Source organism: Oenanthe melanoleuca, chromosome 1A (assembly GCF_029582105.1).
Source record: "Oenanthe melanoleuca isolate GR-GAL-2019-014 chromosome 1A, OMel1.0, whole genome shotgun sequence".
Classification (NCBI taxonomy): Eukaryota; Metazoa; Chordata; class Aves; order Passeriformes; family Muscicapidae; genus Oenanthe; species Oenanthe melanoleuca.
In genome coordinates this window covers 29,194,508-29,266,596 of record NC_079334.1, presented here as the reverse complement: position 1 = coordinate 29,266,596, position 72,089 = coordinate 29,194,508, and the positions used below count along the sequence as shown (strand labels likewise).

Below are 72,089 nucleotides of genomic sequence, written 5' to 3'. Positions count from 1 at the left end.
TTCTCCCAAAGGATCTGCAGTGTCTTCACACCTTCCTGAATCCTCTAATGCTTTCCAGCTTCACCCACTCACTCCCTAGTGGCACACAATCCACAGCCCACTGCTGCTCAAATTACATCTTCCCTGACACTGCATCCAAGACCTACAGCCCCTGCCCCATTGAGCCAGATCTCTCTTAACATCTCTGCTCATTCAAAGCACCCCAACCCTACTCCTTGTTACCCCTTGTGTCCTTATCCCCCATGCATTCCTTCCAACTTACTAACAGTCAGTGTTTTATCTGATGCTTCCATATCTGTAATGTTATCCTTTAACAGGAAATCAAATCTATTTTTCTTCTCATGCTGTCCAAAAATGCTTTGCACTAATTTGTAACACTAGTCTCTCAGAATTACTGACTTGATTTTATGGCACACCTGAAAATGGAAAACACACTCACTGAATTATTTTGATGATGCTGGTGAAGACTTTGTTCCATTTGTAAACCATTGTCTCTTAGTATTAGTTAGATGTAGCTTTAACTCTTCACACTTAAAGCACTCATGGTGAATCATCAGTCAGTATTTTTATTTCTCAGTTCTTTTTGCTTGTACAGTAGACATTGGTCATACTTTTGCCATTAATGTTATTATTACTATTCATGCTTCTGCTACAGAAATTCTGTGATCAAAAAAACTCTACAAGAATAATTAATAAATTCAGCTGATGGCTGAGAGTGTGAGCTATAGATGTTCAAGGGAAGGCAACGGTTCTTGACTCTCCTTATTCATTCTGTGACAGATGTTACATTCAAGGAGTAGCAGAATGTTAGAAATAAGCGTTTATTTATTCATTCCACAGTCTCCTGTGGCAAAAAACTAGAGCAGTGACAGTGCTCACCCACACTGAATAGCTTAGAAATGCCAATTTATGATTAAAAAGAAGCTGATTGTTCTGTTAACATGGAAACTTTTCAGAGCACAACAAAGGAAAAAATAATCCACTTTTTTTCAGGGCCTTGCTGGCTACACGGTATGACATGTACCAGAGCACATTCCTGCAAGTTTTATTTATTCCAACGTGCAGGTCAGGATGGCAGACAATTTTTGTGCAAGAACTCACGCTGGCCCTTTTCAGGGAGTTGATTGGGGCACAGTATATGAGATTTCTCTATAAGTAACTCTAGCATTTCTTGGCAAAAAGGTGAATTTCATCCTGGATTCATTCTAGATGAATGACACTCCCATCTCTCCAGTCTCTTCCTGGAGTATACACTGCCACAGGTGGGTGCCACCAACAAAATTACATCAGTGCAAGATCAACTATAATTCTCTCACTCTCGTCAGTATCTAAAGAGCCAGCCACATGGCTTTAGCATTCAGTAGCTTTGTATATTTTAGGATATCAAAGTTCCACTTCCACTGTGATTCTGCAAAATTTTTGATCTTTGCAGGGAGGTGATGTTGGGAAGTGGGTGATGGAGAAGGGTGTATTTGAAAGAAAACCTTACCACTATGCTAATTCCTTTTTTCTTTTCTTTTCCCTAACTCCTTTTTTTTTTTTTTTAAATTTTTTTTTTTTTTTTAGGGATGAATGTTTGGCAAATGTTTAGCAGAGAGAAAAATCTTAAGATCTTACAATTCAGAACTTGCAGGAACTGGAGGCATAAAATGCAAATATCACAGATTGAGATAACAACACTTTACTGGAAACAAGAATGAGATATGAAAACCAACAGTGACAGCAACAATATTAATAACAAAAGCCTAGAAAATAGAGTGAAGAGCTCAGCCCAGCTGCAACCACTCACCCCAACTGCTTCCTCCAGCTCAGGACAAAGTGTCACCCCACTGCTCTGTCCACCACACCTGCTCCACCCAAAGGAACCCCTCCCCTCTCCCTGGAACAGAGTTCCTTTACCCAGCCCTCAGCAATAACATGGGGTTGTATGGAGTAATCTCTGTGCTCTAGTTCCCTCCTTGCTAATGCAAAAACATAACCTGTTCTTGTTGGTACCAGGATAGATCTCTTACAGAAAATCACTATTTTTAAATCCAGGCAATAGCCCTTTGTATACTTGATTATTTCTTTCCTTATTCTTGGAGGGCATATACAATGGCTGACTCCTGTCTCCTGAAGCTATGTAACTCCACTCTTCAATGAAATTCTGGTACTTGCTTTATTGCTTTATATTTTCATTAGTCCACCATTTGCTCTGTAGCTTTATATATTCATTAAAGGTCTGTGAAACACGTTATCAAAATATCAAGCACCTTGCAGCTCTGATTCATGTCTGCTCAGTATTCAGGTATTAGTTCCAGCAAACCTTAGGTGAACTTTTAATTGCAGCTGGTGCAAACTTTTTTGTGTCCCTGCCTGTCTGCAAATATCTTTTGATACTGTTCTGTGATGCATTTGAAAGCTGAATCTTGTCTTTCTATAGAAAATCAACACTCTTCTTTCCATTTCTCTGACTGGATGAAAGTGCTGTCAGCGCCTCAGAGGATCAATTAGAAACTATTTCACTTGTGTGACTATAGAAAGACAATCTGAGCTCTTTCTCCAATGGGAAAAAAATATCAAAAGACTAATTTATGTCAGTCCTTCTTTCTGAATTAACCAGAGCTATGAATTAGTGGTGTTCTATTTTCAGTCTTTGAGGAAGCCCACATGCAGACAGTGCAGTATGACAGCAAGGCCACTAATGGTCCACCCCTCAGATCACCACTGCTAGCAATGCCCCACAGCTGGTTTGCAGCAGTAGCTCTAAACCATGTCTGACTGCAGTACACAAGCACCAGAACACCACTGACTAGGTGTAACTATGTGACATACCAGAATTGGTGTATAAGTGCAAAATTCCATGTGCCTTGTACCTTAGCATGGCTTTTGTTTATCCTTTCAACCTTGGTGTATCCAATCATCTACATCCAATAGGACAGTAAAGTCCTGCTCACCAAATGTTAGCTTTTCTGAGGGAAGTACATGATTTTTGAACAGCACAATGTCTTAAGGAATGAACAAGACATCTGTGGGAATTATTAACTGGAAATTAGGAAACCACAGGGACCCATGAGGCACACATGGAACTTGTGATAAGCATCCCTGAGTTATGCAGCCACCCAGAAAGTATAAATGAAGGGTTTAATTAACCTTTGCTGTGAGCAATTAGATTATTAGAAATAGCTGCTCAAAAACTCTATTCCAGGTAAAAAATAGCAACCACTGGCTCCTCAAAAGAGATTTCCATGGTACACATTAAGGAAAGCTTTAGAAACAGAGACTGTCAGTCATAGAAAGCAGAAAACAAACCAAGGAAAGCAAAGCTTCTTCATATTTAACACAGGGTTTCCACAATAAAATCAGTAGCAGAAAGTGCAGTAGAGGATATTATAGACTTTCAGAGAAGAATCTCAGAGCTACATAACTGCTTGTCATGCATATTGGTACTATAAATTCCTGAGTTACAATGAATTAGTAGAGATTATGGCAGGCAGGATGCCCTGTCAGAAGTGTCTTGTGTGGATATTAGCTGTGTCTGGTGGTCAAGCCTTCTGTTTCACAGCTCTCCTGTTATGGAGTTACTGTCAGCACAGCAGCACTCCTTTCCCCTCCACCTCCATGACTTCTAGAATAGTTTAAATTACTGATAACCTGAAGTATTTGTATGTTGGTTGAAATGAAATCAGGACTGTGGGAAAGGAAAATCCACAAGGAACTCACTCCTCTAATGGAGGAGCAATAATGAAACTGCCTATAGCTCTCCAAGCTGGAACAGAAATAGAGCAACCATGAGTTCTTAAAATGAGGAGAGGAGAGGAGAGGAGAGGAGAGGAGAGGAGAGGAGAGGAGAGGAGAGGAGAGGAGAGGAGAGGAGAGGAGAGGAGAGGAGAGGAGAGGAGAGGAGAGGAGAGGAGAGGAGAGGAGAGGAGAGGAGAGGAGAGGAGAGGAGAGGAGAGGAGAGGAGAGGAGAGGAGAGGAGAGGAGAGGAGAGGAGAGGAGAGGAGAGGAGAGGAGAGGAGAGGAGAGGAGAGGAGAGGAGAGGAGAGGAGAGGAGAGGAGAGGAGAGGAGAGAAGAGAAGAGAAGAGAAGAGAAGAGAAGAGAAGAGAAGAGAAGAGAAGAGAAGAGAAGAGAAGAGAAGAGAAGAGAAGAGAAGAGAAGAGAAGAGAAGAGAAGAGAAGAGAAGAGAAGAGAAGAGGAAGAGAACATGTTTTCAACACAAATAATGTGTTTATGAAGCTATTGTTCAGTTCTGCTTTGAGCAGCTATGAAGAGTGATCTCTAATAAATAAATTACTACAAAATAGCATATAGACCTGCTCCTGTACCAAAAAATAGATTTTGAAAAGGTAAGTCATTTCCCACTTCATAACAGTACTGAGTCAGACTCCTGAGGTTTTTCAAATGCAGTGGGAATACAGAAACTGAAAGTCTAATTACATAGCTTTTCTTCCTATGAATCTTCCTTTCTTTCTGCTAGTATGCAAGCAGAAATTTAAATGTAAATCTAAAGATCATCAGGCCCAGTAGTCAAGGCTGCTATTTTGAAAAGGTCATCTTCTTACAAAGCATTTAGAGTGAAATCCAAACCTTGGCAAGTCTCCTACTGATCTCATTTTTTTCAGATGCATATACTGATCAGGAAAAGCACTTTTCAATGAGGAAGGAATTGACCTGGAAATGTAACTTTATGAATAAAAGTCTTACATGTTATCGCTACAATATTTTCCTTTTGCATTTCAGGTTTTTTTAATTCTCCAAAAAGTTGTATTTAGTCACCTATGCCATTTTATGGCACTTTCTTCAAATCTAGCTTCTATATTGGAAAAAAAATCTATGCAGACATTTTAACCTGATTAACTCAGTTACTTTGATTTATTTTTTGATTGCCTTCAGGTACCTGACCCATTCCAATTAATTACTACAGATGATAAAAATAATCATCTTATTAGCTAGAAGCACAGCTACCATGGTATCATAATTTAATATGCTACAAGGAAGTCATGAAGAAACGAAAAGCTTTAGAGAAGCTTTAAGCTTACACAAATTATTGAAAATATGAGCTTAACTCCCAGATCTACAAAATATATTTTATAGCTGAATTTTATGTTGTCTGAGGACCAGGATCTCCAAGAGAGTAGATCAGAATTTGGAGAGGAGATGTGTTACTGTACTTCATAGTTATCAGTGAAAAAGCCTAGAACAAAAAACCCCTACAAGCTAAAAGTAGAAAGTCAGACAAGTTAGACTACTTTTGAACAACCATGTGCCACCTAAGTGTACTGAAAGGTCCGTGTGTTATCTCATCTATTACTATAAAAAATTAAAAGGCTAAGAACTCATTTGTATGTGCTATTTCTAAAAACCACATTTTTGCTTCCACAGTAAATTTGTCAGACACTAAAGTTTAATTCTTTACATATTTCCATTCAACTTGAGGAATGGTTTGGAAAAGGAGATAGTTATATCCTCTCAATCAAACAAGGTGAAAACTATGAAGTCTATGTTAGGCAGAATGTTGCCTTCTCCAAGGATGAACATCCCTCTATTTCAGGATCAGCTAAAAAAAGAATTGGATGATGGAAAAAAATTGAAATGTTATAACCTTTTTGTTGTTGTTATCTTTGAAATGAGTCACTTCTGAAGTTCTTCCATTTACAATGGAAAATGTGAGTGAAAGGGTGAAAAAAGTTTTTGAAATTGTCAAACACTTTGGATACTAAGAGAAATCATTTTAGTTTGGCTGCACAACATTGAAAAAAAACATTTTCACTAACTAGAAGTATCAACTATTCTCAAAGCCTTTTGTGCAGCAAAGAAAGTATGGGTTAGAATGTCAGGGTAATGCCTGAATTGGGAGTCTGAGTTGGAATTTGAATGTGCCAAAGAGGTGTTTTAGTGCTGCTGGAGAATTGCTGCCTGTTTACTGGGAGTACACTCGTTTAAAAATCAGGGGACCATAAATGAGATGTTTTTTTCAAAGTTCTTGGTCTATTCAGTTTCTCCCTCTATATCTAAGTTGAAAGTGTCTCCTCTTGTGTGGTTTATGGGAAGTATAAGTCTATGTATAAAGCAAACTATCAGCTCTGCTTTAACTTAATTTCCTTTCTCTAATCATGGTACATATCAAGATGACAAGAAGCATTCCTCAGAATAGCAAGGACTAAATCCATTATGCTCTGAAGAAAACTGCTTGACATTTATGACATTTAAACCCCATTCTTAAATGTAGTCAGGGATTGTGGAGAGGCATGATTGCTCTCAGTCAAGTAACATAGGATATCAGTCTGTAAAAGATGGGGCAGGGATGCTCTATAGGTCACAAAATGTGTCTTAAATTGCTGACAGTCACATTTTGATGGTGTAAAATGATGAACTTTTCTGGTTTTCTTTATTTTTAATCATTAATAGCAGAGAACACAGTCACCTAAGGGTGTTCCTCTTTTGCATGCACCAAGGACGATGTTGTTTTCCACTTTGCACAGACCTTCTGGAGAAACCTGTAATTAAATAAATCAGAATTTAGATTCTGTATTTGTAGGCTTGGGGCTGCAGTTCCTAGAGCCTTACTTCACCCCAACAGTGGAATATTAAAATTTTTTTCATTTTTAGCAGTTTTCTGAAGAGTCTAATTTTCTAACTACAACAGGAGTATGTGGCAGGCTAGAGCAGTGAATTCCAACTTGTGTGGAGAGACAGTGAAGGAGGCAGCTTTGTGACTGAGGGCAGGAAGAGATTACACTGGTGACACAATTTTGAAAATGGTTCATGGAAATTTTCAATGCTCTTGACTAAGAGCACATGCTATGATTCCTGGGCCACCTTTGATAAATATCTCGTTCTTGACAGGCTTAAAAGCTCAATCAATTGCTGTGAACTCTAAAAAGAAATATTAGAGACTCATGTAAATGCTTTTACTATTTGCAATCATAGATTTAATTACCTTACATTTAATTACAGTGAAATACTGTTGATGTCTGTCTTTTCTTCATCTGTCTCCTGTCAGTCTTAAAACCATTTCATTGACATGCCTGGAAAATAAACTTGTTTTTAGAAAACTCTTCCTATCAAAGCTGAATTAATTTGATTCAGAAGAAAAAGGATGACATTAAAATAGTCAACTGTACTTCTAGGTTTTATAACATACATAATATTTATCAAATTAAACCTTGTCAATAGTAATTATTTTGTTTTGGTAATAAAAGCAGCATGCTGCCTTTTCTTGTGTTAACATAATTTCTTCCATCTCAGGACTATATCAAATCTATATATGTCATACATCTCTTCTGTAGCATTTGCTTTTTTTTAATGGCAACTTTTAGGATTTGTCTTTAAAAACCCTTATGAATCTTATTGCAGAAGAAGAGCTGAGATGGATACTGTTATAGCAATTTCATTGCTTTCTTTCCTTTCTTAGCATACACACGCTTTATTTGGTATTTTGCAAGAATTTGAAAGCATCTTGTCAAAGAAAATGTAATTATATTTCTATAATTACATATGTATAGTCCAGATCACTGTCTTGCTACTGTTTGTCAAGTTGCATTGGGTTAAGTTCCAGTGGTAGTAAAGAAATCTTTGAATTCTCTAATGTAGGGAGGTGCAGTAAGAACAATCTATTGTTATCTGTCAAGAAACTTCAAATCTCTCTGAAGATACAGTGAAACTAATGAATTACTAATATTCACTGTTTCTAAGGCATGTGTTTAAAGTCCTATCTATGTCACAGATCAATACTTTAGAGTAACAAGAAAAAGGAGGAAAGTATTTCAATGATGAGACCAAAAATCAATTGTTTTCTGTCACACTTGATCTATATCAGCAAGACCAATTGAGATGTTCCAAAATGTTGACAGAGTATCTTTGAACAGAAACCAAGACCAAAATAAAACATTAAAGTAACTAGAATTTGAAATGGGAAGATGAAAAAGTCATCACTTATTGCCATATTAAACTCAAAACCATTTACCTTTAGCTTCCTTTAGTTTGAGCTTTCATTCATAGGTATATTTTTTAGTGGTTGCTCAGATGTCTTTTAGCTATTTCAGTCAATAAATAGATATGGTTATATCTCCATTGTATCAAAAGGGAAAAAACAAACAACAAATCAACTCTAAATTAGTTTTATAATTTAGTTTGGATTTGTAGTGATAGGGGAAGAAATCAGATTCAGTTAGTATATTATGGTACCAAATGCAGTAGAATTTTAGACCTACATTGAGCAAGGTGTGTAGGCTGTCATTACACTGGGGAAATCTACATTTTTTTGTGATCTTAGATAAGAGTGTGATCATAAAATATAGGTGTCCCAATCTCTGAACTATATTTTAGCTATGTTGTTTTAAATAGTTCATCTTGAAGCTGAATGGTGATTGTTTGAGACAGTAATGCAAAAAGTCTCTGGCTGCTCTAAGGAGTGGTAAATAAATGGTTGCATGAGATTCTTGTGACGACTTCTCTGAGCCTGAATCTGGTAATTTTTGGCTGTCATATGATTTGCCAAGTTCAGTTTTTTCAGTGACCAAGAGAAGAGAAAAATATTTGACAAAGGGCTTGAGGATTGGCTTTCAGGCTATGTGTGAGGCTTTCAGAATACAGTTACCAAAATACTACATAGTATTTATCAGTAAACATCTAGACTAAGGAGCTGAATGTATTTGGGACCATAATCTATGGTATTAAACTCTTATCTACCAACCAGAACAGCCTTGCAGCTGCCTAATGAGAGCAACACTCAATCCATGGTAAACCCTGAACAGTGCTCAGGAGGTGTTTGGAGCAGGGACAGCTGATTTATTATGGCCAAATCACCATGGCAGCTATTCTAACAATTTAGAGTTCTATACTGATTGCTTCAGGGCCTGGAAATATATCTTTGTACTCTTTGGTTTATTACTAGAGATAGAGGTCATATGTTTCTCTAGCAATATATTTATAGAAATGTATAAAAACCTGAGTGTTTCTATGCTGTGGCTGAAGAAGTATTTGGATGCAATAAGACAAACACACCAATAGATATTTCTGATATTCTCTTTAAAAAAATGAGCAAGATCGAGACTCTATCTAGATGTCCAAGATTAAATATTGTAGAAGAATTCTGAAGATGAGGATCAAAACTATAGAGATAACAGTTTTAAAGGAAAGATCTTGGAAAATATCCAATTTTCAGTTACTTCAGCAAAGTCAGGATAGCACTGCTATATCCATTTCTCTCAATAGGCCTAAATTGATGAGAAACAGAAGATGCCTAAAATGTGCATAATTTGAACTGAATCCTCCTTTTAAAATATCCAGCAATTTCAGGAATTTAATCTATAAATTTTTTCACATAGATTACTTTTTTTCATCTTTATGTTCCTCCTCATTTGATTGGTTTGTATTATCTTTTAAAAAGTTTTTTAATACTTTATTTTTCGAGTTGTACTTAGCTGGAAGGATAACATCCTTAGCAATGCCTATTTCTGTTCTCCTGAAGTAAAGTAATTAAAACTTGCTGCACTTTCAGTTTGTTTGTTTAGTAGAGATCTGTCAACATTCCCTACCTGGATTTTCTTCTTCTCTCCTGTGTATTTTGAGCGTATATTTGCACTGCTGCAGGAATTTGAGCAAGGGCTGAATGTTAAGCAGAGAGAACATCTGTCACAAAATCCAAGCAACAGAATGGTCGAAGCTGGGAGGGTTCTCTGGAGGTCACCTTGCCCCCAGCCCCTTCTTAAGAAGGTCACTTTGTAAGCCTTCATTGAATTCCCTCCAGGATGCCCATGTCTGTCTTGTACTGAGAAGCCCAGAACAGGACTCAATGCTTTTGAGATGGCCTGACAGCACTGAATAAAGGGGAGGGATGGCTGGTTCACATTCCACATGGTGTCTACCAGGACCCCCAGGTCATTTTCTGCCAAGCTACTCTCCTGCTGTGTGGCTCAAGGCACATTTGGGTACCTGGGCTGGTTTTCCCTGTGCAGACCTTCACAGTTCCCTTTGCTGAGCTTCACCAGGCTCTTGGCAGCCCATTTCATCAGTCTGTCACAGTTCTTCCAGATGGCAGCACAACCCTTTGGCATATCAGCTTTTCCTCTCCATTTGGGATTTGAAAAACTGCACTTTGCCCCATCATTCAGATCATTAATAAAGAGTATTAAAGAGGAACGGCTCCAGTATTGATCCTTGGGGTACACCACTAGCCACTGGCCTCCAGCTAGACTTTGTGTCACTGTCCATCACCTCTGGGGCCAGCCATTCATCCAGTTTTCAATCTGCCTCACTGTGTGCTCATCCATCCATGACTTCACTTTGGTGAAGCCACACTGACTACTTTAGATGACCTTCTAATTCTTAATGTGCCTGGAAATAGTTTCTGGAATTACCTTCCCAGGGATGAAAGCTGACCAACCTAAAAAGAGAGGAACACTCTATTCCAACTGTTCCAAGTAACAGCCTTTATTAGGTGAAGACTGTTTTATTCATTAACACAGGGACACTACAGACACTTTCAGTGATTCTTACTTGTATTTCTTTTAAAATAAGTTAATCAATGATGTGATCTGAAAATTCAAAGTTTTAATTTTCTGACACTTTTTATTGAAGAGCAAGTTACATGCAAAAAATCAATGACAGACTCTTATCGCTTTTTTCCCCAAAAATACCTTCCAAGGAAAGTAAAAAAACTGATTAGGGATTTTCTTTACTCATATTGATTGGGTCTTGCCATTTGGCTCCAGAGATTGATTTCAGAAGAAAAAATATTACAAGGTTCAACTACCATCTCTGGAGGAAAAAAAAAAATTGATTTTTCATGAAATTGCAAGGTTATAGTACTGAAAATTGACAACAAATTAATATTAAGCTTGTGTTTAGGAGTATTGTGTACTGAGACATTCATTAGAGTGCAAGGATGTGCTTCAGGAATTTTATATCAAGGAATGGTTTAATATTCTAACTCCAAAATCTCCTGTTCTTAGTTCCTTAAAATTGTAGAATTTATATCTGTCCTTGTGAAGAGCAAGTGAAAAAATATTGCATAAGAGCTGGAAGGGTTGCAAAAGCCTGTTAAATTATAGGATTCTTAAGACTGAAGTTCAAGTTAAGTCTATTTGTGAGCTTAAAGAGTTTTACGAATGGATTTTAAGAAGAAAGTATATCAGTATTAAAATTAACTGCTAAATTGTAGGTCATGCTAACTGAATTGTGTGAAGACCATGGAATTTCTTTTCCTTGAAAGCAATGTATATAATCTGACAACAAAAATGTCTAAGATTTACAATTGTCCCTACATTATGAATTGTTTCTCCTTATTGCTGTGATGCAGTCCTCAGCCTTTCTGCCATAACCTCCAAAATGTACATTTCAAGATCATATCCTGTTCTAGTGCAATATTATCACAGTGGAAAAAAAGGACAAATAAAACTGATTTAGGAAAAAATTACCTGTGACAACCAGATAGAAATTCCACTATGTAAAGTTTTAGCAACCCTTCAAAATGTGACTGCACTTTTTTTTTAATAGTAATTGTTTAAATGCAACACACAATGTAAGATTTCATGACGGTTTCAAAAAAAACCAAACAAAAAACCCACCAAAAAAACAAACAATAAGTGAAGCAAACATTGGCCATTAGCATCTCAGCCTTATCTGACATCTCTGGGATAGTACCTTAGAGTTCTCTCCACAAAATCCACAAAGTTCTTATTTTCCATGTTAATTATATCTTACCAGTTTTCTGAATAAAGGACAAAATATGTGCTAAGTTTTATCCAGTCTTACATTGAAATTTATACAATAAGGAAACTTTAAAGGGGTTTTGTTCACTTATTGGATGACAAACTTTCTATATGCAGAATTTGTGTTTATCTCACAAAAATACTCATCTGCAGATAATGCTGTACATGTACAGAGTAAATATTCTTAGACTTGCAACAAATATTTTGATTTTTATTCACAATGCACATTTGAATCATAGCCTGCTGCCATGATTAATATGATTACATATTAGGAACAAAATTTTTGTGGCATAGCATCCATTAACCTTTCCCTAAAACATAATACGTTCATTTTCACATTCCCCACAAAAAAAAACCCTCTCAAAATAGAAATCTCAACCACATTCCAGAAAGCCATCATTCAATCTAGAGCAAGCACGTAGGAACACCTGCTCTTCCACATTGGAGAAGTCTTGGAGGCAAGAAAAGAGGCTGTCGTGTGAATCCAAGGATTACTCAGCAATGCCTGCTGCTGCCTTGAATAAACACAATGGTGTCTTGCTTCAAACAGATGCAGGTCACGTTCCCTGGGCCAACATGTGCAGACAAGACTGTTGAATTGCCATCTGTGCTTAATCTGTCACTGAAGAGCAAACAAGGCTGTTCCAGCCTTTCAAAGGAAAATGCTGACTGGTAGGAACATGTGCAGCATTAAAAAGCCCTCCAGGCACAGCACTCTGTTCACTTATGCCTTCTGTTTGATTGCTTTCTTAATCAATTATTTGGCCAAGATCTCTATCTTAATCAGTGTAGGCATTTATTTAAAAGATTAATTGCTAAAAAAACAGGAAAAAAAGTTCTCCTTCAAGATTTTTTATAGTACACTACAGCAGTTATGTAATTTTTGAACATGTCTGTTCTAATTAGCTATCTTCTTCTTTAAAAAATCCTAGGTTTTTAAAACATGATTCTCTGAAATTATGTGCTTAGGGATGTAAAAATGTAAAAGTACTTTCAAGCTACTTTAATATATTATCTAACAGGGACTTTTAGAGACAATTCACACCAAAGCATGGTTCCAGGAGAAATGTTCTGCCAAAACCATTAGTTTGCCAGTGGGTTCTTTAGTCCTCTTTTCTACAGTAATCCACTTCTGTGGATTAAAAGTAGACTCTACCTTGCCAAAATCTTTCTGTTCTCTGAAACTCTCCTACGTGTATACTAATTCATGCAGCTCCCTCTATCTTACTGCCATCACCAAAGAAAGGATGTAATTTCACAAACCATGTATTATGACTCAGCTACTGCAGCAACTAGAAAAACATATCAAATTACTTTCTCTCTAGGGAAAAGACATCACTTTGATAATCAGGCAAGATGGCAGAAAAAGCTGGTGGAAAGATCAAGATAAATCTGCATACATTTTAAATTATATGGATGATGTATATCTGTATAAAGTGACAGAGTTCCACTGATATAAATGGCACTCTTACTAATATAGCCTGAAAATTAGGTTTGATTTGTTCTGGATTTTTGTCATTTATCTGAGGAAACTTCTCAGCTGCCTGCTATCATGGGCTGGGTGCTGAGGGCAGGGAGAGAAGATAAAATATAGCCAGGCAGTTTAGTTCCCTAGGCAGTTAGAGGGTGTTCCTTCCCATGAAGTCACATGAATAGTAGAATAAATTTTGTTTCACCTCCCATTATGCCACATACATACAGCAAACAGGACAATTTGCTAGCCTTTAAAAATCTTCATATGCTTGGTTACCTAAGAAAGAAGAAATATTATGAAGACAAAGACTTCTGAGAACAGTTTATCATTTTTCTCTGCCAGTGCATGAAGTTCTCATGAATCTTCTGTGATCTCTGACATTTTCTGGCCAAGGATTCTCTTTTTCTGAAAGTTACTGTAATATTTTGATTTGCTTCAGATAATCTATTATAAGTAGGTTTTCTTCTACATGTAAGAGCAAGGTATCTCTAATCTTTATTTTACTGAGCCTAAAAAGGAGAAAATTCAGCCCTAGAATGGTAACACTGATTTTTTTTTCATTAAACTGCCAAATACAGCCACATATTGCACCAGCTATTGACACCTTTCTAAACAAATCTCTCTCTCTTTTTTAGGCTGTGGGCATAAACTAATCACTGTACTTAATGAATTCAGGATGGTTTCATGCTTTCAAGCTCTATTCCATAGAGGTAATGACATTAACAAAATCAATGTGTAGGTTTTTTGGTTTTTTTTTAAGTCTCCAAAACATTTCTAAAGTAGCTCTTATCACCCTTTGTGGCCTATCCAGATAACATGGCAGCAGAATATGACGGTCATTTTTAGCAATATTTTGGGGTGTATGATGTAATTTGATCCTGGTCTTATAGAAAATTCAGTTTCTTAAAATTCATGCTAATAGAAATGAAAAATTATTTGGAAACAAAACCATAACATTCATAACATCCATATGTCAGTGGAACATAAAATGTTCCATTTTGCTTTTAGTGGAATCTCCCCTCTGTCACCATTGTTCTTTTCTGAACCGTGACAATTTTTCATTGTGAACCTGAACTATATTTTAATTTTGACAAACTGTGTTTTCAAGCAGGAAAATGCTCTGCTGGGCTCTCTGACTAGCTCTGCATACTAGAGATGAGCAGATGGAAAGCTTGTACTACTCCCACCAGCAGTGAGATTCAGGGGGTTGATGCTTTTCACTTCCCAGGAATTTTTACTGGCTTTAAAGTTTTCTCCTCCCACTCTCAACCCTCAATCCTCTGTGGGGCTGAAACCTGCCTTTTCACTTGTTTTTCAGTTCTTGCTTCTCAGTAACAGTCAGAAAGACTCTCCACCTGAAACAAGAGCTGGGACGACCCCTGGATACACAGACATTTTTATTTCTTTTGCTGTGTGCATCCAGAGTTTTCTAAACAGTTGAGTAATAGATTAAACATGCTGGCATATCCAGCAGCCTCTAGTAAAAAATTGCTGTTTTTTCTATAGAAAAATCAAAGTTTAAATTTGTTTGGCAACTCACTTATCACCATTCAGAATGCCCGGACTTGAGCGGAGATTGAAATTCAGGGTTTACATGGCTGAGGGCAGATTATTCATACTTTCTTGAACTTTAGGAGACTTGTCCTAAAATGACGGCCCCTTCTCTGCCCAAATAGTGCCAAATAGTGCCTCAGTGCCCAGGTGCCATTTCTTAGGGAAATCGAAAGGAAACTCTGAGTTTAATCCGCTCCTTTCAGGCTGCACTGGTGCTAAAAGCTCTTCTGAGCAGAGACGGGTTTCGGTGCCAGGAATGAAAGCTCGGATCTGACAAAAAACTGCAGCGGCAAATAAAACCTTTTTGCTGCAAAGGGCCTGCCACTTTCGCGGTGACAAATGCGTGTTGAAGTGACAGTGACGAAAGGCGCTGTTGCCTTGCTTGGCAGCTCCCGGAGCGCAGCGGCGCTGCGGCGGAGGCGCGGGCGAGGCGGGATGCGGAGCCTTCCCCTTCCTCCCCTTCCTCCCCTCCTTCCCCTTCCTCCCCTTCCTCCCCTTCTTCCCCTTCTTCCCCTTCGTCCCCTTCTTCCCCTTCCTCCCCTTCCTCCCCTTCTTCCCCTTCTTCCCCTTCCCTTCCCCGCCTCCGCCTCCCCGCACTGCCGGGCGCGCAGCGCCGCCGGCCGGGAGCAGCCCCGCCTCGACAGCATCTCCACGGCAATCCAGAGCGAAATGTAGGGGCTGGCAATTACTCCTATACGGAAGGAATAAAAGAAAAACACCAAAACTAGCAACGCAGCACCACGACAACTCCTCCTCCCAAGCCCACACTTAATTTGGGTAAAGCACCTGTCTTGTTTCGTCATGCTGGCTCTGTAATTACTCAAGGATTTCCATCCTTGAGCAGGATAGAGTTCATTCGAGTCAAAAAGATGCCAAGCTCCATATTTGAGATATACATATCTGCCCAACAGTGCCTTGTGCATTGTACTTTTCTCATGCAGATGAAAGCTTCTGGTGGTAGTAAGGTGGGAACAGAGAAAACACTGAACAGCTCAGTCTGGAAATATTAGAGAAGACGACTGAGTAAGGAGTCTAAATAGAAAATATAATTTTGGAGAAAGCTGGCTTTAGAGAAAGTGCTTACCATGAAAAGCTCCTGGATGGGGAAGGCTGGGATCTGAAAGTAATTTAATTGCAATCTTTGTAAACAGCTATATAATTTTAAATACTGGATACTTCTCTCCTAAACGTTTATCAAAGCAAGGTGTCCAAATCTCTATTCTGATATAGCAATAACAGCAGTCAGACAGAATGATGATCAGTCTGGGGCTTTGCAATCCCAGATTAGATTTCATGAATTTTGAAAGATGTTGCATTCTTGTGTTTTTGTAATGATATCAATACATAATAGAACATAAATCATGTGGATATCTTACTTGCAAAAAAAATCAACTGAAACCAAATTTACATTTTTTTGATTTCTTTTAAGCATATCCTTAATGTTGCATTTTTTTAAATCTATGTGGCATAATTTGTTTAGTGTTTGCATTTCAGATGTATATCTAAGCCACAACTCCCATTTAAGCTGTAATTCCTGTGGGAATTTTATTGCTTTTTGAAAAGTTCATTCATGATCAGTAGGAAGGTAAATGCAAGGGAGAATTACTGTGCTCTCATTAATGGTATGGTTCTGGTTTTTTAGTGGAATCACAGGTTTGCTAAAGTAGTGCTTAGCAATTAATCTGTGTTGCTAAAGGACAAAAATACAGCCAAGGTACAGTGGTTACAAAATCATACAATGGCTGAGGCTGAGATGCATTTGGAGGTAGTGGAGCCAAACCCCAATGATCAGAGCAAGTCTGCTAGAACAGGTTGCCCAGGACAGATTTTGAAGATCTGGAGACAGGGATGCCACAGCCTCTCTGGGCAGTCTGAGTCACTGTTTGACTTCACTGAGGTGGTCAGTATTTCTCATATTTACACTAAATTGCTTACATCATTTTGTGCCCCTTGCTTCTGGTCACCACTTGGGCACCACTAAGAAGAATCTCCAACTCTGTCTTCTATACTGTCCTCCTTGAATGTTCACACACATTTATAAGATCTGCCTTTTCTTCTCTTCACCAAAATGCTAAACTAGTGGCTGCAAGGTTCTTCTCAGCTTTTATTTGGACACTCTGCATGAAATACCTAAAATGAAACACTGATCAGCCTGATCTCTTCCCTCTGGCACGTAAGACCATGGAAAGGAAGAGACCCCACCTTTCTGTGCTCTTTGTATGACCTACTCCCAGGGAGAAGGAGCAGAAAGGTGTAACTTGTTCTGTCAGTATCCCATATGGTAAATGAAAAATTGGTCTCTCTTGTCAGGCACCACTGTCAGGATATAAGGAGTAGTAAAAATAGTCTTGTTTCTTCATTAGTGTGCAGTAGAGAGATATTGCCAGGTCTGTGGACTACCATTAATATTCCATAGCAATATTGTCAGGCTCATTTACTAAATTGAGTATATATTTAATTATGTACAGTAAAAATATTAGTGATTTAGATTTTTGTGTATTGAGGCTTTATTTTAGTGTGAATACTGAGCTTATCTTTATGCATCATCAGATGTCATCAGAACTACCTATTAAGACAGTTCATAATAAATTCATTCTTTAGGGAGTGTGTGTTTTGGGAGATATTAAGAAGCTTTATTTGGGAGGCCTTTTGGTGATGTGCTACAAATTTGAAAGTATTAAGACAACTTGAAATTATTAGATACTGGTTATCTGGAGACCTTAAATTTAAATTGTAGTTTGATAAATAAGAAAAATTTATAATGTTGCCATAAAGTTAGGGTTATTTTATCCTCTTAGCTGTGAGAGAACTTTAGAGCAAACTATTTTTCTACATTAGTCTGCATTAAAAAAAGAAAAAATAATAAAGGAGGGGAGAGAATGAAGAAGCTATTATTTTCTCTCAGCTATTGTTTTTTGCTGAATTTTGAATGCTAATTGATGCTGCTCAAAATATTAATTCAGAGATTAGAAATCAAAATTAAATAAATTGGACAAAGCTTTCTTATCCATAAAAGAAAATAAAGATGTTTATCTTAATCTTTCAACTGAAAACACAGTAAGAAAATTTGAATAGAAACAGTCTGAATTAGAATGTGAAATACTTGAGAGCTACATTTGAAATGCCTTTGGGGAAGCTCTGTTTTTTGTTCTTGTAAAACTGAAGTTCTTGTTAACCTTCCAACAGAATAGAATAGAATAGAATAGAATAGAATAGAATAGAATAGAATAGAATAGAACAGAACAGAACAGAACAGAATAGAATAGAATAGAATAGAATAGAATAGAATAGAATAGAATAGAATAGAATAGAATAGAATAGAATAGAATAGTTTTCAGTTGGAAAGGACCTGCAATGATCCTCTAGTCCACCTGACTGACCATTCCAGGTCTGACCAAAAGTTAAGCCATGTGGTTAAGGCCATTGTCCAAATGCCTCTTAAACATTGACAGGCCTGGAGCCTCAACCACCTCCCTAGGAAGCCTCCTTCATTGTTTCACTGCCCTCTCAGTAAAAAAAGGCTTTTCAATGTCCAGGCTAAACCTTCCTGGCACAGACTCGTGCTGCTCCCATGCATCCTTGTCACTGGATACCTGGAAAAAAGACCAGCACCTCTCCCTTCATTTCCCCTCCTTGGGAAGCTGTGGAAAGCAATGAGACAACTCCTCAGCCTCCTCTTCTCTGAATTAAACAAGCCCAAAGTCCTCAGCCTTCCAGCTCTTTCCTCAGCTTCGTTGCTCTCCTCTGGATGCACTCAAGGATCTCCACAACCTTCTCAAATTGCAGGGCACAGGATTGCACACAGTGCTCCAGGTAAGATCACACTGAGTACAGTAGGACAGTCCCAGCTGGCAGGGCTCACTCACTGCTGACCTGTGTCAAGCCTGCTGCTCACCAGCACACACATATCTTTTCCTGCAGGGCTGTTCTCCAGCCACTCTTCTCCCAGTTTATACTTGTGTCCAGCATTACTCTTCCTAGGTGCAGAATATGGCATTTGTTAAATTTTATCGCATTAATGATTGCCCAGTGCTGCAGTCTATCAAGGTCCCTTTCAATACGCCAAATTTTTATGAAGGTTTTTACTGTCTTTCAAAGACAAAAATATATCAAAAGGAGATATTATAATGAGGCTATAAACCTTACATTTATTCAAATTGTTTTCTTCATGATTAGTGAATTTGAAGTCATTTTTACAGACAGTAAAAAGATAGAAAATTGCACTAATTGAGGAATAAATTTAGTAGCATGGTTTTCAATTAAGCAAGGGTTTATTAAGTCTAGCATAAACCTCTGCATATTAGTTTATGGCATATCAAATCTTTTCTTGCTTTACTGCCTCTCTCTCACTCCCTCTCTCTCTCAATACCACCATATCTTATTACAGTCCATGATATCATCTTGAGAGCTATGTCAGGACATGGGAGTTAAAAAGAGGCTTTCTGCCAAATAAGAGATTTGTATCCTGCTAAATGTTCAAGTTCTAGTGATTTCAGAGGGTTTCTATAAACAGTCAGTGAAGAAGAGTGTGAAGGAGGAAGACTAAAAAGTATTAAAGCATTATGAGATTTAAGGGCAAACTTCAGGAAGAGAATTTAGGACTTCTAAAAATTAGTTGGAGAAAAAGTCCAAGGAAGAAAAATAGATCTACAGATCTCAGTAGGTGCGTAATTTTATGAAATATTCAAGAAATTTAAATATGTATATTTATATATTCAAATATATACTTATGTATAGTTGCTTTGCACGGAAAGCCTATTAACACCTATAGCAACATTGTATTTAATATTGATTTTATTTATATTGTTGGAGGTTTGTTTCACTAGAAGCATGAAAAATTGAATACTTGTATAACAAACTGGGTTTTAAATTTTCTCTCAACTTAGAGCAAAGTTAGAAAAGGCTTATGACACCTCAATTTATCTTTGGCTACAAATGTAAAGATCAGATCCACAGCCTTTCCCATGAACATTTTTCCTTCTCCCCATTTTAAATCAGCACATTATCTCTCAAGCAGCTTCTTAAGCCAAGAGTTTTTGACTGTTTGGAATACTAGTATATTTGTGATGGTTTCCATGGCTATAATTTCAGCCACCTTAAAAAGCAAAGCTATGGCATATCACCAAGTCTCTACCTCTACTTGACATCTTCTAACAGGAAAACTATTTGAGCATTCATGAGAGGTCAAGGTGCATGGTCTTTGATCTTAACAGGATTTTTTGTTCTTTTCCTCCTATTTTTGCAATGCATTTTATTTGTTTACTTGTATATATGCAAAATCACACTTCAGTCATTGATAAACAAGTTGTAGTGTCTATTTATGACAAAAAGTGTATTTATCTTATTTATCTAACAAGTACTTTTTTTTTCTAATGCTCAAAAAAGCCTCCATTCTAATGTTTGCTGAAATATATGTTGGGATTTTTAAAAATTTAATCCTCTAGTTAGGCTTTCTCTTTTCAGTATAACAATAATGTGCTTAAAAACTTTCCTGAATGGGATATATGTACTTGAGGGGTACGGAGGGTCTCTAAAAATAAATGGGGTAACATTTTTGGCCACTTTGGCATATGCAAGGCTAACTTTCTTCTGGTTCTTATTCTGCCAGCCCTTTCTTAGTGTGTGTGAATCATTAGACAGTGGGCAGCAGGCTTAGAAGTACATACATATATATATATATATATATTTAGGGAGCTGAATGTCAGGCGGTTCCCTGCTCTTAATAGCTGATGATTTTACAAGTCAGACACTTTCCTTGTGCTGTCAGTCCGGTTTGGGTTTCACACGAGATTCCATCCTGGCACTTGCAGTCTTGGCAGGCAGGCTGTGTGCTCTCCTCTTCCTCTTCTGCTGATGTGCCTTCAGCCTGTGGATCAGTGGAAGGGAAAGAGGCCATCAGAGAGAAATCCTCATCTTCAGAGCTGCAGCCACTCTCTTCTCCAGACGCCTCCACTGCCGCCTGTTGCTGGTGCGTGTCCCTGTGCCGGGGGCAGCCCGTGAAGTGCTGGCTGCTGCTGTGGGGTGTGCACATGCCCGGCAGGCGGTACCCGGCCAGGTTCATGGGCCGCAGGCGCGTCCTGGCCTCTTGCAGCATTGCTGCTGGCAGGCGGGAGATGGTGATCCAGCAGCGCTTCTTGGCGTTCCACAGCAGCTCTCTCACTTGGTCGCTGCCACTCTGCCCACCTGCCTGCTCCTGCTGGAGGGGCTCAGTGCATTGTGCTGGTGGTTGCTCCCAGTTCCTGTGATCCTGCCGCTGTGCCTTCCCAGGCTGCTTCTGCTGTGGTCCGTGCACAGGGCTGCTGTGCTGGCCACCCTGTCTCTCACAGCCCTTGGAGGAAGGTGCACAGGGGTCCTGCTCCATGAGCTGCTTCTCTCTCTTCCGTTGCTCATCTCCGTTAACGTGCCTACTGCCCCTGTGCTTCCATTCCTGCTGTGGCCTGCTGCCCGCCCTGCTGCTGCACAGGAGCACCATGAGCATGTCTCTTGCCCATACTTGCTGGCACTGCCTGGGTCTCTTGTCCTTGTGCTGACCTTTCTGGCTCTGCCCAGCAGTGACTGCAGCCAGCAGCATGGCAGGGCTGGGGGAGCTGTGCTGCTTTTCCCTCCATCTGCGGCCTAGCCCTGCGGTCATGGCCCCGTGGGGGGTGTTTACCTGCGAGGGCGCCTTGTGCCTTGGGCTCTCCATGCTGACAGCCTGCTGCCCTGCACAGGCTCTCTGTGCGGGCAGTCTGTGACACACTGCCTTGCCGCCCTGCCTGGAGGAGCCAGCGGAGCCGGTGACAAGGGCACAGTCCCTCAGTCAGCAGGGGCTCTCCTGCGTGGGGCCTGCAGGCCCAGGCCAGGCCTCGCTGGAACAAATCCATCCCTGGCACAGAAATCATCACCAACCCCGACACCATCACCAGCCCTGCTCTGGGCTTCCCTCCAAACACCTCGTGGGACTGAGGGAACGCTGTCCTGGGCACCTGGTGAGGAAGGGTGTGGAGAAGGGTGTCACCATCTGGCACAGAAAGTCAGCACCTTCAAAAAGCCTTGCTTGCCCTCCTGACTCAAAATCCTGCATCCAGCCCTTCATGTCAGTTGTCGAAATGAATTCCTACTTTTTTAGTGTGTCAGGTATAGGCATATCATGCCAGGCTTATCTCAAGATTAGCTTTCTATACACATTATATTTACATAACACCAGGTACTATTTGTAGAATCCCTCTTGTTTGCTTTTTTTGTGATATAGAATAAAAACTAATAAATCACAGAATGGTGTGGCCTGGAAGGCATCTTAAAGATCATCCATTTCCCACTAAACCAGGCTCCTCGACAGCCACAACCTGGCCTTGAACACTGCCAGAGATGTGTATTTTAAAATAAAATAAAAACATTATTTCTTTTTTTAAAATGTGCCTGTTACGGTGGGAGAAAAAAGCTTTATAGGTGACAGCTAGGTTGAGTAAAAGGGTGTCCTCATTCTCACCACACAAAGACAAGGATGGAATTTTTGGGTCTGTGTTTGTCTTTGGAAGTTGGCACATTTTGCCTTGTTATAGGTGGGTTTTTGTTCTAGGCTCCATCCACTGATAGTGTCAGACCAGGCTTATGGTTTCATAGTAAATGATGCATATCCACATTTAGACCAGATAAAAATGTTCATCTTTTGCTGCTGGATATCATCAAAGACTCTGAATTTTTGTACTTAATGATTAGACCATCTGTACAGTACTATGCCCGGCAACATAAATTGTTCTGATGGCATTTATAGTCTACTTATTTAAATACAAAATAAGAAAAATTAAAATAAATAAAATTAAAATAAATAAAATACTTGTTTGCAATATGCTATACAAAAAGGAGGTTTTCCTTTTTTTTAACTTTTTAAATTTTTTAGGTTGATTTAAAAACCCTAAGCAAAATACCATAGCCAAACAAACAACTCCCTCAATAAAATAAAAAAAAAAAAAACAAACAAAAAACCCCATATTTTACATAATTTTCCTTTGTTTTTATCATCAAAGAGTTGTCCATTCCTTCAGTTTTCGTTAAAGATGAAAGGAAAATAAATGTGCACAGGGTCAAGTTTACCAAACAAGTAAAGACAAGTCTCATCTACCCTTAGTGTCAGGCTTTGGTATGATTTCCTGTGTCACTATTTATCAACACACGATGGCAGTAGCGGTCCACGGAATCATTAGCTGAACCTGTACATTATTGAAACAGTAATCTGCCTAAGACCTTTTTTTTAGCCTTTGCTTATGAATATTGACAGTTCTGAGCCCAGCTCCACAGAGAAATAAAAAAAAAAAATAAAAAAATAAAAAAATAAAAAAAAAGAAAAAGAGAAAAAAAGGAAAAAAAAGGAAGTTTCACAGTCTTCTCTTGATCAAGGTGACTCTAGATGTTATCCCAGATCCCAGGTACTGTTTGTGATCCCAAACTCCATGTAAGAAGCGGCAGATTGGTGCTTTCATTGACCACAACGACTTTTTGGAAAGATTTCTGGCTTATAATGTTAACTCTAGCAGGTTCTGTAGTTATGTATCTCTGGGTCAGATTATAGCATTCTGGGGATCTTCTCAAATCAAAGATATCTCTAGCAGCCTGTTTAGCCAATAACGCTCCCTTATCTGTGATCAGCTTTGAGTGAGGTATCAAAGGTGCTTACTGGAGACCCCTATTGTCTAAGCAAATACAACTTCTTTTGAATACATTTCCAGTGCATCAAGGAAAAGTTTTTCAGACACACATCTTAATCTTCACAATTTTAAGTTTGATTTAATGTCATAACTTGTCTCCCTGTTGAACCCAGATAGCTTCAGCCTTTCTGCAGAACATGTCTTCATGGCTTTACTTTCAGGTGAGATCTTTAATAGAAACTAGACATTTTACATCAACTCCCTGTAACTTCAACTAATTACATGGCTGAGATTCTCATGGGTCTCCCAAGTCGAGTCTGTGGCTGAAGGAATATTTGTACTGGTCAATGGATTGTGCAGCTGAGCTTCCCAGCACCAGAACCCAGCAGCAGAAGTAGCTGCATCACTCCAAAAAGCCCAAGTTAACAGAATTTACCAAGAAGATCTCAAGGGTTAGACAGCTCTGTTGTTTCAGACACCTTATGCTGTCCCAGCACTGTTCAGCTCCACAGGCCAAGAAATTATTCACGAGTTCTTAATTTCTCCTGTGAAAGTCCTTGCAGACATTCTTAAAAGTTGTTAAGCACACAACTGCTCCACTGAAGATAAAATATATGAAATGTAATAGCAATCTTTTTTTTTAAAATGAGTACTGGTTTTACTTTTGTGATTCACTAACAGGAGCTTTCCTAAGAACATTGTCTTTCCAGCAGAGGCCAAGAAATTATCCTTAAAGAGAGAGGACTCTGTTCACTTCCGTGACTTAGGTATGTGCCTGGACAGGAATGTTAGAAAGCTGTAGCAGATTGGCCCATCCATGATTTAAACATAATCTTGGCATGTTGCTGCTACTAACCTCTGAACTGTTATCTGAAGTGTGAAGAACAGCAACTATATTACCTCTGAGAACACTCTAATGTGGTAAGGGAAAGCACATGCACATTCACAAAAAAAGGAAAATATACAGGTCTCTGTCTTGCTCAGGGGCTGATTCATAAAACCTGTCAATTCCCTGGCTAGATTTTCACAACTGAATAAGGTCTGCATTAGATAAGTACAGTTGACCACTACTCAAGAGAGGAAGCTCTGCTCTGTGATTTTGGTGGTTTCTTCCAAGGCAAAGTTTAGAGAGATTATATTTCATTCAGTATTTCTTGACTTCTGGAGCACAATAGTTGTCTTTTATTTACCGTATACCCTTATCTCGCTGTCCTTGATCTGAGAGCATCTTGCAAAGCAGTCTTGCAGGTTTGACCATAGAATATTCTTGAGGAACAGACATCTGAACATCCATATTCTTTTGTATAATTGAGGTGTACCATATTCTTCATGATTAACAGGGTTTGACCTCTCCAACAGAAATGCATCTTCCCTGAAACAAATGTGCTATGAGCAGTATCCCCATGGCATGGAGCTTGACCTCTGTAGAGAGCTCAGGGGTTAATTCCACTGCAGTGGAATGAGCTTTAGTGATCCCCCTCATCTCCTCCCAACCTCTGAATTTTTATCTTTCCCTGAGCACACATGTTCTGCTGGGAACATGACGACTGATGATGGCATGAGAGGTGGCATGTAGATGGAAAGGAAAGGCTAGAATTTCTTGAAATAAAACTAAATGCAGCTAGGGTCTTTTGGAATTTTGCTGCTCTCCCTCTGCCTTTCAGCAAGACAGGAGAGAACAAGAATGATCCAGCTCTGCTCTCAACACTCTCTTGCTTCATCATATCACTCCATATCCTACCCTTACCTCACCTCACCTTCTTCCTCCCAGTTCAAACTGTACTCACTTTAGTCTGTTTGATGTTCTATGTGTGTTCATTTCTAGAAAGTGGAAGTGAAGGTGAAGAGTGAGCTCTCTGTGAACAATTTCCATTGTCTGGCCCAATAGAAATTTATCATTTGCATATTAAATGATGATGTTCAGCTAGATGAAAGGGAACTTAGATAAGAAACAAATACCAGATTGTCTAGGTTGATTTGTATGTTAAAAGGAATTTTTTCCCCCAAAGTCTTTTATCAACCTTTATCACTGAAGATGTGCAGGTATAATTTGGTGCTTGTCACTATAGAATAGAATGAGCAGGTACTTATGTTTTATCTATTGGATCTTTCCTGGGGACTTTCTCTCTAGAAAAATGTATTAAATTTCCTCCACTAAAGGAGAAGAGTTATTCAAACAATCCCAAGAGGGAAATTTTCTAATCTTTACTTGGAAAACCTGCGAAACAGCAAAGCAGAGATTTTTTTTGAGAGTCAAGTAATTGGAAATTGAGCTCCACGAGGTGATTTGTGACTTCGGTCTCTGAATCCTGGTCCTTAGTGGATCAAAATGCAAAATTTTCTCTATGTAAATATGAAAAAAGGATTTTTTTTTTTTTTTTTTTTTTTTTTTAGTTTGTTTTTTTTTTTTTTTTTTCCATTTTCTATTCAGAATTAAACCTAGTATTTCTCAAATAAGCTATCTTATGTGAGATTTTTATTACCACATAATCTGTCAGGCGAGTTTATCAGAGATACAGAAAACAGCTTTGGGTCTCATCAGCATTACAAAGATAAATTATTGCTGCAAAAACACAGATAGATTATGGGAGGGTAATCTGACAGTTGAGATTTGAGCTCTATATTTCATTATTGATTCAAGGAAAGATTTTGTTTTCTGAAGAAAACATGGTTTTTGGAATATTGCTAGTACTTTTCCAAAATGAAGGAACCTTTAAGGAAAGAAATATAAAAAAATGGATGTATCTTTGAGAGAATAATATTTAATTAAAATAAACACCAATAAATTATCAATTATATATTTTATTTTTATTTCTTGATTTACCATGAATAGTTGGACTTTAATATGTAAAAATACTTAAATTTAGAATTCATACACTAGATCTGAGCAATTCAGAAAAAAAAAAAATTGATATTTGCTTTGTTTTTGTATTTTTCTCGATATTGCTAAATAACTTGCAGTTGGGTAGATAATGAAATTGTATTTTAGTGCTTCAAAATCTTCTCAGTATCTCAGCAATCAATTCCAATATTAACAGAAATATTTCCCAAATCAATGAAATTTGTATAAATTCATCTTGGTTAATAAGGCAGTGAGTTAGTGTTTTTTCTTTAGAGATTCTTACAGCACATGACAGTCTTGGCTGCTGTCAAAGCTTAGATGAGGTTACCAACTGGCAAACGGGGCAGACACATGTATGCATAGGGTGTTTTGCTCAGGTTGATGGGATTACCATCCAGTCTGATGTCTTCGAGAGCCCTACGCACATAAGTAAAATCTCTCATTTTGCAGAAAGTATCTTCATGCATCTCTTGAATGTTGTTGTTCTAAAAGAAAACAAACAAACAAAAAAGCAGCTCTCAGAATAGTTACCTGAAAGTAATTTTTTAGTATTTTCAGTGTCTAGAGAGATATTCGCTTGAACTCAAGGCCAGATTGTGGTGGCAAGTCATCAACAGAGAAATCTTCCTAGCAGGGGAAAATTTCTTGGCCAGTGCAAAGCTTCAAAACGAAGTAACTCAAACTATGTAGCAGAGACAGGTTTTGAAGGAGGAACCTGGTAGAAGTATAGACCATTTTCATTTCCAAATTATAGTGAAGAGCCTTATTAAGACAAATTTGATCCACGATAGGCGAGTAAAAAAAATCATAGCAACATAATTATCATCTTGACATCTTAGTATGCCTCAACCTGCAAAGGTACAACTCTAATTTGATCTGTGACAATTTCTTTCCCCAAGCCCTCTCACATTAGTTTAACTCACATCCGTATATCTACTGGGAAAATTGAATGCTTTTGGTTTTATTCCTTTGATTTAAATTGCTCTTACATGCCTTATATTCACTGAGCTTCCATTCTTGAGGCAAACCATTCTCAACAATGAATTGCTGGAATACAGCATTGTCAGGAAACTGGGACTAAAAAGTTCATCACCTAAAATGAAGGCTGTCTGAAAATTCTTCCCTTTTCCATGCCTTTGCTAGTTAAATATTGGCATAGGACAAGTCCAGCTTGCTAACTTTTTTCTATCGCACATAGCACTGAATATTTAATTTACAGGCACAAACAGGTGAAAAGAAGTCAGCTAGGAGGCAGAGATTTTCAATAAATTTACTTACTGAAAGATAGAGGTTAAATGATGTGAGGTACATTACATTCCTTACTGAAAAGTTTTTCTGTATGATGTAATAAGTAAAAATATCTGATAAACAAAACTGTAAATTGGTACTGGAGGAGATAAAGGGAAAGAAGCAGAGCTGGGAAAGGTTGAAAGGAAGAATTCAGAAAGAAGCTATTAGATAATAGTAATTCTAGAATTTGATTTTTGAAAGGTATTTTATTACAAATTCTGAAAATTAATGCTGAGCTGAGCTAAATTTTACTTTTTCTAAAGACTCCAATCACTAGTTAATTTTATGTTTCCCATAGCTTGTTTAGTCAAGTAAGAATACTTTTGGATAAACAGAAGAAACACTACAAGACAAATGTTTGCCCTTCCCAGTTGTGCATACTATTTGAGCATTATATAAGGAGCCATTTCTTTTGTAGCCTACCTGAAGATGAAGAGCTTGGAGGCTTTCAGGGAGTGGCAATGGAATGTGATCCAAGTTATTGTCAGTGATATAAAGATGCTGCAGATCATCCAGATTCTAGAGGAAGATGGAAAAAAAACCAGGGGCAAGGCTTTTTACCCTTTCTCTCATAGTCTACTCTTAGCAAACTCAGGAAGTGTGGTCTGGAAGAGTGGAGAGTTAGGTGGATTGAGAACTGACTGAATGATGTCCAGAAGGACATAATCAATGGCACAGTCTAGGGAGATCTGCCACTAATGCTGTCCCTCAAGGTTTGGTGCTGGGCCCAGTATTTAACATGTTCATCAATGACTTGGGTGGAGGAACAGATGCCTCCTCAAAGCTGGGAGGAGTGGCCAATCCCCCGGAGGGCTGCCCAGTCCCCAGAAGGACCCCAACAATCTGGAGAGATGGGCTGAGAAGAACTCCTCTGAAATTCATCAAAGGCAAATGCAGGGTCCTGCACCTGGTAAATAATAACCCCACACGGCAGTATGGGCTGGGGGCCAATCTGCTGGGCAGTAGCTCTGCAGAGAAGATCCTGGGGGTCCTGGTGAACAGCAAGCTGTCCATGAGCCACCAATGCTCTTGTGGCAAAGAAGGAGTCCTGGAGTACATTAGTAAGAGCATTGCCAGCAGGTCAAGGGAGGTGATCCTGCCCCTCTACTTAGCCCTGGTCAAGCCCAGGACAAGAGAGAGACATGGAGCTCCTTGAGCAGGTCCATTTGAGGGCTACAAAAATGGTTAGGGGACTGGAGCATCTCTCTTATGAGAATAAGCTGCACTTCTAACCACACCCTCTGGGGAGAGGAAGAAAAGATTTTTCCATCACACCCAAACTTACTTTAAATGCCTCATTTGGTATCCCTCTGCGACCAAGCCTGTTCTTACTAACATCAAGGAACGTTAGGGTAGATGGTAGGTCAGGGAGTTGCCTTATCCTATTGTCACGGAGCACCAACTCCTGAAGTTGGGGCAATCTTCTGAAGGCATCCTTGTGGATATCTGATATGAAGTTTGCAGTCAAATCGATCCTCTTTAAATGGTCTGGCAGACAAATAAGATACAACAGACTTATAAGAATGTATTTCCTGAAATTTAAAAAAGCCCTACCTGTGTCATTCGGGAATCTTAAAAATTATTGTTTGGAAATATAGTATTTAAAGGAAAATAAACATATTTTCTACCACCTTGTTCTATATTTTTTTATTTCAACACTTTCTTATATATAAGAAATTTGATATAATGACTTCTTTATAAAAAGAAGCACTTTTTCAAATTAAAAAAAATTAAATTGAATATTTGGGGGGTTTTATTACTTTTCTAAAGATGATTGCAAGTAACACCAAAAAGATCAATGATCATTGTTATTTATAATAATTCAAAAGTTTGATTGAGAATCTGCACCTAATATATGGACTTTTTGTGCTCCAAAGTAGCAAAATGCATGTGCATTTATGTGTATAATTTATCATAATCAAATATTATATAGAATATATATCACTATATTTTGGTTGATATGAGCCAGAAATAATCAAAATTAGAGCTGATTTCAATGATGCTGCTATCCATACTTAAGTTAGCAAAGTCATTTCTGCTGATCTTCTTGATTCTGTTGTAGCGTGAATAGAAATACGTGGTTTTCTTAGGCAATGGTGGAACAACATCAAGCTCACGATCATCACAGTAGACTGTGGTCCCTAGGCATGTACATAAAAAGCAAGTGGGAAGACCTATCAAGGAATTTAAAAGAAAACACTTAGTTAGAAAGGACATGTATAAAAATCATACATAAATTACTACAATGGAATGTTCACATGAATATCTAATGATCAGACTTTCTCTATGGTAAAGTTCATTTCCCATTCTGCTTTGGTCACCAAATCATATAATTGCAACAGTAAAGTGATTGAATTATTTTTGAAATTAATTTATTTTTCTCCCTGTGCCTAGAACAATTAACTTGTTCTAATAAATTTTTTCTCAGACTATAATAGAATATCTGCTGACAGCAACCAGTCAGAAGTAATTTTCCCCTTAAGCTAGCAGGTGTATACTTCCATCTAGATGGATGAATAATAGCTGATGAATGATATTTTCTGCTTCATCTGTCCCTCTGTCACTCTTATTCTCTTCTTCCCTGTTTATATTTCTTTCTACCTCTGTCTTTCTCCCTCTCATTTGCTATTAAATGAAATCCATGCTATTGACTTTGGCATATGGTCTCATTTGCACCTTAATTCAGGCAGAGGCGTACCTCTAACAGTTTTAATAACCAGACTGTATAACTTCTGACATTGACTTTTTGATATATCTTTTCCTTGATTATGAGTATTAATCAACATCTGTTTATCAGCTTTTAATCCCATAGAAATACTTTTCTGATTCATGTTTTCCTCCTCTCTGTAGCAGATGGGGTTTTTTGATCTTGTTACTTATAGGATAGTAGAATAATTCAGGAATATTAAAACATTTTTCTTGCAGATTAGTTTTTTCGTCTAAATCAGATGTAGCTAGATGAGAGATTTACCTTCTTAATCCGCCCTAATTACCTGTAGGTTACTGAGGTGCATTTTGAGGCAAGATTAAAGAATCAGTAACCAGAGTACTCTTTTATTTTTATGTGATAATCTCTACTTGGACATCCAGGAATACAATTGCTAGAGAGATAAGGATATTTTTGTGCTTTCCCTAACTTTCTCCACAGGACAGATTAAATTGGCTGCAGAGAGGAGGTCTGACACAGCAAATCTAGGCTTAAATTAATACAGAGTTAAGGATGGCTGATATGTTTTCATAATATTGCAATATAGTACTATAGTATGGGGGAAAAGTTTCACCCTGTCCTATTTTTGATCTTGGAAGAGTGGTATTTTTCACCTATGTCTGACATAGACATAGGACACTGAAAAAACCCAGAGGTAGGAGAAGGATTCAAAAAACTATCAACAAGAAAAATTAGCTTGGCTTAATGTTACTGAGCCTTGTAGTCTTCTATCCAGTATCAGGACAATAGCAACAATGTCTGACAGGAAAACATTTTGCTAAAAAAAGGAAGACACAAGAGAAATCTGATTTGATATATTACTGTCTTGAGCATTTCTTTAGCTGATGCACTACTTGATTTCCATTCAGTACTCAAAAATGTTGACAGATACAGAATTAATCATAAATAATATTTATAGGACATATTGTAACATCTTGTAATTTTCAAAGTTGAAAAAATTATGGGCCTTTTTTTATTTTTTTTTTTTTTTTTTTTTTGTTCTGAAAACTCTGGGGTTTATATTTGGGGTGTTTTTTTGGTGGTTTTTTTTTTTTTTGTTTTTTTTTGGTTTTTTGTTTTTTGTTTTTTGTTTTTTTTTTTGTTTTTTTGTTTTTTTGTTTTTTTTTTTTCATTTCATTTATCTTGTATGGCACTCAGGTGTAGTGTTAGGCATAATAAAAAGTGGGATTTTCCTTTATTGTATGTTGACCGCCATAAAACACAAAGATCCCTCACAGCAATGGACAATTCTAGTGAGATTTACCTACTGTAACTTAGAGGAACTCCTGATAAATACCAAAAATTAGTTGTGCAAAATTTGTGTGGGAGAGGGACAGATTATGTTTTGCAATTTTAATTCCCCTGAAAGATTTATAAAGCTCTTATTTCACTATAGATAGTCAGAAGAACTGAAAATCATCTTCACTAAAAAGTTCTAAGTAGTTCCCTTTCCTTAAGTTTCTCAGTTTATGGTTTTCATGGTCAAAATTTTTTCAATATTTCATTTGTATGAATACATTTATAAAAAACATAGCAAATCATTATAAGTAAAGACAGTTGATAATAGTATTGAAATCTAAGACAGAAAAACAAGTACAGGTAGCATTGCCAGCCATCAGCAAATTTTCAAGTTGTAAATCTTCACTGGCACAGTTGTTTTCATAGTGGAATAGTGTGGAAACCTTTTGGCTAGGCACCGGTCTGACTTTGGTGGATTCAAGATCAGCATGTTGTATCTTTCTTCAGTGAGAGACATACAGAAATTATGTACTTCGTTTTCACTATAAAAGTAAATAAAATGGGTGTGCTCAAAATCAAAGCTGCACACACAAAAAAATTCTCTTTCCTACTAACCATCTTTAGTCTGGGGTCCAAGAACCCCTGACCCCTGTGCTGAAGACCCGTCAATTAATTTTGGTGTTGACACTTCATCCTCGGTTTCTTCAGTCAGTGATGCAGAAGAAAAACTCTCCTGAATTGCAGAAGGTAGTTCTGCCCCAACATCTGTCTAGGGAAAATTAAAAGGAAATGTTACTGTTTACTTCCTTTGGAAGCTGTTTCTCTTCAAGTTATTCATATTCTCCCACTAGAGGTCACATATTTTCTGAGGTATAGTGCTTGAGCTGCATTTTATCCAGGAACTATAATGAATTCTGATATATAAACAATTCATGAAAATCCAACATATTTATTCAAATTTTATCTCTGTTTTAAATGTTTTTTATGTGTGCACACATGCATACACTTCATTACTGAGAATATATACTAGCAAAATTATTTTTTCATATTTATTTAAAGATAAATTAGATTTGTGATAAAAATTGATAAACTGTGTGTGAAGAATGAAAATTTACTGTGAAATATCAAAAAGGTGAAAGTCATTTACCATAAAATGGAAAATTGTATCATCATAAATCCAAATCCATTATAGCTGTGCAGGCTCTGCTCAGAATACTTACATGATGTAAAATTATTACTAAATAATTCTGAACTCTGATTTCACATACAATTTTCTAATATGTTAATGACTCTGGTTAACTTCATTCATCAGTAGCTGTATTGTGTAGCATGAAAAAAAATTGATATAGATAAAAATATTGGATAAAATCTTGGTTTTGAAACACATAAAATTTGAAAGATCCTTGTATGGAACTAGTAAACTTACTCTTTTGTCCTGCACTGAACATAATTAGTCAAAGAAGTAAATTTTGTCAGTTCAGCTTTCATTCTAAAAGTGCATTCTGTTGATCTGCCTATATGACAATTCTAGATAAAAATTAAGATATAACAATTTTCTTGTATCACATCACTGCTCATAAAAAGAGTATTGCAGATTTGCCAGGCTTGTTTCAGAGGGTTCTGTGTTGGCAAAGAGGCAGAGTTGTTTTCTGTAATCACCCAGACATAGTTGTGTGATCTTTGCCAGTTACTTTCCCTCTGTATCTTCATTTCCCCATGTGTAATAATATTGTTCAACTGAGCCAGAGCCCCTTTTGAAATTGCAATCTTTATTCTTTAAATCCAAAACAATTAATTAGGGTTTTGCACATCTAAGGTACTGTTAAAAATGTAGGCAATGAATTTAACCTTGTGGGGGCTACACTCCTGTGCATAGCATTCCTTATCTTTTTTCTAAGCCAAATATAGAATTTTGTCACAGTGCCATTATTCCAAGTGCAAGGGCACCAAAGCCCAAAATTCTGCTTCAGTTTTCATCCACTGCAGCTTTCTAGCACAACACCACTGCAGAACTGTTGAATCCCTAATCTTTCACCTGACCAAGCATCCCCTTTATTGAGACCATCCCACAGCCACTGCTTTCTTGCTGTCTCCATGAAGAGCCAGTTGTTGAAATCAATCACAGTAGTGTTAATAAATTCCAATTGTAAAAGACAGGTAAAAAGTAATTGCATCCAGACTGGCCAAATAGTTAGAATTTTTAAGATTTGATTTTGTATGTAGATTATAGAAGTTAAAGGAACTGAAACACCTGACATCTGGATTCCAAGCATGGAATCCCCTATTTGAATCTCTTTATATATGTGCATACACTTCCTATGTAACCAGCAGCTCAAGGGATTCTACTCTGTTCTTGTGAAACCCCACCTGCAGTACTGCATACAGCTCTGGAGTCTCCAGCACAAGGAGGACATGGGCCTGTGGGAGCAAGCCCAGAGGAGGGCCAAGAAGATGAAGACAGGCTGAGAGAGTTGGTGTTGTTCAGCCCAGAGAAAAGAAGAGTCTGGGAAGACCTTATAGTAACTTTTCAGTACCTAAAGGGGACCTACAAGAAAGCTAGAGAAAGACTTTTTAGAAGGACATGTAGTGATAGGGCAAGGGGGAATGGCTTGAAGCTGAAATTATACATATTATTAAATTATTTACTATGAGGGTTCTAGTGCATTGGAAATGATTGCCTAGAGAAGTTATGGAACCCCTTGCTCAAGGCAAGGTTGGATAGGGCTTTGAAGAACCTGGGGTAGTTGAAGGTGGCCCTGATTATGGCAGGGGAGTTGGAAGAAGAAGATCTTGGTCCCTTCCAATGCAAACATTTCTATGATTCTATGAACTGTGAAAATTTTGGAAAAAGCACTTTGCATCTCATAACAGACTATCTTGTACCATAACTATATATCATTACAAGAAGTATTAAGCATTATGATCCCAGATTGCCTTGGAACATCTAAATAACTACCTAAAATCCAACTTTTTGCATATAAATTATTTGGTTTACGTTATATAATGGCAGTGGATTCAAATATTTTACGTGAATTAGTTTCATTGAAGACAGAAAACATGAAAGCAATAAAAAACCAGTAAGCACTCTGAACCACACAGGCTCAGATTTTAACTAAGAATATTTTAGGTTTTCTGTACGTGGTGACTAAGAACATTTTAGGTTTTCTGTATGTGGTTCAGTTATATTCTACTATGCCACAGATACTATTATTAATATGAGTTTATGGATAAAAATGCCTCAATACCATTGCCAAGGTCATAACCTCATAAAATACAAGGTAATCAAATGAGTAAAATGACCTTCAGCTGAACTGAGTAACTTGAGTTGATGTAAGAGCAAGGATGTACCTTGTCATTTTGCACAGACAATGCAACACAATGTTACCATCTGCAGCACTGACAGTAGACAGCTTAGCCAGGAATGGACTTGGGGACAAATCAAAAGAACACTTTGGGAACAAAGGAAATGGGACAGCTGTTCTCCAAATGGAGGAAGCCTAGAGGGAGAGCTACATTCCAGACTTTTATTGACCCAGGTTAGCACTGCACTAAAGTTCTTGCACATGCTGTCTACTTCTTCACTACATTTGTGTAAATCAGATAAGAATCCCTCTTCTGAACTTTAGGATTAAATCTGGAGATTTCAAGATCTGTTCATGTCTTTATGCTTTTGCTGTACTGAAGCTAATATTCTGGAGAAAAGTATTTTCAAGATAGACTTTGTAAATAGGCAAAGATAGACCAAAGATAATTTTCCTTCCACTTGTTATGGAATTTCGATCATCTACACTGACTGCCACCTCTCTGAATATCTGGGGCATACTTTATGGAACTTACTATCTTGGGATTTGTGATTTACTTTATGCTTTCTGAGGGTTCTTAGTTGATTAATCACTGTAGCTGCTGGGTAGCAAAGCAGAGGTGTTAACTTCTATTTCTACCCTTTTTTCTCTCTTGGATGTTACCTAGGTTTGTAGATACACAGTTGAAATTCTCCCAGTTGAAAGTTTCTCTGTAAATGCACAAAGTCTGGGGTTTAGGGAAACTGTTCCAAGTAGTTAGCATTATTTATTCTGTCTCCCACAGTTTCTTATTTTCATGAGGAAATAAAAATTACTGACGTTGACTTAATGTAGTTGCAATTTTTATACTGTTTAACAGAGTAGGAGTTCACTGATATATATGTTTTACATACCAGACCCAGAGCATGAGCAGTGTTTTCTTGCTGTACATAACTTGGACTTGAACCAGTGACCTAAAGGCAAAAGTCTGTTTCCCATTATTGGTCATCTGATCCATGCAGTTATCTTTTACAAGTTTGATAAATCATGCAAGATTGTAACAAGACAAAGATGTTTCTTGGACTATATACTGTACAGAATAATCTCTCATCTTCCAGATGTTTGGAGTTTTTTGGCAACTGGACTTTGCTAAAAAAAAAATAAAAATTTAAACATAAATGATTGTATATCACTTAATGGCATTATTTTCCATAGGGCTCTTTGGAGGGAGGAGGGAGCCTGGAATTAGGCAGGGAGTGGACTTGTATTTCATTTGTTACTTTAAGAAATATTCTTTGTGAAAAATCACAAAGCAGGAAGAACATTGTAGAGAAATACAATAAAGTATGTTTCTATTTGCCAATAGCTACAAGTATTCAAATAATAATCTGCCTTCCAAGACAGTTTTAATACACAGTATAAGAAAAAACTGAAGGGGTATCACATCACCTATCTTTAGACATCTATGCAGTTAATAGTTACCCTACTCTGTCTTTGGAATCAATCAAGAGATTTAGAGAATACCAGTGCAGATTAGTCCCAGAGCATGCAAACCTCCAGTGGTATCTTTCCAAAGACTGCATGAAGTACCTATTTTTGTCTCCCATCCTATACTTATCCAAGGTGTCTCCATTCTCCAATGAAAGTTCTTAGCGTGGCTGGCCAATTCAGAGGCACTTTCAGAACAGGAAGTTACAGAAGTCAAGAATGCAGAAATCAGAACACATCAGTAAGTGATAAAATGCAATTGATGCAATCCAGCTTGCAACTTGCCATCCATAAGCTGGGCATTTAGTTTATATGACACTTCACTGTCATTACAGAATGAGACAAAATTTCTGCAAAGCAGCTCCAGACACTGGCTACAGAATTCCTTTCAGGGTGGGCTCTTTAGGTATCTGTATCTCACCATTGACAGTAAAGGAGGCAAGACAAACAAAAGACTAGGAGAGGCCCAGGAGTTTATTTTATGTGTCTTTTTTATGTGTCTATTTTATGTCTACATCTTTTAGGATCAAAGTTATGTATTACATGTGATAAGTTTAAATCCACAGAAGAATCTGAAGTGTTCTGTTTCAGTGTTTCTTTTACTGCAAAAAATACATGTAATACACAAATAAAAATTCAAAATTTAAAAAGAGGCATTTTATACTTGAAAGGACAATTGTTCCACACACTGACCCATCAAAAGGAACTGGTTTCTCCCATAGATGTTCTGAAACTACCAAAGGCTTACAAGAAAATATCTAATTATGGTAGAAGTTATTCGTAGAATCTCAGAATGGTTTGGCTTGGATGGGACCCTAAGATATCATCTATTTCCAACCCCTTTGCCATGGGCAGGGAGGTTTATTTTCCTTTCCAAAAGTGGCCTATACTTATTCTTGAATTTTGCATTTAAAGGCTTCTTTTCTCCTATTGTTCTGTCTTAAAAAGGAATAGACTTTTTAGTCTCTGCAGACAAATGAATAACAAGAGCTGTAGTCAAAACCTTTCTGGAAAACTAGAAAAATTCCTATTAGGGGATAAAGCTTCAAAAGATAAATTTGATTCTCTTATCAACTATATGGCTATCTGATTTGTACATTACTTGTACAAATTAATATGTTTTTAAAATCTGTATATGATGTCCTGAAAAGTCATTGTGTACTCACATTGAAGTCTCTTATTTAATCAGATACCTATGGCAAAGATAGGAACAGCATTGTAAACCTCACTCAACTCTGCAGAATGGCAAGAGTGAGTTCTTGTTCAAGTGTGGCTCCTCTTCATGCATGTTATGCCCACAGGAGAGACAGTTTGTGTGTATGCACACAAACATGGGGAAATGTGTGTGTGGAACTCAAGTTCTGAGCTTTGTGCAGGCACCAAAATGTCCTATTATTAGTTTGATTCAAATTCAACAAGCTATCAACTAATGCTAAGCAAAATGCATAAAATATTAGACTTTCACTGTGTTTTTCTTCTGAATATTTTGTGAATCATACTTTACAGCTCACCTCTATTGTGTAAACAGACTCAGACCAACCTATATTTAACTCCCTTGCTTTTTTGCTTATTCAGTGCTAGGCAAACCATTCTTAATTAAATGCTCCTTTGCTTTTCAGCCCAGTTGATACCCTATCTTAGCAATGAAAATAGATTTCTGATATTACTATATTTTTACTTCTTATTTTTCTTAGTTCTTCCTACCTAAAGAAAAATCGACTGATTATGTTTAACAGACACTGTGATAAAATTGCAGTACCATTTTATTAGGCATCAATAGCTGATGAATGCATAAGAATGAGTACATACAGAATCTGAGTACATAAGCATCTCTCTCCACAATTTGTTTTTCTGAGATATTGTCCAAACAAAGTTTTAGTTTCAAAGAAGGAAAAAGTGAGAAGTTCACAAAAGAATTCCTTTGAGATTCTGGTCTGATTCTATTCATTCTGAGAAAGCAAATCTCTCTTTGAATATGTTTTCAGAGTAGTTGGGAGACCCAGTCTTGACCGTGGCCTCTGGACTCTATGAGGATATAAATATTAATTCAAAATACTAATGAACTGTAAAGAAAAAGGAAGATACATCAGCTCATGTTTATGCTGTTGTTACTGTCTGTTTCAGAAGATAAATCCAACACAAAGCTTGTACACTTACAAGCTGTGGCAATTGTTTGCTGTATCTTTCTCTTTGAAGAGCTAGATAAGAGGTTTTTCTTTTAAGCTGCCTTTTTTTAGCCATTGTCTGTGAAAGAGTTGATACTGCTATCTTAATGTCTCTATGCACATTTTATTTCTGAGTGATATATTACTTGTTTTTCCAGCAATAATTTCCATTTGGATGTAAAGCATTAGCTAGGTCTTCTGTGTCTGACTAACCTGGAATCTCGGAAACCATAGATTTTATAATCTGTAATGTCACCCAACACATGACAACGTATGGCTTTCATTGAGGATTCAATACAATTCTCACAAATAATTCACAGCTACAGTTACTTTCCCCAGGCAAATATTTGCATTTAAAAAAGTATTCCATGTGTAAGTAACCTTTCCCAACCTTAAGATTATCCTAGAATCTATGACAAAAAAAGGCTTCTCGTGGAAGACTATCAAGAGCCATTATCTAAAAACGTTTTCAGATACACACATACTCTCTACACAAGAAAAAATACTTCCAGAGTATGAGAAGTAGAAAGGAAATCATTAAGTTGGATTCAGTGATGCTTAGTTAACTGTATTAAGGTGAAATTCTCATACTAACCCTGAAACAGATGTCTAGGGTTCATCAAAAGCTATTTGAGGAAGATAGGTGTATGAGGTCAGGCTGGGATGGAATTAACTTTCCCTGTGGCATCCCTCAGTGCTGTGTTTTGTGTTCTCAGCTGAAAAGGTGTTGATAATGCACCAGGGCTCACAGCTGCTGAGCAGTGCTGGCACAGCACCAAGGCTGTCTCTCCAGCAGTCCCCTCTCACCAGTGGGGCAGGGGTGGTCATGGTCTCAGGAGGGGATACAACCAGGACAGGTGACCCAAGCTGAGCAAAGGGATATTTGATATGGCATCTGGTCAGCAATAAAAGCTGGGAGAAAGGAGGAAGCAAGGGCAGAGGCATGAGCTTTATTATTGTATTTGTCATTAGGAGCACCTGCTACACATACTCAAGTCCTACTTCCCTGGAAGTGTTTGGCACTCACCTGCTGATGGGAAGTAGAGAATAAATCTTTTGTTTCCCTTTGCTTCTGCATGCAACCTTTGTTTGTCTTCATTTAACTGCCTATATGTCAACTCACAAGTTTTTAACCTTAATTTCTTCCCCTGCCTTTCTCAGAAGGGAGAGTGAGAAAGCATCTTGATGGTCACCTGGCAACCCATCTCAACAGATATCTTGTCTTGGAGCATGGTCTTGGGAAACTAAACCTAATTTTAAACAGATAAAATGAGTGGAAATAATCTCTTTCTAACTATCTTTAGATCTTTCCTCACTTTGGTGATTCCACATTGAATGTACCTAATGGTCTGGAAAAGGACATACTGACACAAGTGCTTTAGTTTAACTCCTTGAGGTGCACAGGTGATTAATTCACATAGAAATTAACAGAAATAGCACACTAAATGCATCTGAAGTACTAGAACTGGTCACTCTCCTGCACCTTCAGCAAATCAGTTGGATACACAACCTTGGCAAAGTTTGCATTTTGCCAATGAGTCTAAAAATGAGTTAAACAGAATGACTACTATTTGCACATAACTAAATTTTAAAATCTTAAATTGAAGACAGCAACAACAGGAAATGCTATTTGAGTTTTTTTCTTCACTGTTTCAGAAGTCTGAAGACATGATTCAGAGCTCTCTAAAGGGAAATATAAGTCTTAAAGAGTTACTGCACACAGGCTAGATCTGTTGAAGGCCTGCTGTTTGTCTGGGTCTCTGTGGTATTGCTCATCATGTAAACTATGCATAATAAAAACTAACCTGTGACCTCAAATAAATATTGAATTTTACACATAGACCCACTTGTGCTGTTCACATCGTTATGATAACAAGATTTTAAGCAGTAAAGTCATACCCACAATCAAGAAATCAAATGTATTCTGCTTAAAACTTGAGTGGCATAGATAATATTTAGTGATCAAAATATAAGTTGCAAGACTGACATGTCCTATATATCAGTACACTGACATATCTATAAAATTTGCTTGATTTCTACAGCACTGACCACTGATATCTCCTGGGATATGGGGAACCATGAATGCTTAGGGTTCTCTTGGGTGGTACATGTTATTAGGAATGTAAGCAAAAAAAAGATTTTGGCTAAGCATCTACGAGAAAAAAGGCTCTCACAGGGAGGTCCATCCATATGCAAAGCAAAAACTGTTCAACTGCTGGGATGGATGAACTTCACCTGATGAATTTTAAAAAGGATGTCTGAAGAACTCTGTCATGGAAAATAATCCTGCTCTGGACAAGAAGCTTACCAGTTTACCCTCACTCTGCCTACTCCATGTCTTTTTTAAAAAAAACAACCTGTGTTGGGATCTCTTAATGTATTTTCTTGTTGGGTGCAACATCAGTTATCCTGAATTTCCTTTCAGCTGAAAAAGAACAATTAAGCCCTGTTAATCTCTGGCCTTCACTCAGAAACTTGGAAAGGGGCACCCCAAGTTTTGGTGCTACAGGACCTCACAGAGAGAGCACAGCACAGGAGAATCTCATCTGCCATTCAATGCCTCACTAAGAAATTTGTTTGAATGAGAAAAACTCAGTGATGAGGCTCATTCAAAATAACTTCTCCCATTTCTGGTAAGGAAGCTGTTTCTGTAGGAATGATAAAGACTTTATTTCCAAGAGCAAAGAGAGACAAGCTGTGGTTAATTAATCAATGTGAAATAGAGCAGAGTGACTAAAATTGGTAGTGACTTTATCAGGAAAGCAAGCTCAAGCAGAATCAAGTAGAGCACAAGAGTGGCACAAGGGAAACAGGCCAAAGGCAAGGTAAGTTCCTTACAGCAGAGTTCTTCTCAGTCCGTCTTAAACTGAAAATTTATTTCCTATATATTATAAGGTTCTGATCTTAGCCCTAACTTTAAGATTATTTTTATCTCTTCAGCTCTCCTGTTTCGGAATATAGTTATTCTTAAATTTTCTTGGTGCTTTAGTTTCAAAGCTGTTATCAAATTTCTATCTCACATTGATGAAAGAGTAACTCCTGTCCCTCCTGCTGTAACCATGAATCTTTCAAAGGCTTGTATTTTCATGAATTATGCATTTTTATTGAAAATGTACTAAAATATTATGCATAAAAATGAAAATACATATTATTTAAATGTTGTATTTTTCACTCAACTTCTATCACAGATACTCCTGAATCACAGAGTGCTTATATTACATTCAGGGAAGTTGTGCCAATGTCTAATCTGCAGGGTGAGAATAAAATTAATGTAGCCTTTTAGTAATTGTAAAGAAATAAAGGACTGTAAAAGAGGAAAGAAGCATTTAAGTCAACAAGTGGAGTCCCTTGCCACTGACATATCTTGCTGGCTCATACTGTATCAGAATTTCAACAGTTATTCTTCAGTAATTTGTCTTACTTCCCTGTGTTTAAATTCAAATGCTTTCCCTTTCTTTTTTCTTCCTTCTGCACTTTCCTAACAGCAATAGAAAGCATTAGCATTTATCACCTGAAATACTCATACTGAGCATAAACCTAAAGAAACAGCATTTTACAACCTCATTTAATGGGAAATGCTGGAAATCCTGTCTCAGCTGCCTCCATGCATCACCCAGACAGATAAATCACAATGTTAATCTTCAACAGAATTTGTGGAATTGCATGGAGACCTCAGGAAAGCATGGTACCTTTCACCTACTCTTAAAGATTAACACAAATAAACCTCCAAACAATCAGAATATATTTTGGCTGTGGTTTTAGGCTAGGGAAAAAGTGAATGAACTGCAAAGACAATAGAAACCATGAGTGGATTTATCTGATAAGTATTTTTGTGGTGAAGAAAAACTGATCAGTAACTACTGCATTTATGCACTTTGGAATGACAGAATGAATGAAGTTCTAATTACCTCTATTTGGTCAGACTGCTTGTTTTCATCATAGGCAAATGGATGAGGCAGCTCTCCAAGTGGTATGTCATAGAACTCAGAATCATAAATTATGGTATCACTGAGAGGGGCAGCTCCAACAGACTCAAAGATAAAAAATCCCAGAAAAACGTTTACAAAGGTCTGCATTCTGTTTTCTTTTCTGAAAGAGAAGAAAATGGACAGATTGTAGCTACTCTGGTATTGACAAGGAATCTATGACAATTTAATGTCACAAGTACAGCACTTTTATATAAAACCCACAATATTTCTGATGAACTATTAATATTTATTTATGGCGACTCAGTGGTTTAATTTGGTTTTCTTCATTAAGAGTCCCTAGATCTGAGAATTCTGTGGGCTGCTTTGGCCATACTCATGGTCATACAATTTAGAAAAGACCTATTGAATTTTATTGGTGTAAAAATAAACTGACTTCAATGAGAAAGAGTCTGAATGGTATTTTCCCCCTTTCATCTAATTTCACCTATTTTGATTGCACTTAGGTATGAACTTTTGAGAAACTAGAGGAAAGGTAAATTATTATATTACTTGTCTTTATGACAATCAGTATTCTTTTGGAATTTATAACAATGTAATATTATATTTCTCCTCCATAACAAAAACCTAAATGGAATCAAACAAACAAACAAAAAACAAATCCCCCCCAAAAAAAAAGCATACAAAAACCTCAAACTCAACCAAACAAAAAAAAAATGCCCCCTCCCACACCATCCTATTAGAAAACATTAGAAACTGTTATCTCTAGATAAACAAATCAAAACACTTTTCACCCATCTTTTGTTTTGTCAAAACATAATTTTAATTGGTGTGGCACATTTGGACCATACTTTTGCAAAGGTCTTGGAACCAAAATAAAAAATAATGCATGTTCTCCATAGCCCCGTGGCAGTAGCACCAGTACTCTGAAATCTTTTATTATTCAATCAACACTGTTTTTAAAGTAGTGACAAATTGTGGTGTAGTGTATTCACCTGTTCCTCTTGGAAAATAGAATCATAACATTGAATTAGCACCCATTTAAAGTCCTGTAAAATTTAATTATCACCTATTTTAAGCTCCAGAATTTTGTAAAATGGTAGAAAATCTATTCTAGGCTTGAGCACTAGTGTTTATACATTCTCTTTTCCTTGTAAGTGATTATCATATAAGATGCCTGACACAAGGCTCTATTTAGCATGCTTTACTTACACCTTTATTTCACCAAAAGCACAGTGATAATGAGCAATGCATAAGTCTAATTAATTGTACTCCTTATGTGATGTTGTGATACTCTTAAGTATTTAAATTCAAATTTGTAGCTACTTATAATAAAGTATAAGAAATACATGAGACTTTTTTTTTTTTAATGTATGTACTGAGCAAGAAGCTGAATTTTAGCTTCATGAAAAGAGGTCTTTATAAAGCTGGTTTAGGCATGAGGATATGAAATTCCTCTGGGGATGGCCAGTAACACAAGGCGTTCATTTTTCTCTCATTTTCTTTATTCAGAAAGACTTCAGCTGCTGCTGGAAGAGGCTAGAGTCACTGGCTCTTCCCTTTGAGAAAGCTTAGATGAATTTCACCTTTAAGTATTAGCTTCCAATATTACTAAAGTATTCTGCTTTATTCAAAAAATTAAAGAAAGTAAAATAAAAATGCAACCAATCTCTGAAATAGGCAAGAATGTTAGAATTATGAGGTTCTTGTGTGTCCTTATGTTTTCTGCTGCCTGTTTTTGCTAGAATTGGTTTTGGTCTTGCTTTTCCTTTCCATGTCATTTATCCCAGACAATTCAGCTATAAAGGGTGCTATCTATCCATCCAAAATGTGGTACTAACATGTGTGGTGTAATTTTTCCTCTCAGTAAATACAATTCTTAAATAAAAAATTGCTCACTATGCAAAATTGTTTTCATGTCACAACTCTTAAAAATAAAAGATTTTTAAAGGGTATAAGTCTTGATAACTATGAATTTTTGCATAAATAGAGACAAAATCAGCAAATATCTGTGGAAAAAAATTACCTATGGCTATATTATCTGCCCTAATTTGCAGGGTTTGTGCGTCTCTATTTCTCTTTCGTGTAATATATTGGAATGCACTGTAGGAATATTGGCATCTGCAGTAGCTGTAAGATCAAATATTTTGATGAAGATTATGTACACCTCTCACAGGAAGGAACTAAGACCTATCCAGGGAAAAATAAACAGTCTGCACAATCTACGAGCTCTGAATCAGTATTAAGCACGATAAAATAAAACAAACAGTAGCATTTCCAGTGATAAAAATTCAACTAAGAGAGAAGTGCCAAAACTTACCTGTAGCTTCCACTGTCTCAAATGGGATGGAGTGCTCGGGATGCAGAGCCAGTGCTATTAGCCCCTGACCAATGGCAGTGGCATCCTGGGGCTGTGGGAGGTAGCACAGCTCCTACCCTCAGCTGAAGACCTCAGCCCAGGGAGTTTCTCAGACTTCCAGCACCTTTACATGTGATTTTGCTGAACTGAATTTTTGGAAGGCCAAACAAAGATTTGTTGTAAGGAGATGGCGTTTATTTCACGTGACAGGTTTTTTACCCCTTCCTCCCAAATTTCTTGCAGCTCCTACCAATATATCAATAATTCTCTCAGTTGTATTCTGGAAAACAACTTGTTTGTATCACCTGGTAACCTATAAATGCAAATTTGTCGGTGTCCAAAATCAAGGCTTAGCAAAATATTAACATTTTTCCTTTATGTGACATCTCTATTTTGTGACTTATTATAAGTGATAATGTTTAATGAATTTCCCTCTATTGCAGGTATTATCTGGTATGTTTTCAGAGGTATTTTTCCCCCCTTTATTTTCTGTAAGTGCTTGTGAAGCAATGCTCATTGAATATACTATTTCCAGTGTTTTCCTTCCAAGAGGAAATGCCACTTTCTTAATAGATGTGAACCTCTATCCTATGCTGCAAATGATGGGCATACACTGTACTATAATGTGCTCTATTACACCAGAAAAAAGTTTTACTATATTAGTATGTCAAGCTCTTTTCTTAATTTATTGTGGTTTTTTTATTATCAGTTCCTACTTAATTCTGTACTTTTATATTATCAATATTTGTACAACATGTACCTGTTCCTCTGAATATTTTAATAATTTTCCCAACTCTTCAATGAAATGTATATTTGCATATACATTTACATGTATATATATACATATAAATATATATACATAAAAATATATACATATAAATATATATATATTTATAATATATATATACGTGTATATTGTATATTCTGATGCTGTCAAGATCCAGCAACAGAATCTCTCCTGTATCTTTGTAAGGATGTAAGATTCATGTATAAGGCTCCAATGTGCTAAGGAAACTTTATTCCCTTTGCTTTATGTAACTTCCACAGCAATTTTAATTTTTTTTTTCCAATAAGGGCATCCTACTGGACCAAATTTGCATGGGGCACTGAAAGCACATCACGAATTTTAAGCCACATGCCTTGTAGCAAGAATCCAAGATGTCTGGCAGGGCAGTATGTGCAGTGAAAACACCACTCTATTGTGTCCTGTTGCTCTTCTCTTTCTTCAGATCAATAGCCTCAGTTTACTCCTTAATTTAGTGCTCCAGTTGCTTGCAATGCTCTTACAAAACATACCCTCTCTAGGCAAGTCCAACATTCATTGCTTTAATTTGTGAAAAATATCTCAATTTTTTATTCTTTATTGAAGGAAAAAGTTATTACTATAATCATTAATGTTTTTCTTCATTCTTACACAACTAAGTAGATTTAGGCATACTGAGACCTAGGGTCTGAAACCTTTGTATCTTTGGTCTGTAAGTTTGCTTTTTTTGTTTCATAAGACCTCAAACCACTTTGTGTCTGCATCTTAACTTTGACTTGAGTGGTATGCTGTCAGAATACAATATGCTTTGCTAGCCTTGTTTTCCAGAAACACTAAGCAAGTAAAATTAATTGAAGGCAAATATTAACTTACAAATATTTGGTTTCTAATTTTTGTTAGAGCTAGAGAAACTTGTCTGAAAAAGAATATATTTTATACAAAGATTTTTTTACAAGCTTACGAGCATGACGCTTGTAGAGCATGCAAATAAGAAAACAGTTTTGTTTGTTTTGATTTATGCTTTAAAGAACAAGAATTTGGAGATTGAGGGGTGTATCTGTAGGGAACATGCCTTAGTTGATACTGAAATTATTGTTTGGCAATTTGTTTGAGCTTGGATGACAAGAGTCCTGACGCTAGCAATCCTAGACCAGCTAGAAACCCAAGAGACCCAACAAAAAAAAAGATAAAAGAAAATAAAAGACTACTTAGAGGCCCTGTGGTATTGCTGAGCAAACACCCAAGCATATAAAAAAGAAAATCTGTGCTTGAGTTGGAAACTGATTCAGATCACTGCGTGCATTTTCCGAATCCTGTTATCACAGAAGATAATGAAATTCCTGAGACTGACAAAAGGACATTTGGGAGTGAGCTTTCCATGTCCTCTAATTAGTCCCTTCACTGACACTTGGGTTTTTTCCAGATCTTCTGGCCTTGTGCGGTCTAAGTTGCTGTCTTGTGAAATTCCTCAGCTGCCTTTAAATCTTGCTGTCTGACTTAGCTGGGCTTGATTAAAAGGTCACTGAAGTTAATGGAGAGCTCCATCACATTCAGGGGTTTTTGGGGCACTGCTTAAACTGGAAGCATACCCAGCTGTGACCATTGCCTGACACATTCCTAGTCAGCATGCATTCCCACTGCATAATTTCTGGCAGTAGTAGATGAATTAATTTATTCCCCTGTGTTTTTGAGAGGGCTTTGTTTCCATTTCAGTTCTCCCAGTTCTTGGAGGTGCAATGACTCCTAAGTGTGTTCTTGAACTCAGTGCCAAAGCCTCAGGGTCATCCTATTCTTGTTTTTCCAAAACTTTGATTATAAAGCATTGAGCCTTTGATTCAGACTGTCAACATTCACTCATTATAATTTTTTCTTTGCTTTCTTTTCTTTTGGTCCTCACAGATTCATCGCCAGGAATTTACAATAAGAAAAAATGTGTGGAAAAAATGCTGCCATTGCCATGAAACAAAAAATCCTGTCTGACTCTCAGAAAGAGCCTGGGTATTGTACCAGCTTAACCTTTTGTCAGCTTCTTGGCCTGCCAGTCTGAACAGAAGCAGAGGTCTTCAGACCCTGGAAAATTCTAGTACTGATTTTTAAGAAGAGCAAAATATTTCCAGCTTTGAAAGGAGTGAGAGGGGAATCCCAAAATAACTTGTTCATTTTGTTGCTTCACCTTGGCACCTGGCTAAAAGATTCTCCTGGCCTAAAGCTATAGTGTAAGAATAAAAAAGCAAAATAAGTTAACCTGTTGATGTATTCTCATCTAGAACAACAGTAATAAAATAAAAGATCACCTTCCCCTGGGCCAGGGAGCAGTCCTACATAAGGGGGAGGTAATGCATGGGTGTTCCAGTAATGATGACAGTAAATTCAACTGCTGGGTTATGCAGTCTCTTAAAAAGTCACATTCAGTTTCCTCCAGCTTTGTCATGTTCTGTCACCAGAAATGCATCTGTCAGATGAACAAAATGAGGTCACTCATACTGTGTGACAGAGACAATTGTGCTTTGGTCATAAGTCCGTGAATATTAATTTCTCAAAATATGCTCTGCCTCATGAGCTTATTAAGGTTAGTATGGGGAAGCAAACGAATATTTTTTTTTCTTTGAGTTTACTGTAGATAAAGTAGACTGCAAAGTAGATGTAACTCTTTCTACAGACACTCATTCTTTGGAAAGCGATGCATTATTGTGAACTAAAAAAAAATAAAAATTAAGATTTGAAATATGTTTTTTCAAACAGTATCCTTTTTCCTACATGTATGTACCTTTACCTAATTCAAATTGTTTGGTTTTAGTTTTCCAAATAAAACTAGTATTTAGTATTCCATATTATACCCACTGAATGAAGAATTTTACTACAGTGCATAGCAAAGGGCACTCCCTTTTTGCACCTGGATCAATCATCTGTGACATCCTACTTCTCCCAGTCACTTAATGTGAAAATCCTCCAGGATTTTTATGGATGTTACATGATGTACCAGTGTGTCTGCTTCACATCCAAATAAAAGTTTTTCTCACCTTGCTTTTGGTCTGTGACTTTATTATTTCTTGAATCATGATTTATTATTCATTTTCCAACCTTAAACATGTGGTCAGGATCATACTGGACAAAGGAAAAGCACAGTGTGAAATTCTGGAATCATTGAAGTTACTATGATCAGTTTCAGGGCTAAAATTCAGGCCAGTATTTTAGACTGATTCCTCCTGCATTACTGAACACTCTTGGCTGATTGTTTGTTTGTTTGTTCTATAGGCATAGGGAGAGGATGGAGAGGTAGGAATCTGCTTTGATAGATCCCTTGCCTATCTCAGTATCACTTGCATTTGCTGGATTGTGGAATTTCGTTCACCCTAGGGCCCTGGGAAAAGGAGAGCATCATATGAACCTCACTGGGACTAGGCAACAAAGGCTGGATAACAGAAAAACAAATATCTCAGAGAGAAGGAGAAAGGAAGGAAATCATGTGTCTGCATAAGGGATTAGCATTTCCATTTTGTTCATCAAAGTTTAGAGAAGTACAAAAGAAGGATTTAGAGTGCTCCAACTGTTCCATCCCCTGTGCAAATTAGCATAAACAGCAGGGAAAAGAGAGTTAAACAGAAAATGTGAGATAGCTACAACTGTTTTTGCTAGCAAAGTCTTGTTTAGATTTAATTGTTTCTGCATAAACAGTGAACACAAGCAATGAAAAGAAGTTTTTTAATGAGTCACAGAAATAACTACCCTTTACATACAGATCTACTCAAGTGTCTTATTTCTCATGTTTGCCTGGTGTTTTGTTCTTGATGGCAGAATCGTTTTCAATTCACATACTCCTAAAGTCTGTTATTATTTTCTTCTCTGGTTACTTTAATTATCACCTCTTATTTTCATGGTTGATGCAGGCAGATAGTATATGACTTTTTCACTGTAGTTCAAATATGTATTGCTGCTTTCTTTGTACTGCCTGTCCAGCTGTTTGGTTTTGGGTTTGGGGGGTTTTTGGTTGTTCTTTTTCTGTTGGTCAAGTGTTTTTAAATTTTTCAGAAAAAAAATAACATGCCAATTTGAAATTTGTCAGATGTATGCTAGATCCATCTAATATTGCTTACTAACAATAAAATCTCAGAATATTTTCATGCAGTCTGGTCTACCAGACTGATGAATTTCTAAATGAACAATCAGAGTATTGTTTTCTTGCATATGGAAATACCATATCTATATAGTTTCTGATACATCATTGCATTCAGTATACTTGGAATTTCTTAGGTGTTAAGATAAAGCCTTAGTTGCAACAGAGACCATGCACATTTACAGTAGAATCAAACCATCCATAGTTATAGTAACAGGAATGGATGGCTCCCATTTTTCTTTCAGAAAGGGTGATTTAGAACCTTCAATGTCTGCTTTTGAAATTATACTAAATTTTGTTGCAAACTGAGCAAGATCCAAAATTTATTATTTTTAATCACCTTAAGCCAGGCTCGATGTAAAATTCAAAGATCCTCCTTAAATACATTGCCAATTTTACATCTCTAACATTAGTTTGTATAATAAGCCCATAAGTTAAATCCATCATAGCATGCTATTCACTCTTTCTGCATGCTATAAATTTTAAAACAGATGAAAACTTTCTCAGATTGTTACTATATATTGTATACGAATAAACCATAGCCTAGAAGAGCACTTTGGAAATCAGAGAAGTCCAGTTTTTCAAACTCTGCTAAAACAGGTCTGAAATACTCTTTATATAAATAATTTTCCTTGCACTTCTTTTTATTTGATTAAAAAGTATCAAGAGAATATAGTTTTTGAAGGATATTTAGAAATTTTGGTTTTGAAACAACTGGGAAGTAATACTGAAATATAATTTAAATTGATGTTGGTACCTAAGATAAAAATTTTCCCTGTTCCATGCAAACACACATATGAGAAAGGAAATATGATTTTTTTTTTTCTGAAATTTTGCTGGAGACATCTTAATGGGTCAATTTTTTCTACCTTGTTACTGCTCCTTTCACACTTTGGAAATGACTTGGCTTCCAGCACACTGGGGCTGGTCTGCTGGGTACGTGCAGGCACACAGACCTTTGCAGGTTGTACCAGAGCTCATCAATGAAGGCAGTTTCAGGAATTCCCAGTGTGGCCAAAGGCAGGAGTCAGAGCCTCAGGCTCACATACTTGGGTTCCATCCCACTCACATAAGACAGACTGTCATTCTTCTAAAACCAAATTTGCAATTTGCTGTTTAAGAGGTATAATTCACATCAGTTTTGAGAAGGAGCAGAGAAAGAAATTGCTGTTCTTTCTTTAATCATGGTTGAATATAAGATAGCACTGCTGAGTATGCAAGCCTGTGGTGTTGCAAAATGGTTTTTATTAGCATACAGAGCTATTGTCTGCTGTTCCAGCCCACCCTGCTGACTAGTGGTGTTAGACCCTTTCAGGAAAATGCAGTTCCTGGCCCCAGAGATGGAAAATTTCAGTGTGTTTTTGCTTAGTTAAACAAGAACAGTTCAGAGCTGGGTTATCATATTTATCACTAAAAGAAGAATGATATTTTGCTTGGGATTGAAAAATAAACCAGAAACAGAGTTCAATAAGACAAGGATTTGGAATTCAGTAGAGCACAAGCTTTGTGTTGTATGTTGACATACCCATTTATTCAAATGAAATTGTGGACACTGTTACACCACAGTTCTTTCATGGATAGAGAATATGAGACATTTTGTGCAGCATGGTGTCCTCAATATCCTGATAAAATTTGAAATTGATGTAATGAAGTAAAGTTGGTTTCCTCATTAGCATAAATATTTCCCAGTTTCCTATGAAGTTTGAATATGGAATTGTATGTGTGCTCTTAGGTTTGCATTTTGTATCACATTTATTGCAGTGGTTTGTACCCTCTATATGTGTTTCCAAAACACTAACAAATGTTTGTAATGAAGTTGGCATGATCATTTGCATTTGACTGCCTTCAACTAATCCTACATTTGCAACATAAAGGTGTTCCCTGCTTTTATTGAATTTGTTACAAAATGCATGGATATTAATTACTTGTAATATCTTAAGTTTTATAACAGTACAACTCACTAGCAAGTAGTTCTCACACATAGTGATCCAAAAATGTTATCATTCCTCCAGACTGTAGAATACAATCTGGGAATTATTAGTGCAGTGTATAAAACAGTCATTCTAAGACTTTACTCTGTCACCAGTGTGTCAGACATGCAGTTACTATTCATGTTCTCAAAATATGAGTTGCACCCTTCAGTGCCATATATGCATTGTCTCCTTTTGATTGTTTCTTCTAGTAGGAGCCAAGGTAGTGACTCTGAGGGCTTTGATCTCAAGGGAAGCTCTACTGACCTTAATTTATATTGCTCTGATCTAGTATATTGGCAATATATTAATTTTCTTATCTCTTAAGGGGTCAATGGTTGCATATGGGTCCTGTTGGATGGTCCAACACTGGCTATAACACAGAATTTCAGGCTCCATCCAGTTGCTGGATGCCTCAGCTACAAGCTGAAGGCAGAGAAGGAATGGTGGCACACGATGGGTGCAGGGCAAGTGGGTGCTGAGGTCAGGGAGCACGGGGCACAAGGGACCAGCCTTGGCACAGAGTGAAACACAGAGCTGGCCTGGACCAGGGCTAACCACAGCCTGACTCCAGGACCTCTGGAAATAAAAGACACATCACCCTGCAGCCAACAGTTCTGTTTATTTGGTTTGAATTTCTGGTTTAAGCTGTTTCTTTTCTGACTAGATGTGGGAACATGTCCTTTGAGACACTAATGCACAAAGAATGTGAGAATCTTGATTTTTGTCATAGGCTTTAAAATTATTAATTGTCTTTAGCTTTCAGAATGACTATGAATTTACTGATAAAATAATATGGCTGTGAATGAGAATTAAAGATGTTTTTAGTCAGACCTTCATTTATACAAATAAATGTTTGGAAAACATCTTTTAAAAGTTTGGAGAAAATATTTACCCAGAGAGCAGTCCAGGAAAAATGCAGGTTGCTATGAGCACGACAATGAAGGAAATTATCATTTGTTAATGAGCAGCATGAGAAATTCTCTGGTATTTTACAGGTCAGGGTGATGAAAGGCCTTTTATCCAGCACAGTCAATACAGCTAAAACACAGGTAAAATGTTTCACTGAGTGAAATTTCATTATTGGATATCATCCCAAAGAGACAAACAGAGCAAAACCTGAGCACCTGATCTAAGCAAGTGTTGGGAAAATACACAAGGAAAATGGATGATACACAGAAGGGAAAAGGAAAGTGTTATGTTTCCACATAACTACAAATGTAGTGTGTTTCAGTGCTATTTCAAGGTTGCTTATATCCTGTTTTCACACAAAGCTGTGCTGATGAATGTGTGAAGGAATCATTCATGGGGAAGTTTCAGTTTGTGCAAGTTTCCTGAATTCTACAAACCCAGATTAATCCAGATTCATCCAGCTTTAGACTAAGGGAATAACTCCAACTCTGTGCAGAGAAAAATTCTGCATCCAGGCACACGGGAAGCAGTGTTAAATTTCACTGCATAAATGGTGCTTTCTTTTTGTTCCTGTCCTTTGATGAGCAGTGCAGTGATTATAATGTTGTTTGCCCAGATGTCCTCAGTTATTTTGCTGATTCATTTAGTAGTCTGTTGGTCCACTGTAAGTAACTGGGGGAAAAATTATCTGCTGGCTCCATGGCAAAAAAATCTTCTGTCAGCCATACATAAGTTCAGGTGGAAAGTCTAAAGTTTCCTAACTGTAAGAGCAGTAGAGGAATTGTCCTATGGTGGTGAAAAGCCTTTGATCATTTTAGTGTAAAATCACAGAAATGCTTTAATTAGATTAAGCAATAATAACTAATGCAGATTTTTGCTCCAAATGAAAAAGTTGTACATGAAGATCAGAAGGGGTTCTTTTAGCATCTGGGGACAGGGAATAAGTGGGAATATTCAGCTATTTGACATTAGTCATATAGCATTTAGTCAAAATGGCAGGCAAGGAGGAGTATTTGAAACTGGGTGTTTATAATGTCTGAAGTGTATCTGAATGACTGTGTATGAGGAGAGAAGGAAAAAAAAGAATTGCTGTACTGGAGATCAGAAGGAAGATATTTCAGTAGCAGAGCTTTATAAAAATGCTGACAAGAATCATGCACAGAAAAAACAGCTCAGGTATATGAAACAGCAAAGCATGTAGTGAAAAAATTCAGACCATAGAATTGTGGTACCCTAAAGAAGAGTTGATGACATATTAGTTTCAGTAAGGAAGACACATAGATGGCATTGTGGAGAATTACAGAAGAAGAAGAGTAAGCTCCATTTTCCCCATTTAAAATTCCAGTTTCTTTAATATAATTGTCAGCAGGAGACTGGGGAGTCCCCACCACAGAGGTTAAATATCCAGTAGTGTGAATCAATAAACTTGTCCAAGGAAAATGAGCAAAGGGAGATCAGCTATGAGTGGAAGAGATTGAGGGGAGGACTAAATGCTACTGAAGAATGACCTGAGAAATAAGAGGATCCCAGTTATTTTTGTTGCTGTTTAACCTGTAAGATGCAGCACCACCACTTTTTCACATAATCATATCCTGGAAGGAAAAAAGACATTTCAGTTTATCTGTGTTGTGCAGAGTTGTAAGTCTTCATCTCATTTGTAATTTTTAATATTCGTAGATTTTCTTTGCCTTAGTAAATTCTGAGGGTCAAAGCTGCAGCTGGTGAAAAACATCAGGTTTTTTGTCAGAGTGCAGATTAATGAGAGCTGAGCTCTGAACATTTTATGGTGGTTTAATGATAGCTAATACATAAGCATGATAGGCCAAAACTAGTTAAAGAACAGTGCAGTGTGACTTGTAAAACTACATTACTGAAGTAAAGCCATCTCTGAGGTAAATCACCAGGAGCCTGTGGTGAGCTTAGTCTGCTGGCAAAAGTCATTGCTTTCATTTACACCTCTGAAACCCCATTAACAAAGGCAGATTTTGGCCCATGTGCTATTTAAATAGAATTCAAGGGCAGTGAATAAGTCAGACATTTCTATCATTAAAAAGAATCCTGCTGAGGGGACCAGTCAGCTTTGGTTGCTACTCTATAGTGCCAGTGACTGTCACTGTATCAGCTGCTACAGAGAAGTTTGCTCCTGGACTTAATGCAAGAGCATTTGAAATGCTTTCATTTCATTATGTCTGGAATTTTATATCATTGAATGAAGATAATAAAGGGAGCAGAGGAGAACTCCATAATATATAGTCTGAGAAGAATAACCAAAGGCAACAAAAACTTTCCCTTTGGCAGTTAGTTTTTTCCCTTTTACTCCATGAAACATGAGAACTTTCATTATATAAAACTGTGCTTTCTTGTGAATTTTTCCTTTAGGTTTGCCAATGAGAGATGATGATTTAATTCTTTCCAGATATTCAGTTGATTTAATATAATTTCTTTCATGTGGAACAAAAGGGGATAAATGGGCACAGATCCTAGAATATCTATTCTGTTTTGCAAATCCTTAAGGGTACATTTCATGGAATCACAATATATTTTTGGCACTCAATTCTTGAAATAATTACACAGTGTTTGATAATAAGGCTGCTTATTGAAAATCATATGGTGTTTGTCCTGTATGCTTACCCTGTATTTTTATTTTGTTTTAATGGACTGAGATGTATGCTTGAATTAGAAATGCTATTAAAACAGACATTTAAATAAGAAGCCCTCTTGCCTAGGTTCTCTAGACACAGCTGTTACTTTTTCAAACCCAGAAGCTTTCATGTACCTCATTCTTATTTCCCTTGGATTTCTCTTGGATTATTTCCAGAATAGCTTGAAGCATTATGGTTAAAAGCTTCATTTTCCTCTAACTAAAACCAGCTTCATAAAAGTCTTCATTCCATAGTATCTTTTATTCACTCTTGTGCCTCTTCCTCTCTCCTTTTACATGCATGCAGTATGTTTCTTTTGTGTGCTACATATATTTAGTTGGAAAAAACCATACTGAAACCAGCACGTGGATCACTCAATTGGGAGCTATTGACACAAAGAACAGCCTTGCCACTGAGGAATTCTGGCAAGGAGATGAGTCACTGTGGAGAGGGAATGAATGATCCAAACCACCATTTTATTCCCTAATTAGATTTTGCATTGAAATAAAAATATGTTGTGTTAAGGTTGAGCCAAAAAGGAGTTCTCTGGGTACAGAGATTGGGTAGGAGAGTTGTTAAATATTTTCTTCTCAGCTTTCCCTTTCCTTTGAAATTCAGTTTCAAATTTAATTCTTCAATTTTTACTCTTCTATATATGATTGAGATAGAAAAGGGCTTAGAGAAATTTGCATCTTACCTTTGTAGCCCTTCCTTTTCCCTTAATTTTTTAATAGGAACCCATAAGATCATCCTCCCTGTCTGGGAACTGCTGCTTCCTGACTTCATTGTCCCAAATGAGGGAACAGCTGAATTTTGTTGCTATTGCTGTTAGGGCCATTTCACAACAGTGCTGCTGTTCTCACTGTCAAATTGTTGACCAGAATCCATTTGGGACAAATGTAACCCCATCTATCTGTATAATAAGAAATTCCCTTTTACATTCCAGAGAATGTAAGATCAGATGTTTATCTGCCTTTTAAAAAAAATAACAACTGAAAAATGTTTATCTTGGAAGGTAACCTGCTCTTCAGTGAAAAAATAAAAAAATTCAAATTGGATTTCTGACATTCTAAAATATGAATTTAAATTTGGTCCATTTCAATCAACATTAAGTATCCAGCTGTTTTCTCATCAGGAGTAAGATGACTTTACAAAGCCATCCCATTTAGGTGGCCAAAGATTTTACATTAAGCAGTGTTTGGACAGTTAGAATTTCTTTAAACACTTTTTCTATAATCATCAAATATTGACTTTTCTCCTTCAGCATGGACAATTTTTTTACAGTGTTCCCAGACAAAAGTAGGACTTTTTAATTGCATGATGTGAAATGGAGGCTAGCAAGAAGCAAAATTCTGATTTTGATCTTGCAAAAGTTAACAGCTCCAGTGATTCTCAGTACATCAGGCATTTTAAAATTTTAAAAGACTCTTAAAATTATTATATGTGTCACTTCATACACACAGAGCAGGACAATCTAGAAATATTAAATGTTTGCACTGCAATGGGAGGCAAATATTCCATATAAAATGTGTCTTGTAGAAGATCAATGAGAAAAGGGTTATCTAAAGCCTTTCAAATTGTCTACTAATGGCAAGATATGCTTGTTCTAAGTTTATTTTCTTTTAAATAAGGCACATGAATTCCTCTGAAAATAATCTCTGAAATAATGAATCTTGGTGCAAACTGTAGGAGTACTTAGTATATTTTCCCTGTAAACAATCACACCTTTCAAAGGAGAGGTGCTCTTTTTAGTTTCTTGGGGTTTTTTTAAACAAGTTAAATGTTTACATGAGCTTTCAGCAACACATATGACTGCTGGGCTGTGCCCAAACTGGTATGTTTTAAACAGATGCTGGGGATCTAGAAATGCCTGATGGCTGTTTATACATGATCACAATGATCAGTGCAGGAAAAACAAAAGTTTCCAACCAACCCTGTTGACAGCCTACTGTTTACCTGTGATAAGGTAAACAAGAAACAAATCCTTCCACACTATCAGGAAACTCTGTGAGTGTTAATTAAACTAGTGCAAACAAAAGAGGCAGTAAGAGGAGATAAAAGTGTTTCCATGTCTGCATTCACAGCTTTCCACTGTTTCTTCTCTCCAAACTCCCTCTGGGTTTATTCCTTATCAGCAATCTGCCCAAGCTTCATGATGGGTTTCCAAAGACCTGTACAAATACTTGTACATACTTTTGAGTTTGACAGTTTGCTCCAATTGCATCTCCATCTCTGTCTGTCTCGCTCTGGGTGATTTTCTGCTTTGCATGTTTGTGATGAAATAAATTTCACTGAGTTGTTGAACCCATTTTTGCATTGATTCCTGCACATAATTCAGTGCCTTCATAAGCTGATCTGCTGGTTGTTTGCTTCAGCTCCTCAGACACAAGACACCCAGGCTGTCATTCCCTTCAGCCATGTCAGAAGCAGCCCACCAGCAATAGGACATCCTACTCTATCCCTTACAGTACCAACATTGGGAAAAATCCCAGAATGGAGCTTGGATTAAACCAGCAGGAATGAAAACCACATGAGCACCAGGAGGTAAGCAGAGGATGTCCAAACATGGGGAAAGCAGGCACCACAAAAAACCTTGAATCCCTGGGAGCACCTTTTTCCCTGAATAAAAAAGGGGGGCTGTAGTGCAGGGTTTTCAAAGGTAGAAAAATGCAGGCACAAGTCGTATTAATGCTTTGAGGAAAATCAGAAGCATGGATAATACTGCAACTGAAATAATTCTCAATGTTCCTCAATACCTAATAAATCTGCTGCTTTGACCCCAGACAGAATGAAGATGTAAATAATGAACAGTGGAGAAAAAAAGGAAAGTGTGGAAATTTTGGCCTGAGAGCAGAAAATTCGCTTTTCTGATTGTCTATTTATTTGATGGCCAGTCCAATGTAAAAAATGTTTATATTTATTTGAGGAAGAATTAATTATTTTAGTCTTCTTCTTCATATAAAAATGAAAAATAAACCTCACACCATGTTCTTATGTGGTATTTTAAATTTAATGTTAAAGAATTGTCACCAAACCAAAGTAAACGTATAAATAAGTAGCTTTTAAAAAGATTCAAACCACTGGGACCTTCAGAGAAAACCTTCATGTGCAGCTTTCTCTTCCCATTTTGGTCAGCAATCCAGAGGCAGGGAATTTGGGGACCTTGTTCCTGGCAAGTTTGCCAAAGACATTTTAAGTGTAGCTCCCTTCTATTCTGCTGCTAAGCAGGGTTGAGAAGCTCCTCACCAGTCTTCTTCATTGGAAGCAATTCCAGTCATCAAAAGAAACAAATCTTTGGAGCCACAAAACAGCCTGAACCTCTAGTCTGGGTTGAAACAGCCTCCTCAGGGAAAAAAACAAACAACAACAAAACAAAACAAAACAAAACCACTCCAATTCAATCTGCTTCTGATTCAGACATGGTCTTGAGCCTAGATCCTGTAATACCATGAAGCCTATCCTCACTGCCAGGAGAGAGAATCGGTGATTATTTCAAATCCTGTAACAAAGCAGAGCATCACAAGGATATTACTGTCCTAAAAAGAGGCTTCCTAGCAGTGGGAGCATGATTTCAGACACATTCAAGGATTTCATTAACTGGTGAAGGGCATATCATGCTACAGGGACATCTTAGCAACAAGAATATTAAGCAAGAAGTGTGAACACTATTTTTTTTCTTTCCTTTTCTCTGGCTGAGACTATTGGCATTTATTTTCTGAATCCATGAACATTTCATAAAAATTGTGATAGACCATTTTAACAAATTAAAAATTATTGAAATAAACCTAGCTTCACTGAGAGTTGCTGAGACAATATGTCACTTTCATTGCCCCAGCCCCTAATTAAGAACAGCTTTTCTTTGTGGAAGATGTGATTCTAGTTTCTTCAGAAATTCTCCTACAAAAAATGCTGGAGTTAGTAATCGCAAATATGCAAATTAGCTTGCTAGCTGTCTTCTGAATTTTTATCCCAATGTTTGTGTTTCTTCCTCCAGGTGTCAAACAGGCTGCTGTGGTCACTGGCATCTCTGCATGATTGTTATGGGGGTGTTTTTCCTCAAAATTTGAAGAATAGTGGTAGCACACTGGACTCTTGAGAAACAGAAAATGCTAGAGAACAGTATGGAGCAGGGAGAATCACACATGTGGCTAAATTTTTAACTATGCTGGCAGCACCTGAAAAGGACTTTTTTGTCCTGCAGAGACAGCTGTGTTATAAAACCCCACAGCCTTTTGATAGATCCAGCATACCAGCCTCCACTCATGCTGGCAGATGTGTCAGAAACATCTGGGTATTTTTCAGTTCTTGAGTCTCTCACTTTGCTTTAATACTTTTCTTTACAGGGCAACTGGGCTGAGGTGATAGTACATCTGTGTTAACAACTCTAATTTCAAAATTACCTAATATGTAATGTGGATTTCCTCAAAAAGCACTAGATGTTTGTGGTTTTAGTACTGATTGACCATGGCTGCATACTCTCATGGTGACCTGTTCTCAGCTTCTCATACTTGTAAATGTCTTTGTTTCTGTACATGGTAATCCATTCCAAACTATTTGCAATGTGCTCTGACAAGTAAGGGAAGCAAATGACTTTTATTATTATTAGCTGCACTTTCAGACAGGACAGCTGGGATGTGTGCTCCTCCCTTTTGTCAGAAGAAAATAATTTTTTGGAAACCAGGAAATATCAGTGGGAAGTCTTAGAGAAATCTTGGTTTAGGAAGAATCAACATTAGACTTTCAGGATGCTTTTTTTTACATTGTATTGGAAGCTCTTAACATTGGGAAAAAGACAATGTGTATTACATGTTCCTTTAAAGTCTTCTGGCACAATGAATGAACTGACTGTAGAGTGGCTAAAAGCCTACATTTTTTACTACCACACAATAATGCAATTTAGGCCTGCTACTATAGTCTGAAAGGAAATTTCACCAGCTTTCCCAGGACCTTTAAGAACATTTAAACTCTTGCAAATGGCCATGTACATGCAGTAAAGAAGTTTAATTCCCAATCAGTATTGGTTTATTTTGTGAAGGTCACTGCAGCAACTGTTTTTTATTCTACTGCATGAGTAGAGCTGGTTCTGGGAGAGAGCATCAAGGTGGATCAAGTTAGTCTAAGTGAGAATACTTAAGATTTTCTCTTTATTCAACAGTTCCCAGATGTGGAGTCAGTGCATTGCACCAAAGGTATAGAACACAGAGCACTTGGCAGCAGGAGCTCTTCAGCCCAATAAAATTTTGTCCTGAGATGTGTCACTTCACTCAGATTAACTGATCTTGGGCATCAGTCTGCATGTGTTCTAGAATTGTTGCATAGGATAGTAGGGCCAGTTTATAAGGATTTCCACTTTACACTGAGTTGGAAAAATAGTGGTACAGCTGGTGAAAGTTAAAAATTATTTCATCAGATCTTGTGCTTCTGATTCCATCACAAAATGCCCTTATCCAGCAAAGGGAGTACCTTGATGCTCTAGTATCCCTTTATGATTTTGCATATTAACCTTTGCCATATGTAAGCTTAACATCTCTTTGGGGAAGGTTTAGTCTTTTCTTCAACGTGTATACATTAACTAAAAGGGTAGTAATTTTTTACTGGATCTTCAAGATACTTTGCTATGTGATTAGAACTATAAATAATATCAATAAATACATATATGCCTATGATTATTCACTTTGGAGTATATGTATTTGTCCTTTGTTTAAAGTAGAAATTAATTTCCAAGTACAAGAACATAATTATTGTTATAATTTAATTAGTAGTATTGTCACATAATTCTTTTCCAAAAATAAATTACTATGCTATTACTGAGTAAAGAACATAGCTAAACATGCATACATATTGTAAAGACTCTTTAAATAATTTTTTTTTTCATATGGGGTGAACATAGAGGTATAGAAAATACTTTTGTTGGAAGGGCAGGAGTTTCTCAGCAACCACATAAAAAGAAAAGCAAAAATAAATGGTCTAGAGATCAGATTTCTGAATGGGTTATTCCTACGCTGGGTTTCTATACTAGGTTGTTTCCACAAGTTCTCTGAAGCAGAATAAGGCCTGATTTTTAGATAAAAAGGATTGATTGTCAGAAATTACAGTTCTCAACACTTTAAAAAATATACTTCTAAGAAAATACCTAATCATCAAAGCAAAAATTGTACCACGTGCATAGTCTTCAAATGCTTGCTACTGAAGCCAGCCTTAAAATGTTATCAATAGATGCAGGATATCAATAAGCAACTAATTGCTTCTATCTAGAAATGCAAAAAGATTAAAATAATCACCGATGGATAGTCTGTTGTGCTGGCTAGCAGAAATAAGAATGTCATACTCTCTCAGTGAATAGTTGACTCGAATAGTCAAGTAATTCATTGAAGTGCCAATACTATAAAATAGAAAAAATAAACTAGATTTGATAAAATCAACCATATTTCATAAAAAGTTGCCTGCTGATACCTCCCTTGTGAATTGTTAATATTGTGCTCTAATAATCTGGACTTCTCTAAAATCCAGTATTATTGTGTGCATGTATGTGAGTTAGCAGATAGCTGCTTAGAGTTGATTGTATTTGCTTAAATGATACAATAACTATGCAACTATTTTCCTAGTTCAGTAAATAATTGGGAGGGGACATATCTCTTAATTTCTTAGTTTTCTCTTTATCACCATCCCATTAACTAGCCATTCAAATTTTTATGAAGGACCTAGTCTGGGAAATATGTAATCATTACTATTGTTGGTTGTATCTCTCTGCAAACTAAAATTAACCAAATATTCAATGACATTCCCAAAGCTGCAGAAAGAAATGGTATCAAATCTAGAAATGGAATAAGACAGTAGAAAACTGGACCTTTGAGAGGACAAGATTACATCTCATGTTCTCTTGTCCCTGGATTTGAGTTGGATTAGTTTATAACAGTTCTAAAATTCACTGAATTAATCCCTACAGTGATATATTCAGTATACTGCTTTGGATGTTAAGCTTCATGTACTTTTTGCCTTAAAAGTATTAGTCTTCAAAGGATGACAGTAATTTTTGGGTTATTTGCATGTTAAGTGGTTGTTCACCACGAGTCACTATCTGAAATGTCAGTGGCAGTTCTGATAACTAAAAATCATGCAGCTCATGTTTTTATTAGCATATTTGGCCAACTGCACCCAAATTCATTGTGTTAGCTACTAGATAACAAAATAAGGACACATAACTTGTCTATAGGAATAATGTTAGCAGGGTAGGTATTGTCACATTTACAAGAAAGATGGAGTAGGCAAGAAATTTCTCTGGAATATTTGGGATCTTACACCAATTAGTTTCAATATATTCACATTATGAATTTATAGGACATGTTTCAGGTCCATACAGAATCCCTTCTGAAAGAAAAACCTTTTCAGTTGTAGAAAAGATGCAAGCAAAGAAAAATATTAAAGTCAAATAAAGCTGTTACTTCCTGATTTATGAGTTAGAACAAGTTTCATTCCAGCAAAACTCATATCTTAGCACTCTCACAGTACAAGAGTGACACTGCAATATCTTTATATGACAACAGCTTGAAGCAGTCGGAAGCAGATCATGATGTCCAGGGGGATTGGGGGCTGAATTTCATTTCCATCCAGACGAAGGTATCGGAGGCGAGGGATGTTGCCATAATAACCATAATCTTCTTCCAGGGCAATGGAAACTGGGCATATTTGAGTACCATTGACACCTGAAAGTGCAGATCAACATGTTAGCTTATTTCCATGGGGAAAGTTCATGAAAATAAAATTCATCTAGGGCACAAATAAAGTAAACTTAGCATGGGAGATTGCTGCTTTTCTTTCCATTTAAGTGCTTTGTTGACTGCAAGCAAACATCTTCATATGATGTGATCTGGATCAGTGAATCACATATTTACAGTACTGCAATTATGAAGAAAAGGCCATTAGAGACATAATTTTTTCTTGGAAAAAGAGGATACTAAGTTAGACAACTGCATGTCAAGCATTGAGAAACAGCTCTTTACACTCTGATTGAGCAAGGCAAGATTACTTCTGAGGGGTTTTGAACATCTTATTTCAATGGCATAACATTAATTTTCAGCTGATAATATTCCCTAATGTAGTTCTTGCATTCAAAACAATAGCAGTATTGAATCAGAGGAACTTTTTGTACAGTATTTTTAATTTTTAATTTTTAACATTTGGACTTTTCTGTTCTCTTACATTATTAAGTGGAGTTGGTTTTAATTGCAAGAATATAACTTGTGCAATGGGATATTTTTCTTCCTAATCTGAAAGCTAACAAATCCTCAAAATTCTCTATATATCACATATAATTTGTTTCTCAACAGATAAAATTTGAAACTATGGCTTTAGTCATTACCCATATTCATAACTGTTGAATAGCTTGGGCTTTGTGTCTCCTCTAGGTTATCTCTGCACTGCCATTTGGCTAAAATGCTTTTTATATTTTGTCTTCAGATGTTAAATATTCAGGCAGCTGCTCCCCTATTTCAGCCTCAAAATGGCCTCCAGAAAACACTGAAGTGGTGTTTGTTTATCAAAGTGTCAAATTCCCTTGACCAAATTATGATATTTTTGGATTGATCTGACTGCTTGAGGATCTTGGCCTCAGACTAACTGAAAAAAAAAAGGGAATGGAGAATGTGTATGTAACAGATTTTTTTTAATAAGTTTTTTTACTAAAAAGTGATAGGAAAAAAATTTCTCCCTTTATATTTAGTAATGATACCATGCACAAATCTTCTGACTACAATCCCCAAAATCGGAGAAATATTATGAAGTAAAAATAACAACACAACTTACTTTCTTTTTTTTTTCCTGCACAACTTACTTTTTTCTCCCCTCTACTTTATTTTGAAAAACTGCCCAGATGTTTGCAACATCTTGGAAGTGGACTTTATCTTTGCCATGGGAACTAGATAAATACATCCACTTGGCCAAGACCTGGAGCTTTTATTGTATCTGTGATATCAAAATGTGTTTATTTATCTTGTGAAATTTGATTAATGCTGGCAAAGCTTTTGGTATTCTTGGAAGAAACAAGCTACAACTTATTTTTATGTGCAAATTTACAACACAGAAAACTTAAGAATTTTCATTATGAAAGCAGCTATTAAAAGTTTTTGGTGAATCAACACTATCTAGGAGAAAATATCTGCTTTGTTTGGTCAGGACTACTGTTCATAGAGACAAGATGGCTTCAAGTGTATCCTAAATTTCTGTCTTCTCTGATCTAGAAGCTATCTCATTGCACTCATTTTCACTGGGTTAATTACTCCAGCCTTGAAGTGAGGCAGCAGTTATCTCACCACAGGCCACCTAGGAGGAAATTATTTCCTGATGATGTGTGGTATGAATTGGTTTGGGTTTTCTTGTTCTCTTTCCATAAACAGTAAATTCTACCCAAACTATCAGGGGAGTAAAGCCTGTCTCTCTTTTTCTCTCTTTCAATACTCTTCATGGATATATTAATGAATTTTGTTAAAGCAGGAGGAACAAGTCTTTCCTTTCAGAGATGAAATTCACCTTGCCTAAACTGATCCTCTGGAAGCTGGGTCAGCCTGAATAAACCATTTGGACTCTTTATAAACTCTAGAGATTAATACCTCCAAAAGAAGATTGACTGACAGCAATTGTGTATCTCTTTCCACTGAGTAGAAGATCTATATGACTAGACAGGTTAGATCCAAAAATCTAGGATAGTTTATTCAAAGATGAAATCTACCACTGGTCAGCAGAATAGTTATGTCCTTTAATATTTAAACATGAAATCTAGAGCTGCTGTAAGGGAAAAAACTGTCAAAGAGGTTCTCATTAATGGCTAATAGTGTATGTCTGCTGAAGAACTGCAGAAGATCATGTTTCTTTTCCAGTAAAACTTATAATTTAGAAACAAAATTTAGATATATGGCCCAAGGAGTTCTGCCTTTCTCTACATATGGAATATTATTAGTTCACAGAATGTATCTCAGCCTCCTGGTATTCTTCCAGGGGAATAAATATACTGTTTGCTCCCTTTCATCTGTCCTTTGACAGTACTGTAATGATACCACCTGCTTATCCTTGCTCACTTGTTGCATCATTTCCAGCCTTTTCTTTGCTTTCTTTAACATTCTCTTTTCCACTGTTTAACAACTCCCCAGAGCCTCACAAGTGTATCTACTAGGTAAATATATAGGCATGGGTGTTTTAAAATGCCATGAAACAAATGTGTTGCAAATCTGCTGGAGACATAATTAGTTTTGGTTTTAAGCTGATTTTACTTCCAAAATTAGAATAATATTTTTCCTCTATGGATTGAGATCCTTAGGGAAGGGATTGCAGGTGAAATTCTTGTTCCACTGAGGCAAATGATGAGGCTATCATGGGCTTTCCTGGGCTCCAGAAGGCCTCATGTGTTCATAAATGGTCTCTGGAGAAATAAGGCCATGCACACATATGAAGAATTGATATTACAAAACAACATATAATAATACACAGACAAATGGTATTTACATAGAAATGGGGATGTCTTCCTGAACTCTTGCAATGACAATATTGTAACTATGGTTCACCAGCAGAAAATAAAGCAGTGATTCGCAGTTTTGAAGGAATACTTGAGAATTTAACATTATAAAAAGGGCTTGTACTGCACACATAAAATAAACCTTCAGCAGGACTCTTCTGTGAAGAAACCAGGTCAGGACTTTACAGACATTTTTCTTTCAAACCTTTTACATTGTTTATCTTAAAATAATGATTGATCTGGGTTTAGAGAAGACAAAACCAATTGGCAGAATTAATATTAGCTCTTATTACTCTGGCCTGATGGAACTACATTCCTTGTTTGCAATCCTAAAGGTCTTTTAAGATATCTATTAGAGCAATGTCTCATGAAGACTATGTCATTATCCCTTCCTTCTTGAACAATTGTGCTATTCCCGATTTTCCTTTGAGGTATCAGGTTGCAACTGTTTTATATTCAGTTACTAAGATTTTTATTTTTTTTTTCTCAAGTTGACAATGGTTTTTATAAAGTGATAAAGGCATTAAGGAATACAAGTCTTGCAGAAAACTATCATGATTCAGTTTCACAGGTCATGTGGCATTGGAACATGAGACTTGATTTTGCACAAAAATAACAAAAGTTAATTTTCATGGTCTTAAGCTATGTCAATCTTATTTTGGGAAGGAAGAGAACTGCACAGCTCTTTAAATACTACCTAGACACAAAACTGTTCTTAAACTGGACAGGCTACATTCCATTGATTTCAATTTTGTGTCACTTGAAGTGAGAGAATAAAGTCTGCACCTGAGGCATTGCAGTGAAGCAATTAAAATAAATCCCTTAGTAACCAGGAGGCAATTAAATATATTCAGAAAAAAAAAAATCTGTCATGAGCTTTAGCTCTAATTAACAGTTAGAATTCTTGCAGGCCACTTAAATATGTGTCAGTTATGCAAATTTTTTTTTTATTTACATGGTTTCACACTTTTGTTTTGCCAAATGCAATGAATAAATGTAAATTATCACTAAATAACTTGCTTTCATAGGTTCTTGTTTTGTGCAAAAGCCAAACCATTATTTTTAGTTTGTTTTTGAACTAGTGGCACAAAAAGAGTGGCAAGGGACCATATATTCAATTAAATCACCATGATGGGAAGATAAATATAGAAACTTGGCTTTCTTCTGGGCAGTGGTGAATTAAAAGTCATGAAATTAAGTACTTACTGAGAAGATGCTTTCATTATATAGAGTATGCAATGTCCCTAATCACCACACCCCTGGATGAATTGGGAAACAGTCCTGGAAGTGAAACCATTAAAACCAACAGGCTTCTGTTGCCTTGGGCACAAAACCTCATCTCATTTACACAAAATGGAAAACTTTTGAGGACACAAATCTTGGTAGAAAAAATATGCTGTAAAATCAGTAAAACACAAAGTATTTTGCCCAGAGAGTTTGTGGGTGACCCATCCCTGCCAAATTTCAAGGTCAAGCTGGACAGGGCTCTGAGAAACCTCATCAAGTTTCTCTTCCTATTGCAAGAATGCTGGAATAAATGACCTCTAGAGGTCACTTCCTTCTCAAATTATTCAATGATTCTATGATTTTAATCAGTTTATCTCAAAGATCATTTTTATAGTTAAGTAGACACTTAAAATAGATATGGTTTTGAAAGATTCCACACTGGTAATACACACTTACTTTTGATTTTGTTGTGATCAAGATGAAGGTGCTCAAGGTGAGCATTGATTGGTGGAATTTTAGTGAGTTGATTGTGAGAGAGCTGTAGGTCTAGAATAGATGAAACATTAAACCCATTTGGGGGGATACCATCATCAGATAACTTATTGTAGTTCAGCCTCAGGAAAGTCACTTTGGGTATTGCACTGAAGTAGTTTTCTGGTATAACTTCGATGGAGTTGTTGTCCAAAAACAGCTGCAGTGTATTAGCTGGGATGCTCAGAGGCATTTTCTTGAGTGAGTTTTTTGCTATGTTGAGCTGCATAAGGCTGCTGAGTCCCTGGAAGGTGTCGCTTTGGAGAGCGCTGTCCAACAAACTGTTCTGGTGCAGGTCTAGCATAGTGAGGTTTTCCAAGTGGCTGAAGACTCCTTCTGGGATTCTGGAGATTTTGTTTTTAGCTAGCCTTAGCTGTTCCAGACTCACTGGTAATGGGGCAGGCACCTCTTCCAATTCATTATCTTCAAGGAATAAGTAAAGCAGCCTTTTCAGCTTGCTCAGTGCGCCACTCTCAATTCCACCGTTTGTGATCTTATTCTTGTTCAGATTTATCCACCTCAGATGAGTGGCATTCGCAAAAGGCTTCTCTGAAAGGGTTTCAATTTGATTATTTTGAAGATAGAGATACCAAATTCTTGCTGGAATTGAAGGTATTTCCTTAAGTCCTTTATTGTCACAGTATAATGCATTGGGGAAGCTAGGAGGGCAGAAGCACTCCTGTGGACACTCAGAAGTATAGTGAGACCAATGGTCAGGATCCAGGTCATCATAAACTTGTCTCACAGATCGAGTCCACACAGAATTCACCAAGAATAAGAGCAAAAGGCTTGTATAGACTTTGAGAATCATGGTGTTTGCCTTGGAAGGGGAAAAAAAAACCCAATTAGCTGTTTCCCAATAAAACTCCCTAACAACATACTAGATTAACAAAACAGCTTTACATATCAAATAATATTTCCTTTATATACAGCCAAATTCTGTCCTCTAGGGTATTATCCATGGCCTGCTAAGGAAAAACTGAAAAGTAATGTAAGAGGTATAGACAGTTCTGTGCTATATGTTGATAAATATTTCCCTGATTCAGCTTAGACTCCACATTAGCTACCAGTTTAACTGATGTTCATGCAAGTATCATTTCAAAGAATATGAAAATATTGATCATTTTTGGACAATGAATCAGTACCTCTTTTAAATTTGTGTAAGTTTACCTGTACAGACCTATAAACTGCATTATATAATGGTTAATCATCAGAAAAGACATCATTACCAAGATGATATAAATGCTATTGTACTTAGTGTTCCTTCTTTTAAAATTAATCATACCCTCTTTTCTCTTTTTGCTCTCTCTTAAATTATAATGACATCTGGATCAGATTTTCCAGGGTCTTTTGTCTTCATTGAAAAGTGGAATATCAAATAGTGTTTTAACAGCTGTTTGTTGGGCATGTTCTTAAAAGCTTGGAGGGAATATGTTTGACTAATCCATTCCCTGCCTCACTCACACCCTCATATCCAAAGTTAAAAATTTCCTTCCCTAAAGCAAACAGACAAAGCAAAGGTCTGTTCTAAATGACAAAAAAGACAAGTCCTAACCAAATTATATCCATAAAAATTAAATCCTAACCAAACTATTCATATGCATTTATGCATCTTTTAACTATTTTCCTACTTAATTATATGCCTTTTTTAGCCTCTTCCACAATTAAAATATGAACAAAATCATCACTGATAATTTACTCAGAAAAAAAAATATTTGTGCAGCACAAAAACAGTGCCTTACAAACTCTGTTATTTTGCTTACTGACTCGTGAAGATTAACAAGCATTTTGCAGTGTAGAGGCTGAGAGACTGATAGCTGAAATTTCTGGTCAAAATTAGGAGGTTTGCTTTGGCCACAATAGTATTTAAACAAAAACTAAATTCTCTCATAGGATTAGTGCATCAGTAGGGTTAAGAGCTCGGTTCAGTTGCTGCATATGATATGTAGTAATTCAATAGTTTTCAACATTGCTATTTGCAGTAACAAGTGCAGTACCCTATAGCTTTTCCAGCCCCAGAAATTGCCATCTGGAAACATTCCAAAGAAAGGTACAAATAAAGTATTTCTAAAGAATAACATTTCTATTTCAAGCAGTGAATTTGCAACCTTCTTACTCTGTAAATATTCATAATCTTAATAACATTAAAAAAAAAAAAAAGAAATATAAAGCAATTTACCTTGTTAGTCAAGTTCCTGGAGCTATCTGAAGCCAGTTAGAAATCCCAGTAAATTCACTGCTTTTGGCTGCTAACCACTGTGTTTGTTTCCTTCCTCCTAAGAATTAGCAGCATATAAAACTGGAAGTACATGCTAGTATTCCCAGATGTATTCCCATGCACACCTTATTAGCTGTTGCTTCTAGTTTGACATTGTTTCAGAGTTTGGGCTTACCTCAGCTTTCTTGGATCTTCTTCTCTTTCTATTGGTCCCTGTTGTTAGCTGTAATAGCTTGAGTCAGGCTACAAGCCGTGTTCTAGGAATACAGCCTCATATATACGCATCAGTGCTTGCAGCTTTTAACCCCTGAAACAGCTCAGGCACCTCAGCACCTAGCAGGGAAAGAAGGAAATCCTGGCCTTAGACTCTAGCAGCCACAGAGCTGAAGGCATTTGATTTTTTATGTTCTGTCAGATCAAGGGAGGTGGTCTAGATGAAACAGGTAACCCAAAGTGCACATTTATTCAACATTTTTGTTAGAAGATAACGTTATATGCAAAGCTGACTTACATCATAACTCATTCTCATAATACCTGAGTTGGCCACAAAGAATTAAAACCAGTGCCATCTGTTTCTACAGAAATATTTTATTTGATTTTTATTGAATGCAGATGCTGCCATGCCATTTAAAGACAAAATTCTTGATTAGGAGAAGAAGACAGCAAAAGCATTTGCTAAGAATTTTTTAATAACATATTTTCAGTTCTTTAAAGATTAAATCTTACATTTTCCTTTTTGTTCAGAGAGAGATTTACATACAAAGTTATAATATTCCCCAGTGCCTCTTGCAATTTTCTTTTATCATTGATCTAAAGCAAACTCTTTGCAGCCAACTTGCTCTCCAAAGACAGACACATATTTCTCACATTAAGTATTTTGGAAGATTTTTGTTTTCCTTTTTAGTCCAAACTTAAAGTCACAACTTCATATCAGAAAAACTATTCATGTTCAAAGCCAGAATAATGACATAAATATTTTAAGGGAAAAGCTAATTAAAAATATATCCTATATAAAACATATCCTGGTACTTTTAATGAGTTTTATTAGTTTTAAAACTTAGTTACATAATTATTTTTATTGTTTCATCAGTTTGATTTTAACCATAAACCCCCATAACAACCTATTGCTTCTTAAACTCAGAATGTCTCAAAAGAAGTTCAGAAGCAGAAAAGACCAAATGTAGTCAAAAAGAGGAAATCAAACTTTAAATACATGGGTAGCCTTCACTGACTGCAGTAAGGCTAATGTTAAACACATCTTAATTTTTTTTCTTGAGTATATGTTTGTACTGCCATGTTTCTTGTTTATGAAAAAATACATCCTTACCATCAGTAACTTTTGCATTGTTTATGTGCCTAACAATAAAATAAGTGCTTAAGTGTTAAGGCACTTTATCACCTCTTAAAGATTGTTAGGGACTTCTTACAAAGCAGGTGAAAACTGATTTCTTCATGCATACTAAGTAGAATATTTCAATAATTTAAATTAGATAAAAATAATTTACATCTATGCCTAAAAATAAAGGTTCTAGTTTTAAGCAGATTACTAATTATAGGACAAAAGCCATAAAACCCACCTATTTTCATTATGAGTGTCACTTTAAACACCTAGAACTTAAAATGTCTTAGATTTGGGCCTCCTGCAGCAGCAGAGCTGGTACCCCACATTAGTGACAAAGATGCTTGCTGGCTTGAGTCCATCCAAGGGAGATGGGGAGAGGCAGAGGCACCACTGTGTCAAATTTAAAATAGTTCTATGTCCACTTGTGAGCCATTTAAGGAGGCTGAACCATAAAAAGTTGCATCTATGATTCCTGTAAACAACAAACAATGCAGTATAAAACTGGTTTGCTTTAGTGCTAAATCTTCACAAAGTGTCTAGAGACATTATGGAGGCACTGAGGTCTCTTTGCCACTAAAGAAGGAGCAGACACCAACCTGAATGTTGTACTGAAGGGTCTAAAATTGAGAGTCCTGATGGCAGATATCTGCTGTGACACACTTAAATGCATGTTGTCAGATGTTTGCATTTAGCAACAACAAAAAAGATTGATTTATCTTACACTTCACGGTGGTGTAAATTTACCTGCTATTTTTACCTGCTAATTATGTCCAGATATTCATTATGTTATCACAGAAGTCCCTGGCAAAGAGACTTGCTGCTTGCCTTGTGGTAGGCAATGGTACTATTTGTATAAAATAGTGTTCAGCAATTAGTGTTCAGCAAGGGGTCACAATCTACCCTTTGTGGATTTAGGGGCCAGATATTTTATCCTTGTCAAACACGTTTCCATCCCATTCAAAGGAGGAGCTCTTCATTAGGAGAGCTATTAACTATTCTAAGATTTTCTCAATAATGTGAATTTCCATTTCTTCTAATGAAAAAAGGCAGAAAAAAAATGATAAAAAATGTCTTCAAAATTAGGAAGCAAGAGTGTGATGACTGTAACACATACTCTTACATGCTCTCAAAATTTTTTGAAATATCTCTGCAGAGACCAGTGATTGCCTGGGCATCTAAGCAGACTTTGCAGAAAGCCTGCTTTCCATGAAACCTTCAAG

At 36.8% G+C, this 72,089-nt stretch overlaps 2 protein-coding genes across 4 annotated transcripts; both read right to left on the bottom strand.

The window, feature by feature from the left end:
• Nucleotides 1-26,169: 26,169 nt before the first annotated feature.
• On the bottom strand, nucleotides 26,170-55,822 carry EPYC (epiphycan). Of its 2 annotated transcripts, none has more exons than XM_056516005.1 (7): nucleotides 55,745-55,822; nucleotides 42,270-42,450; nucleotides 32,043-32,196; nucleotides 29,497-29,655; nucleotides 28,767-28,969; nucleotides 27,905-28,000; nucleotides 26,170-26,676 (listed from the first exon to the last, which is right to left on the bottom strand). In XM_056516005.1, exons 1-7 carry the CDS (start codon nucleotides 55,795-55,797, stop codon nucleotides 26,506-26,508), a joined length of 1,017 nt encoding a protein of 338 aa, XP_056371980.1. In that variant the 5' UTR covers nucleotides 55,798-55,822; the 3' UTR covers nucleotides 26,170-26,505. The 2 variants fall into 2 exon arrangements, with proteins under 2 accessions (XP_056371980.1, XP_056371984.1); XM_056516009.1 differs by lacking the exon at nucleotides 55,745-55,822 and adding an exon at nucleotides 44,608-44,780.
• Nucleotides 55,823-58,067: 2,245 nt separating this feature from the next.
• On the bottom strand, nucleotides 58,068-69,796 carry KERA (keratocan). 2 transcript variants are annotated; one of them, XM_056482410.1, is made up of 3 exons: nucleotides 69,703-69,796; nucleotides 67,235-68,129; nucleotides 58,068-62,750 (listed from the first exon to the last, which is right to left on the bottom strand). In XM_056482410.1, the coding sequence occupies exons 2-3, from the start codon at nucleotides 68,118-68,120 to the stop codon at nucleotides 62,578-62,580; spliced, it is 1,059 nt and encodes a 352-aa protein (XP_056338385.1). In that variant the 5' UTR covers nucleotides 68,121-68,129; nucleotides 69,703-69,796; the 3' UTR covers nucleotides 58,068-62,577. The 2 variants fall into 2 exon arrangements, with proteins under 2 accessions (XP_056338385.1, XP_056338384.1); XM_056482409.1 differs by lacking the exon at nucleotides 69,703-69,796 and adding an exon at nucleotides 69,489-69,631.
• Between the last annotated feature and the right edge of the window lie 2,293 nt (nucleotides 69,797-72,089).

Excerpts from the sequence above, each read along its gene's own strand:
- EPYC (XM_056516005.1), bottom strand. The coding sequence starts at position 55,797 with ATGATCTTATGGGTTCCTATTAAAAAATTAAGGGAAAAGGAAGGGCTA. Across the intron at positions 32,197-42,269 it reads AGCAGTCTGACCAAATAGAG|ACAGATGTTGGGGCAGAACT; the intron begins GTAATTAGAACT and ends AATTTTCCCTAG. Across the intron at positions 28,001-28,766 it reads TACCAAATGAGGCATTTAAA|AATCTGGATGATCTGCAGCA; the intron begins GTAAGTTTGGGT and ends ATCTTCCTCTAG.
- KERA (XM_056482410.1), bottom strand. The coding sequence starts at position 68,120 with ATGATTCTCAAAGTCTATACAAGCCTTTTGCTCTTATTCTTGGTGAAT. Across the intron at positions 62,751-67,234 it reads TGATCACAACAAAATCAAAA|GTGTCAATGGTACTCAAATA; the intron begins GTAAGTGTGTAT and ends CTGCACTTTCAG.